Source organism: Lissotriton vulgaris, chromosome 3_1 (genome assembly GCF_964263255.1).
Source record: "Lissotriton vulgaris chromosome 3_1, aLisVul1.2, whole genome shotgun sequence".
Classification (NCBI taxonomy): domain Eukaryota; kingdom Metazoa; phylum Chordata; class Amphibia; order Caudata; family Salamandridae; genus Lissotriton; species Lissotriton vulgaris.
Genome location: NC_141689.1, coordinates 1,871,143,855 through 1,871,215,943, shown reverse-complemented (window position 1 = coordinate 1,871,215,943; position 72,089 = coordinate 1,871,143,855).

Below are 72,089 nucleotides of genomic sequence, written 5' to 3'. Positions count from 1 at the left end.
AATAGTATATGATCAGCTCAGCAGTGATAGGGCCCACATCAGGTCGGTGTCCGAGTGAGTGGCTGCTACGGAAATAACATTGTGAAACAGTATAAATAGGGGCTTGGTCAGACCGGCACCTCGAAAATGCACCATGGGATCAATCTGACACACAGAGCGTCCGTGCCCCTCACACCTGTGGCAACATGAGTATTATGTGTAGCTGTTAGCAGAGAAACACACAAGAGTTTTACCTCAGCTTATTATGCTTCTCCACTGCAGCCCTGCGGTTCAGTCATATAGACGCATTCCTGCGGTTTTGCAGAACACAAGCCAGGCAACAACCTTCCCATCCATCAGCTCATCGTCATTAGGAGCAACCGTAATTTCATTCTCTCTACCCTCTCCAGATGCAAAGCACATTTGCCTATTCTGATCCTGCTACGGGAGGCATGTTCTCCACCTCTTCAGCCCTAGCATCATCTGTCTCCTGTGTGGCAGCTTGTATAAGGTATGCCTGCAGTGGACCCCATATGTCAGCTGGTCTAGAAGCCACAGGTTGTAGTTCTGAGAATATCCCATATTGCTCCTGACAGTATATCATATCCTGTAACCATTCCTTGAATTTGGGGGCTCGACCTCTTCCCCATCTACAGGCCAATCGCCTCTTTGCTAATAATAGTGCTACATTTGTGTACTTCCGAACAGACCTCGCTATCTGTGCTGTGTATCCCAGCAGGAACAACAGCGGATCCAGTTCTAGTGTATTCTCTATCATAAGGGAGATGGCCTTGCAAACTAGCACCCAATATTCCTTCACTCCTGGGCAGTCCCATGCCAGATAGAGGAAGTCCACCCCTCCCTGACCACATCGCTCGCACCTATCCGATTCAGCCAGCTTGAACCTGACCTTCCTAACAGGTGTGTAGTATGACCTATGTAAGAACTTGTAATGTATAATTTTAAAGCGACAGCTAGATATCACTGTGCCCGATAGGTCACAACAATACTCCCACTGATCCTCTGTAATCTCTCTGCCGAGGTCCTGCGACCAATGTTCCTTGGCTGTTCCCACCACAACTGGCAGTTCCGTCCGGAGGCATTTATAGATGTTGGAGACTAGGTGTGCACCATCCGTGCTATTCATCACAACCGTGAGCGGGGCAACACTTGGGAGTTCCTGTGGGTAGTCAGGCAGCAAGGCCTTTAAGCCTTCTCTCAGCCGTATAAAATAGAACACCTCCAAGGGATTAGGCGTAAGCTCCCCAAAGAACAGTTCTCGAGTACGAAACATACCATCGTGGAATAGATCGCCCCACGTGTGGATATGTAACCGTCTACACATGTTACGGAAGCCCAACTCTTGGAATAGTCCCATTTGCGGGTGATACGACAGTGGCATTCGGGCCGTGTACAACAGCGAGACTTGCAACCGTCTCCCTATCCTTTGCCATGCATTCATGGTACATGTCACTGTATTAGCCTGAATGTCCAATACTGATATAGGGGCATGAACCACGCCATCTAGCGGCAGTGGGTGAGCAATCCAGTCTTCCGCCGCTATCTGTGGCATGAAAGCGACAGGTTTCATCCAGTAATACAGGTAGTGTGCTTGTGCGCTTAGATAATAAACCTCAAAATCGGGGATGTCAAAGCCCCCCACATTATAAGGTTGCGTCATAACCGCCCATCTAATGCGCGCCTGTCTGCCTCCCCACACCAGTCGTATAAGTTCAGACCGCAATGTTTTGAAAAAGAAAGCCCCTGGGTGATATGGGATGTTAAGAAATAAATACAGGAAACGAGGCAATACTACCATTTTTATAAGGGAAACTCTAGCCGCCATGGATAAAGGTAATTTAATCCATCGAGTCACCGAGTCGACCAGTTTAGTAATGGCTGTGCCATAGTTCAATCTCAATGTGGCTCCCCTATCTCTCGAGACTTGTATCCCGAGGTAGCGCAAATCCGAAGAACACCATTCTAAGGGATAGTCCAGAGGGAACTCTGAGACAGCAGACGTTAGTGGGAACAATTGAGACTTACCCCAGTTAATTGAAACTCCAGACAGGCCACCAAATAAGACAAACTCCCGCAGTAACGCGTTCAGAGTAGTCTGAGGCTCCTTGACATAGAGCGTGACATCGTCAGCGTACAGCGAGACAGAAAGTTGACGCTGATAGCAGTTAAAGGCGCTTTCTTTGTGCAACTGCCGAACGCGACAGGCCAACGGCTCTATCGTTATGGCGAAGAGCAAGTGGGAGAGTAGACACCCCTGGCGAGAACCCCTTGTTATTGCAAAGGGGTCTGTCATGTGCCCATTTGCTAGCACTCCCGCTTTCGGGGCCGTGTAAAGCAAGCGCACCAAGCTCACAAAGATTGGGGGGAAACCCATCTTCCGCAGTACTGTAAACAGATATCCCCACTCCACCGAGTCAAAAGCTTTTGACGCATCAAGGAATACGGCAGCGAGAGGTATATCAGGGCTAACAGTCTGGATTAAAGAGAATACTGTACGGAGGTTATGCGAGGTAGATCTTGTGGGAACAAACCCTGATTGGTCAGGCAATATGAGTGTGGTCATAAGCAATGAGAGCCGCGTGGCCAGAACCTTGGCAAGGATCTTGGCATCACAATTCAATAATGACAGAGGACGATATGAATCACACAGCGCGGCATCCTTACCCGGCTTAAGCAGAGACGTGATGACCACCTCCCTCATGGACCCCGGCAGCACACCCACCTCCAAGGCATCCTCAAACACCTCTTCCAGCACCGGTGCCATGATATCTATGTAACATTTATAAAATTCCGCGGGGAGCCCATCTAGACCAGGTGCTTTCCTGTTACTCAGGGACATTATGGCTTCGCGTATCTCATCCAACTCAAGCGGCGCCCCTAAAAACTGTCTGTCGCCATCGCTGAGCCAGCATAGTGCGAGATCCCCCAGAAAGCCTTCCAAGTCAGAGCCTCCAGTGGCCCGCGATGTATAGAGCTGCTCGTAATGTGTCCGGAGAGTGTTCAGTATGCTATCAGAGTCTTTGCACATCCCACCTTCAGCAGTGGTTAATTCCAAGATAGTATTGGTGCCACGCGCCACGCGGACTGTCATTGACAGTGCCCTACCCGGCCTCCCACCCTCATTGTATGCTCGAGCCCTCCAGTATTTACCTCTGAAGTGAACCTCTCTTTGCGCTTCTGCCTCGTATTCCGATAACTTAGACCTGAATTCCTGCTGTGCAGACCCTACGTTACCTTGTACCATGCTCCTTTCCAACACCCGTAATTCCTTTTCCAACCTGTTGAGAGTGCGTTGTATGTCCCTCAAAACTCCAGAGCTCTTAGCGATGCACCACCCCCTCACTGTAACCTTAAAGGCTTCCCAGACAGTTTCTACACTATGTACTGTATCTTTGTTGCGGGGAAAAAAATCCTCTATATCCTCCCTGAGTTCCTCCCGGAAAACCGCATCCACTAGTGTGTTAGGCTGTAGACGCCAGGGCAGACGTGGTGTACCATACCCAGGCATATCCATAGTTAGCAGTCAAGTCAAGTCAAAAAATTTGTATAGCGCACTACATACCCAGAGGGTTTCAAGGCGCTTAGGAAGGGGAGGAGGATTATTTGTCAAATATCCACGTTTTAAGCTGCTTTCTGAACGCTAGGTGGTTCTGGGTGAGGCGAAGGTAAGCGGGGAGTGAGTTCCATGTTTTAGCAGCCAGATATGAAAAGGATCTGCCTCCCATGGTGGTCTTGTTGATGCGAGGTACAGTGGCGAGGGCTTGGCTGGAAGAGCGTAGTTGGCGGGAGGGGGTGTAGAAGGACAGTCGAGAGTTGAGGCAATCTGGTCCGATGTCGTAGAGTGATTTGTGTGCGTGGGTAAGCAGTCGGAAAGTGATCCTCTTATTGACGGGTAGCCAGTGGAGGTCTTTAAGGTGACCAGAGATGTGTTCGTTGCGTGGGATGTCTAATATGAGCCTGGCTGAGGCGTTTTGGATTCGTTGGAGTTTCTTCTGGAGTTTTGCGGTAGTACCCGCGTAGAGGGTGTTTCCGTAGTCCAGTCGGCTCGTGACCAGAGCGTGGGTGACTGTTTTCCTTGTTTCGGAGGGGATCCAGCGAAATGTTTTTCTGAGCATGCGAAGAATGTTGAAGCAAGAAGAGGAAACGGCGCTGACTTGTCTGTTCATTGAGAGTGAAGAATCCAGGATGACGCCAAGGTTCTGTGCGTGGTCTGTCGGGATGGGTGCTTTTCCGAGGGCTCCCGGCCACCAGGAGTCGTCCCATGCAGAGGGGGATGTACCTAAGATGAGGACTTCTGTTTTGTCTGAGTTCAGTTTCAGACGGCTTTGTTTCATCCATTCGGCAACTTCTTTCATTCCTTCGTGTAGGTCAGTTTTGGCGGTGCTGGGGTCATTGGTGAGAGAAAGGATCAGTTGAGTGTCGTCCGCGTAAGAGATGATGTTGAGGTTGTGTTGGCGTGCGATGGCCGCGAGGGGGCTCATGTATACGTTGAAGAGGGTGGGACTGAGTGAGGATCCTTGAGGTACGCCGCAGATGACTTCAGAGGCCTCGGACTTGAATGGAGGAAGGCGGACTCTCTGGGTTCTTCCGGTGAGGAACGAGGTGATCCATTCAAGTGCTTTTCCTTGGATTCCGATGTTATTGAGGCGTTGTAGAAGGGTGCTGTGGCAGACTGTATCGAATGCTGCAGAGAGGTCGAGGAGGATGAGGGCGACTGTGTCTCCATTGTCCAGTAGAGTTCGAATGTCGTCTGTTGCTGCGATGAGGGCGGTCTCAGTGCTGTGTTTTGCTCGGAAGCCAGATTGTGAGGGGTCGAGGGATTTGTTGGCTTCGAGGAAGGCGGCGAGCTGGTTGTTGATGGCTTTCTCGATGACTTTGGCCGGGAATGGAAGAAGCGAGATGGGGCGGTAATTTTTGAGTTCGGTGGGGTCCGCTGTTGGTTTTTTCAGAAGGGCGGTGAGTTCAGCGTGTTTCCAGTCTTCTGGGAAGGTAGCGGAGTTGAAGGAGCAGTTGATGACGTCTCGGAGGTGCGGTGCTATGACGGAGTCTGCTTTGTTGAAGATGTGGTGAGGGCATGGGTCTGTGGGGGATCCTGAGTGGATGGAATTCATCATGCGGATGGTGTCCTCAGTGGAGATTGGGTTCCAGGCGTTAAGGGTGTTCACGGGGGGAAGATGGTCAGCAGATGGTAGGGTGGGTTGGTTTCCGGGTTGGTTGTCAAAGCTGTTGTGGATGTCTGCAATCTTGTTGTGGAAAAAAGAGGCTAGGGAGTCGCAGAGGGGATGAGAGGGGGTGATGTCGTTGGAGTTGGCCGAGGGATTGGAAAATTCCTTGACGATGTTGAAAAGTTCCTTGCTGTTGTGGGCGTTGTTGTCAAGTCGATCCTTGAATGCTGTTTTCTTGGCTTTTCGGATCAGTTGGTGGTGAGTGCGGGTGGCGCTTTTGAAGGCGTCCTTGGTGCTGGTGGTTGGGTCTTTTTTCCAGGCCTTTTCAAGGGAGCGGCAGAGTTTCTTGGACTTCTTGAGATCATCGTTGAACCATGAGGCTTTCTTGCTGCCAGGTTTGCTTTGACGTTTTTTCAGTGGAGCTAAGGTGTCGGCGGTGTTGGATAACCATAGGGTGAGGTTGGCGGCGGCTTCGTTGGCGTTAGAAGAGAGGGCTGGGGAGTTTCGAAGGAGCGATGCGGAGATTTGGTCCGTGGTGATTTTGTTCCAGTTTCTTTGCAGGGTAGGTTGGGAGTGGTTGATGGGTTTCGGCTTGTTGTAGGTGAAGTGAACGCAGCTGTGGTCGGTCCAGAGGAGATCCGTAGTGTGGCTGAAGGAGACATGATTGCTGGATGTGAAGATGGGGTCGAGTGTGTGACCTGCGATGTGGGTGGGGGAAGTGACTAGTTGTTTAAGTCCGAGGTTGGCGAGGTTGTCCACGAGGGTGGCGGTGTTGTGGTCGTTTATCTTTTCAAGGTGAAAGTTGAGGTCTCCCAGAAGAATATAGTCTTTGGAGGGGAGCGCGTGTGGAGAGATGAAGTCCGTGATGTCTTCACTGAATTTTGCGCGGGGTCCTGGTGGTCTGTAAAGGAGAGTGCCTCTGAGTGTTGTTTTGGGGTCGATGTGGATCTGGAAGTGAAGGTGTTCGGAGTTGGCGAGGTTGGCGTCAGAGCTGGTTGAGATGCGGATAGATTTCTTATGGACGATAGCGATTCCTCCTCCTGTGTGGCTGGTACGGTCTTTGCGGGTGATCTTATAGTCTTCAGGGATGGCAATGGTGATGTCTGGTGCGGAGGAAGCATTCATCCATGCTTCCGTAAGGAAGGCGATGTCCGGAGAAATGGTGTCTAGTAGATTCCATAGGTCAATGGCGTGCTTGTGGATCGAACGGGTGTTGAGAAGGATGCATTGTAGGTGGTTGGGGTCGTGAATCTGTGGTGTGGTCGTAGCGGAGATGTTGTCGGTGCCGCTGAATTTGCAGGAGTAGCAGGAGAAAGGTCCATGGGTGTGTCCAGGAGCGGCTTGGACGCAGTTGGGGGCGCGACCGGGGTCAAGGGCTAGGAGGGTGGCGGCCTCGTAGGTAATGCGGGAGGGCTGGGGAGCGTGAGGGGCAGGGTGTCTGGCGCTGGGCGCGGTCCAGGCGCGGACGGGCGTAGACGGGCTTACCTTTGGCGCACCTTCGGCGCGGATGGGGCGCGGTCGCTGCGCGTGAACTCTGCGCGTAAGGTCATTGGTCATAAATGGATGGTGGAGGGGGCGGAGCGTGGGAGGGGCAGCAGCTGGGAGGAGGCGGTGGCGGGAGGAGGGGCGGACCAGGGGAAAAACCTAAACACAAAATGGAGGGTCAAAGGCCAGGGGCAGCAAATGCACAGCGTGAAACGCACAAAACAGCAGAAAAGTCTGAGTTAAAGCCTCAGAGACGACGCGCTGCTAATTAAATAAATAGGGCGACAGTGCGGCACATATAAATAATTAAAGCGACAATGCAGCGCAATTCAGCGAGTACAGTTCAGCGCTATGGAGCGACAGTGCAGCGCTAGCGGTTAAATAAATAAAGGACAATGCAGCGTTAGGAGCTGAAATGCAGACGATACCAGCGTGTAGTTCAGCTGTGGCGTGGGGGAGCAACCGGACTGAATGAGGGTCCAGGCGGACAGTGATCAGAATGTGTCCTGGGAAGGTGTTGTGCATCCAGTATATGCGGAGCTAGACTTCGTGACACAAACAAATAATTAATTCTAGCCCATGTACCTGTGTATGAGGTGTAGTGTGTACCATCCCGTAGGTCAGGATGAACATGTCTCCACCCATCGACAAGCCCTTCCTCATCCACTATCCCTCTGATGACTTCTCGTGCTCTGGGATGGTATGTTGTGTAACCATCCGCTCTATCCATCCCTGGGACTAAGGCAACATTGAAATCCCCACCCCAGATTATATGACTCGACCCAACATCCGATTCAGAAAAGGGGGTGGTGATGAACAGAGCGTCTGAATTAAGCAGACCACTCTTACCCAGTCCAAAGATCAGGGCTTGCCCCATCACCGTTATTTATCTCACTGCACCATCCCAGCTCAGAACCTGGCTATATGCAAATCAGTCTGTCCCTGGCCCAGTGCATCATGGGAACAGGGCAGACTAAACTACCAAGCCAATTCTTCACCAGAAAGGAGACAAGCTACCGGGGACCGGTTTCTGGCATTTCAGCCGTCTTCGGCCCGGCTTGCTTGAATCCTGATGGTGCAGCGAGAAAGGGACTCATGTCTGAGTATACCCTGCCACACCTATAGTGGCCAAAAACGATTCAGAAAAGGGGGTGGTGATGAACAGAGCGTCTGAATTAAGCAGACCACTCTTCCCAGTCCAAAGATCAGGGCTTGCCCCATCACCGTTATTTATCTCACTGCACCATCCCAGCTCAGAACCTGGCTATATGCAAATCAGTCTGTCCCTGGCCCAGTGCATCATGGGAACAGGGCAGACTAAACTACCAAGCCAATTCTTCACCAGAAAGGAGACAAGCTACCGGGGACCGGTTTCTGGCATTTCAGCCGTCTTCGGCCCGGCTTGCTTGAATCCTGATGGTGCAGCGAGAAAGGGACTCATGTCTGAGTATACCCTGCCACACCTATAGTGGCCAAAAACGATTCAGAAAAGGGGGTGGTGATGAACAGAGCATCTGAATTAAGCAGACCACTCTTACCCAGTCCAAAGATCAGGGCTTGCCCCATCACCGTTATTTATCTCACTGCACCATCCCAGCTCAGAACCTGGCTATATGCAAATCAGTCTGTCCCTGGCCCAGTGCATCATGGGAACAGGGCAGACTAAACTACCAAGCCAATTCTTCACCAGAAAGGAGACAAGCTACCGGGGACCGGTTTCTGGCATTTCAGCCGTCTTCGGCCCGGCTTGCTTGAATCCTGATGGTGCAGCGAGAAAGGGACTCATGTCTGAGTATACCCTGCCACACCTATAGTGGCCAAAAACGATTCAGAAAAGGGGGTGGTGATGAACAGAGCGTCTGAATTAAGCAGGCCACTCTTACCCAGTCCAAAGATCAGGGCTTGCCCCATCACCGTTATTTATCTCACTGCACCATCCCAGCTCAGAACCTGGCTATATGCAAATCAGTCTGTCCCTGGCCCAGTGCATCATGGGAACATGGTAGACTAAACTACCAAGCCAATTCTTCACCAGAAAGGAGACAAGCTACCGGGGACCGGTTTCTGGCATTTCAGCCGTCTTCGGCCCGGCTTGCTTGAATCCTGATGGTGCAGCGAGAAAGGGACTCATGTCTGAGTATACCCTGCCACACCTATAGTGGCCAAAAACGATTCAGAAAAGGGGGTGGTGATGAACAGAGCGTCTGAATTAAGCAGACCACTCTTACCCAGTCCAAAGATCAGGGCTTGCCCCATCACCGTTATTTATCTCACTGCACCATCCCAGCTCAGAACCTGGCTATATGCAAATCAGTCTGTCCCTGGCCCAGTGCATCATGGGAACAGGGCAGACTAAACTACCAAGCCAATTCTTCACCAGAAAGGAGACAAGCTACCGGGGACCGGTTTCGGCATTTCAGCCGTCTTCGGCCCGGCTTGCTTGAATCCTGATGGTGCAGCGAGAAAGAGACTCATGTCTGAGTATACCCTGCCACACCTATAGTGGCCAAAAACGATTCAGAAAAGGGGGGGTGGTGATGTACACAGCGTCTGAATTAAGCAGACCACTCTTACCCAGTCCAAAGATCAGGGCTTGCCCCATCACCGTTATTTATCTCACTGCACCATCCCAGCTCAGAACCTGGCTATATGCAAATCAGTCTGTCCCTGGCCCAGTGCATCATGGGAACAGGGCAGACTAAACTACCAAGCCAATTCTTCACCAGAAAGGAGACAAGCTACCGGGGACCGGTTTCTGGCATTTCAGCCGTCTTCGGCCCAGCTTTCTTAAATCCTGATGGTGCAGCGAGAAAGGGACTCATGTCTGAGTATACCCTGCCACACCTATAGTGGCCAAAAACGATTCAGAAAAGGGGGTGGTGATGAACAGAGCGTCTGAATTAAGCAGACCACTCTTACCCAGTCCAAAGATCAGGGCTTGCCCCATCACCGTTATTTATCTCACTGCACCATCCCTGCTCAGAACCTGGCTATATGCAAATCAGTCTGTCCCTGGCCCAGTGCATCATGGGAACAGGGCAGACTAAACTACCAAGCCAATTCTTCACCAGAAAGGAGACAAGCTACCGGGGACCGGTTTCTGGCATTTCAGCCGTCTTCAGCCCGGCTTGCTTGAATCCTGATGGTGCAGCGAGAAAGGGACTCATGTCTGAGTATACCCTGCCACACCTATAGTGGCCAAAAACGATTCAGAAAAGGGGGTGGTGATGAACAGAGCGTCTGAATTAAGCAGACCACTCTTACCCAGTCCAAAGATCAGGGCTTGCCCCATCACCGTTATTTATCTCACTGCACCATCCCAGCTCAGAACCTGGCTATATGCAAATCAGTCTGTCCCTGGCCCAGTGCATCATGGGAACAGGGCAGACTAAACTACCAAGCCAATTCTTCACCAGAAAGGAGACAAGCTACCGGGGACCGGTTTCTGGCATTTCAGCCGTCTTCGGCCCGGCTTGCTTGAATCCTGATGGTGCAGTGAGAAAGGGACTCATGTCTGAGTATACCCTGCCACACCTATAGTGGCCAAAAACGATTCAGAAAAGGGGGTGGTGATGAACAGAGCGTCTGAATTAAGCAGACCACTCTTCCCAGTCCAAAGATCAGGGCTTGCCCCATCACCGTTATTTATCTCACTGCACCATCCCAGCTCAGAACCTAGCTATATGCAAATCAGTCTGTCCCTGGCCCAGTGCATCATGGGAACAGGGCAGACTAAACTACCAAGCCAATTCTTCACCAGAAAGGAGACAAGCTACCGGGGACCGGTTTCTGGCATTTCAGCCGTCTTCGGCCCGGCTTGCTTGAATCCTGATGGTGCAGCGAGAAAGGGACTCATGTCTGAGTATACCCTGCCACACCTATAGTGGCCAAAAACGATTCAGAAAAGGGGGTGGTGATGAACAGAGCGTCTGAATTAAGCAGACCACTCTTACCCAGTCCAAAGATCAGGGCTTGCCCCATCACCGTTATTTATCTCACTGCACCATCCCAGCTCAGAACCTGGCTATCTGCATATCAGTCTGTCCCTGGCCCAGTGCATCATGGGAACAGGGCAGACTAATCTACCAAGCCAATTCTTCACCAGAAAGGAGACAAGCTACCGGGGACCGGTTTCTGGCATTTCAGCCGTCTTCGGCCCGGCTTGCTTGAATCCTGATGGTGCAGCGAGAAAGGGACTCATGTCTGAGTATACCCTGCCACACCTATAGTGGCCAAAAACGATTCAGAAAAGGGGGTGGTGATGAACAGAGCGTCTGAATTAAGCAGACCACTCTTACCCAGTCCAAAGAACAGGGCTTGCCCCATCACCGTTATTTATCTCACTGCACCATCCTAGCTCAGAACCTGGCTATATGCAAATCAGTCTGTCCCTGGCCCAGTGCATCATGGGAACAGGGCAGACTAAACTACCAAGCCAATTCTTCACCAGAAAGGAGACAAGCTACCGGGGACCGGTTTCTGGCATTTCAGCCGTCTTCGGCCCGGCTTGCTTGAATCCTGATGGTGCAGCGAGAAAGGGACTCATGTCTGAGTATACCCTGCCACACCTATAGTGGCCAAAAACGATTCAGAAAAGGGGGTGGTGATGAACAGAGCGTCTGAATTAAGCAGACCACTCTTACCCAGACCAAAGATCAGGGCTTGCCCCATCACCGTTATTTATCTCACTGCACCATCCCAGCTCAGAACCTGGCTATATGCAAATCAGTCTGTCCCTGGCCCAGTGCATCATGGGAACAGGGCAGACTAAACTACCAAGCCAATTCTTCACCAGAAAGGAGACAAGCTACCGGGGACCGGTTTCTGGCATTTCAGCCGTCTTCGGCCCGGCTTGCTTGAATCCTGATGGTGCAGCGAGAAAGGGACTCATGTCTGAGTATACCCTGCCACACCTATAGTGGCCAAAAACGATTCAGAAAAGGGGGTGGTGATGAACAGAGCGTCTGAATTAAGCAGACCACTCTTACCCAGTCCAAAGATCAGGGCTTGCCCCATCACCGTTATTTATCTCACTGCACCATCCCAGCTCAGAACCTGGCTATATGCAAATCAGTCTGTCCCTGGCCCAGTGCATCATGGGAACAGGGCAGACTAAACTACCAAGCCAATTCTTCACCAGAAAGAAAAACGGTGTTGGATCTAGCCCTGATCTCTTGACTGGGTGAGAGCTTTCTGCTTAATTCAGAGACTCTGTCCTTCACCACCCCTTGTTGTAAATATTTTTGTCCACCCTAAGCGTGGAAGGGTATTCTCAGATGTGAGACCCTTGCTCATTGCACCATCAGGATTCAAGCAAACCGGGCCGAAGACGGCTGTAATGCCAGAAACCGGTCCCCGGGAGCTTGTTTCCTTCCCAGTGTAAGAATTGGCTTTTGTAGTTTGGTTTGCCCTGTTCCCATCATGCACTGGGACAGGAACGGACTAATTTGCATACAGCCAGGTTCTGAAACTGGGATGGTGCAGTGAGCTAAAAAACGGTGTTGGATCTAGCCCTGATCTCTTGACTGGGTGAGAGCTTTCTGCTTAATTCAGGGACTCTGTCCTTCACCACCCCTTGTTGTAAATATTTTTGTCCACCCTAAGCGTGGAAGGGTATTCTCAGATGTGAGACCCTTGCTCATTGCACCATCAGGATTCAAGCAAACCGGGCCGAAGACGTCTGTAATGCCAGAAACCGGTCCCCGGGAGCTTGTTTCCTTCCCAGTGTAAGAATTGGCTTTTGTAGTTTGGTTTGCCCTGTTCCCATCATGCACTGGGACAGGGACGGACTAATTTGCATACAGCCGGGATCTGAAACTGGGATGGTGCAGTGAGCTAAAAAACGGTGTTGGATCTAGCCCTGATCTCTTGACTGGGTGAGAGCTTTCTGCTTAATTCAGAGACTCTGTCCTTCACCACCCCTTGTTGTAAATATTTTTGTCCACCCTAAGCGTGGAAGGGTATTCTCAGATGTGAGACCCTTGCTCATTGCACCATCAGGATTCAAGCAAACCGGGCCGAAGACGGCTGTAATGCCAGAAATCGGTCCCCGGGAGCTTGTTTCCTTCCCAGTGTAAGAATTGGCTTTTGTAGTTTGTTTTGCCCTGTTCCCATCATGCACTGGGACAGGAACTGACTAATTTGCATACAGCCAGGTTCTGAAACTGGGATGGTGCAGTGAGCTAAAAAACGGTGTTGGATCTAGCCCTGATCTCTTGACTGGGTGAGAGCTTTCTGCTTAATTCAGAGACTCTGTCCTTCACCACCCCTTGTTGTAAATATTTTTGTCCACCCTAAGCGTGGAAGGGTATTCTCAGATGTGAAACCCTTGCTCATTGCACCATCAGGATTCAAGCAAACCGGGCCGAAGACGGCTGTAATGCCAGAAACCGGTCCCCGGGAGCTTGTTTCCTTCCCAGTGTAAGAATTGGCTTTTGTAGTTTGGTTTGCCCTGTTCCCATCATGCACTGGGACAGGAACGGACTAATTTGCATACAGCCGGGTTCTGAAACTGGGATGGTGCAGTGAGCTAAAAAACGGTGTTGGATCTAGCCCTGATCTCTTGACTGGGTGAGAGCTTTCTGCTTAATTCAGAGACTCTGTCCTTCACCACCCCTTGTTGTAAATATTTTTGTCCACCCTAAGCGTGGAAGGGTATTCTCAGATGTGAGACCCTTGCTCATTGCACCATCAGGATTCAAGCAAACCGGGCCGAAGACGGCTGTAATGCCAGAAACCGGTCCCCGGGAGCTTGTTTCCTTCCCAGTGTAAGAATTGGCTTTTGTAGTTTGGTTTGCCCTGTTCCCATCATGCACTGGGACAGGAACGGACTAATTTGCATACAGCCGGGTTCTGAAACTGGGATGGTGCAGTGAGCTAAAAAGCGGTGTTGGATCTAGCCCTGATCTCTTGACTGGGTGAGAGCTTTCTGCTTAATTCAGAGACTCTGTCCTTCACCACCCCTTGTTGTAAATATTTTTGTCCACCCTAAGCGTGGAAGGGTATTCTCAGATGTGAGACCCTTGCTCATTGCACCATCAGGATTCAAGCAAACCGGGCCGAAGACGGCTGTAATGCCAGAAACCGGTCCCCGGGAGCTTTTTTCCTTCCCAGTGTAAGAATTGGCTTTTGTAGTTTGTTTTGCCCTGTTCCCATCATGCACTGGGACAGGAACGGACTACTTTGCATACAGCCGGGTTCTGAAACTGGGATGGTGCAGTGAGCTAAAAAACGGTGTTGGATCTAGCCCTGATCTCTTGACTGGGTGAGAGCTTTCTGCTTAATTCAGAGACTCTGTCCTTCACCACCCCTTGTTGTAAATATTTTTGTCCACCCTAAGCGTGGAAGGGCATTCTCAGATGTGAGACCCTTGCTCATTGCACCATCAGGATTCAAGCAAACCGGGCCGAAGACGGCTGTAATGCCAGAAATCGGTCCCCGGGAGCTTGTTTCCTTCCCAGTGTAAGAATTGGCTTTTGTAGTTTGGTTTGCCCTGTTCCCATCATGCACTGGGACAGGAACGGACTAATTTGCATACAGCCGGGTTCTGAAACTGGGATGGTGCAGTGAGCTAAAAAACGGTGTTGGATCTAGCCCTGATCTCTTGACTGGGTGAGAGCTTTCTGCTTAATTCAGAGACTCTGTCCTTCACCACCCCTTGTTGTAAATATTTTTGTCCACCCTAAGCGTGGAAGGGTATTCTCAGATGTGAGACCCTTGCTCATTGCACCATCAGGATTCAAGCAAACCGGGCCGAAGACGGCTGTAATGCCAGAAACCGGTTCCCGGGAGCTTGTTTCCTTCCCAGTGTAAGAATTGGCTTTTGTAGTTTGGTTTGCCCTGTTCCCATCATGCACTGGGACAGGAACGGACTAATTTGCATACAGCCGGGTTCTGAAACTGGGATGGTGCAGTGAGCTAAAAAACGGTGTTGGATCTAGCCCTGATCTCTTGACTGGGTGAGAGCTTTCTGCTTAATTCAGAGACTCTGTCCTTCACCACCCCTTGTTGTAAATATTTTTGTCCACCCTAAGCGTGGAAGGGTATTCTCAGATGTGAGACCCTTGCTCATTGCACCATCAGGATTCAAGCAAACCGGGCCGAAGACGGCTGTAATGCCAGAAACCGGTCCCCGGGAGCTTGTTTCCTTCCCAGTGTAAGAATTGGCTTTTGTAGTTTGGTTTGCCCTGTTCCCATCATGCACTGGGACAGGAACGGACTAATTTGCATACAGCCGGGTTCTGAAACTGGGATGGTGCAGTGAGCTAAAAAACGGTGTTGGATCTAGCCCTGATCTCTTGACTGGGTGAGAGCGTTCTGCTTAATTCAGAGACTCTGTCCTTCACCACCCCTTGTTGTAAATATTTTTGTCCACCCTAAGCGTGGAAGGGTATTCTCAGATGTGAGACCCTTGCTCATTGCACCATCAGGATTCAAGCAAACCGGGCCGAAGACGGCTGTAATGCCAGAAACCGGTCCCCGGGAGCTTGTTTCCTTCCCAGTGTAAGAATTGGCTTTTGTAGTTTGGTTTGCCCTGTTCCCATCATGCACTGGGACAGGAACGGACTAATTTACATACAGCCTGGTTCTGAAACTGGGATGGTGCAGTGAGCTAAAAAGCGGTGTTGGATCTAGCCCTGATCTCTTGACTGGGTGAGAGCTTTCTGCTTAATTCAGAGACTCTGTCCTTCACCACCCCTTGTTGTAAATATTTTTGTCCACCCTAAGCGTGGAAGGGTATTCTCAGATGTGAGACCCTTGCTCATTGCACCATCAGGATTCAAGCAAACCGGGCCGAAGACGGCTGTAATGCCAGAAACCGGTCCCCGGGAGCTTTTTTCCTTCCCAGTGTAAGAATTGGCTTTTGTAGTTTGTTTTGCCCTGTTCCCATCATGCACTGGGACAGTAACGGAATAATTTGCATACAGCCGGGTTCTGAAACTGGGATGGTGCAGTGAGCTAAAAAACGGTGTTGGATCTAGCCCTGATCTCTTGACTGGGTGAGAGCTTTCTGCTTAATTCAGAGACTCTGTCCTTCACCACCCCTTGTTGTAAATATTTTTGTCCACCCTAAGCGTGGAAGGGTATTCTCAGATGTGAGACCCTTGCTCATTGCACCATCAGGATTCAAGCAAACCGGGCCGAAGACGGCTGTAATGCCAGAAATCGGTCCCCGGGAGCTTGTTTCCTTCCCAGTGTAAGAATTGGCTTTTGTAGTTTGGTTTGCCCTGTTCCCATCATGCACTGGGACAGGAACGGACTAATTTGCATACAGCCGGGTTCTGAAACTGGGATGGTGCAGTGAGCTAAAAAACGGTGTTGGATCTAGCCCTGATCTCTTGACTGGGTGAGAGCTTTCTGCTTAATTCAGAGACTCTGTCCTTCACCACCCCTTGTTGTAAATATTTTTGTCCACCCTAAGCGTGGAAGGGTATTCTCAGATGTGAGACCCTTGCTCATTGCACCATCAGGATTCAAGCAAACCGGGCCGAAGACGACTGTAATGCCAGAAACCGGTTCCCGGGAGCTTGTTTCCTTCCCAGTGTAAGAATTGGCTTTTGTAGTTTGGTTTGCCCTGTTCCCATCATGCACTGGGACAGGAACGGACTAATTTGCATACAGCCGGGTTCTGAAACTGGGATGGTGCAGTGAGCTAAAAAACGGTGTTGGATCTAGCCCTGATCTCTTGACTGGGTGAGAGCTTTCTGCTTAATTCAGAGACTCTGTCCTTCACCACCCCTTGTTGTAAATATTTTTGTCCACCCTAAGCGTGGAAGGGTATTCTCAGATGTGAGACCCTTGCTCATTGCACCATCAGGATTCAAGCAAACCGGGCCGAAGACGGCTGTAATGCCAGAAACCGGTCCCCGGGAGCTTGTTTCCTTCCCAGTGTAAGAATTGGCTTTTGTAGTTTGGTTTGCCCTGTTCCCATCATGCACTGGGACAGGAACGGACTAATTTGCATACAGCCGGGTTCTGAAACTGGGATGGTGCAGTGAGCTAAAAAACGGTGTTGGATCTAGCCCTGATCTCTTGACTGGGTGAGAGCGTTCTGCTTAATTCAGAGACTCTGTCCTTCACCACCCCTTGTTGTAAATATTTTTGTCCACCCTAAGCGTGGAAGGGTATTCTCAGATGTGAGACCCTTGCTCATTGCACCATCAGGATTCAAGCAAACCGGGCCGAAGACGGCTGTAATGCCAGAAACCGGTCCCCGGGAGCTTGTTTCCTTCCCAGTGTAAGAATTGGCTTTTGTAGTTTGGTTTGCCCTGTTCCCATCATGCACTGGGACAGGAACGGACTAATTTGCATACAGCCGGGTTCTGAAACTGGGATGGTGCAGTGAGCTAAAAAACGGTGTTGGATCTAGCCCTGATCTCTTGACTGGGTGAGAGCTTTCTGCTTAATTCAGAGACTCTGTCCTTCACCACCCCTTGTTGTAAATATTTTCGACCCAACATCCATCACAATTCCCCATAACATAGCAAAAAAATCCGGTGTATCCACATTTGGTGCATAACAATTTGAAATGGTAATTGTATCCCTACCCAACCTCCCCCACAGCACCACATATCTTCCCTCCTTATCAATTCGCTGACCTTGTAATGTCAACGGGATGGCACGATGTATAAGGATATCTGTGCCCCTGGCATATGATGAATAGTTTGAGAAAGCTCAAACACCCGCCCATCTACTACCGAAATTGGGTGTGGTGTGCGGGGGGATATGAGTTTCCTGTAGCATAACCACCTGTACTTTATGTCTATCCCAATATGCCATCAACTGCCTTCACTTACGGGCATCCTTTAGACCTCGCACATTCCACGACAGAAAGGTACATTTGTTAGTATCCCCTGCGCCCCTTGACAACATCCTTAACAGTCCGTAAGATCATCCTATGCCTTAGTAATGCCTGCATCACGTCTTACCCGTATAATCCTTGTCTGATAATCTAGTATGTCGCTTGTCCCGTATGTAGGCCTCCCCTAAAACGGCACTATGCATAGGTATCCAGCACAACGTCGTCCCACACAGCTCAAAGGAATCCACAACTTGCCTGTGTATATCGCACTCATCCAACTCATTCAACCCCCAGTCACTCTCCCACTCCCTCCCATCCTCCGACTGAAGCAACCCCAACCTGCCAGTTTCTCCACCCTCCCCATCCCGCGCTAATGCCCCCCCAAAAACTAGGGTGGAAACATACCCTATCCCATTGTAAACTGTGTGGGTAATTCCCGCTAGGTAGCATTCCAGGTGGCAACACAATAGCCCCTCCACTCCACCAGCGCCACTCAAGGGAGTATAACCGGCTAGTGGGAGAGAGGGGGGTACCCAGCGATCAGAATCTATATCGGACTCCCCAGAGCCAAATCTCATCCCATCTCAACATGAAAAGGAAGGGGGGAGATCACATATAACATCAGTTTCAGTCTTGGTCACGGGCCAGTACTCACATACAGGACTCAGCTCGGCAAGAAAGTCTCAATGTTCAATCAAGGACAAGATTAAATAAAGGAACATAGTGGCGTAATTTGAAAAAGAGAAAAGTAAAAAATATGAGTGCTTCAGGAAGTCGTTATTTAAACCGTAGTGGTTTAGCAATGCTCGTTGTTTAGCCTTCGTGGTTAGGCAGTTGTGGTTTAGGCAGTAGTTGTTTAGTCAGTAGTTGTTTAGTCATACAACCATCTTGACATTTTTGTTGTTGTTTGAAAACTGCTGGACACACAAGGGACTCTACAGCAGATGCTCTTCAACTCATAACCTATTTCTAAACACAGCTTGCCCCTTCAGCTCACCGCCAGATGTGGTGACACCGATCGCACCTCCCTAAAAGAGGGCCTATGTGTGCATACGTCATAATGCAAACCTTTCTTTGCAACCAACGAACAAGCCAGTGGCGTAGCTAGAGGGGGTTGGGGGGGGGGGCGGTCTGCCCCAGGTGGCACTGATTTGGGGGCGGCCAGTGTGCTGGAAGGATCGTGCTGCTGCCTGGCCGGAAGGATTCCGCTGCTTGGATCAACTATCAGCGAGCTGCCAAATCGCCAGACTGAAGGTGAGGAGAGCACAGCGATGGGCCCGGGACTGCCTGTATCCACGCTATGTGCCCCTCCTTGGCCCCTGTCATCCTGGTGCCTGTGTGAGCGGCAACACAGCATCGTGTTGGTTTCTTCGGCCCCTGCCTGCTGTAGTGCACCTGACTAGGATGTCTGAAGACAGTGCACGTGACCTGCTCACGGCCTGCCCTGCGGAAGCACACGCGTTCCTGATACTGAGAGGTGTTCGGGGTAAAGAATGGTGTTTGCCTACGCCTATGAGGTTCATTGGGTTGCAATTAAAAGAGAGCCTGTGGAAAAAAGATAGAGAGCACCAAAAAGGCAAAAACAGAAGTATATGAAAGCCGTGGCCGTGTGACACTGGTGGCCCTACTGTAGTGGTATTGGTTGACTATTGGATGGCGGCCGCAAGAGTAAAAGGAAGTGCGTCCTGGCGTTGCGCGCGAGAAGTGTGAGGCCGCAGCCTATCAACCTTAGTCACACTTCTTGCACGCAACGCCAGAATGCACTTCCTTTTACTCCCGCGGCCGCAATCCAATAGCCCTTAAAGGGTGATAGACCGCCGCCTCACACTCTACCAGGCCCGTAACCGGGGGCCTGTGCTTCACACAAAGAAAGCAAGTCTCCGGGGAGAGCCAGCGCCGCCACCTCCTTTCGTCTAAGTGGGGACGAGGTGCGCGCTGAGTCCCTACCTGTGTCCCTGCCTGGGGCCTCTTCAAGACTCTTTGCTTTCACTCTCCCAATTCCCGGCGCCCCTCTCACCATGGTGCAGAAGGAGAAGGTGCAGTCTGCAGGAGAGGAAGCAGAGCTACCACCCAGCCCGTGCACTGCTGTCCCGCCGGCCATGATTCATCCCCCAGAGACTGTCGGGGATGAGACAGAGACAGAGACTGCAAGCTCCCGCAAGTTCCTGTGTGGCGTAGTCGAAGGTGAGCCAATGGTGGGTTGGAGGGAAAGAGTAGACTATGATGTCCCTTGCTATCTCCTCTCTGCGCACGCAGCACACTCAGCTGGGCATTTTTTTTTACAAGTCCTTCCAGGTCCTAGGATGTCATTGCAGCATTCCTTTTAGGGAGGGCATAGGTAAAATAAACATTTTAAAGTTTTACTGCTGCTAGAAACTATGAAAATGTCACACATAAGCAATCTGAAACCTTGGCAGCTATGCACTGTGTCACTTTTCTCTTGAGTCTCAGACTGTCAGACCCGGCCTGGTGGTGCAGCCCTGTGCTGCTGTGGCCGTCGACTTGTGGGGCCTGGCCGCAGCATGTAGAAGTAAGCACAAATTGAAGTACGTTTATTTATAGTAAGAGTAGGAATGAGTGCTATATGATAAGTAAAGCACTCTTAATCAGATGTTCTGTATAGACTTGTTATCTTTCATGTGAACATTTGCTGTTGTAAAGTTTTCTAATAACTTTGGATCTAGCTATTGCTACATAATAATCTCAAATAGATAAATGAAGGTTGCTGTGCTACTGTCTGTGTGTCGGAAGTGCACACTGCTGCTGCCTCTAACACATGGCAGTGTTGATTGATGGCTCTCTGATGGAAGTCACATGCGTTTTTTCCGAGTCCCCAGATAGACTATGCAGTCTGTGTGTTCTCCTTTGTAATGCCGGTCACTGGTGTATTCAACTGTGTAGCCTTGGACCGTGTCATGTAGGTGCATGTAACTTGCAAGATTGAACGAGGTAACTATTAGTGGCGATACTACGTGTCTCTCTGACCTCTTTCAATTGCTTGTTGTACTTTTTGCCCAGCGCCCCTTCCCCCACCCCCCAGTGGCGGCAACCTGTGGGATAGCCCCGGGCGCCACAAGCTCTAGGTATGCCGTTGGAACAAGCATTATTGACCGATTGGATGGGCATACGGACATGGGTATCATAGTCTGACTACATGTCTGTCTTCTGAAAATGTGTTCCGAAGGCCTGACCACTATGTACAAAGAGGAGGCTCGTTAGTTTTCCTGCTTCTGAAGAAAATCCACAAAGCTAATTCACAAATCACTCAAGAATTAACAGACCCTCCCAGGGACAATTTAGTGTTGTCTTTTACTCAGTCTGTGCTCTTAATTAGAAGCTTAGTAGGACTCAATTTGTCTTCCCGTTCCTTCTGTTTTACATTATAAAACCTAAGGAAACGTTCATACAGAGAAACACTTTGCTTACAAATCGTGTGGTTGAGGAAAGCGTTTTTTTTCCTGTGAAAGAGTGGAACAGCGATTGATACAATGCCAGCTTCTTTAAAGACTTCTGTAATGGATTAGAGTGGGGCTCCCTGCTATATAGAAATATTAATATATGTTAATGTAGCAGCTGCATCTAGCTTGGGCACTATCTGTAAATGAATGCTCTAGTCACCCGTAATTGTTGGTTTGATACAAATGTCCTGCTTTTAGGTGTACAGCTGTGGGTGGATTCTGCGCTGCAGGCTTTGTTTAGCCCACGCAGTGCTTTCTCCTTGCCAGGGAAAGCATTAGCTGGCATCGCGGAATGTCGGAAGTAATGCTGTTTTAAGTATCACACTCTGGCCTTAATGGGTTTGGGCAGCTCTCCTGTTGAAGCAAAAATGAACCCGCCACATTATTTCATGAATTATATATTTATTTCTATATGTATAATTTATTTTATTCAGCCATACCAGAATGAATGCCCGCATTAGCAGATGGGCGCTGCGGTATGTTTGTTTCCATTCAGGTTGTGTTTCGGTTACAGAAGAATGGTCTCTGTTTAAAGATGATTTGTTACATTCTTGCCACTGTGACAGTAGGCAGGAATCACTGAGCGCCAGCAGAGCTTGTCTATTTATTACAGAACATTTTTCTCCTAGGCCACCCGTCACTTTTTCGTACTCTGCATTTTACGCCTTGGCCTTCGATAAGTCTTTAAATTTAATACAGCTAAACAACTAAATAGATAGAATGAATGAAACACGTCCACATTAAATACACATCTGCTTCCCATGAAATCGTTCACCGTGTTGCTTGGCAAGGGCACCCCTTTTACTAGCCTCAGCAGAGATGCAAATTAATGTATTGACATGAAAAATAAATGTATTCAAAGCTATCACAGGTGGGTCCTCTAAAGCAGTATCCTATAGGAATGTAGGAATATCTAAGCATCTGCTTCATCTACTGTACTGAAAAAACCTAAGTGGCATTTTATGAGAAAATATTGGAGCGTGGAGCTGCCGCTTTGCCAAATTTGACAGTGCAGTGCTACAACATTTTCAAAACGCAGGGATGTGCCGTATTACAAGAATACAGCTCATCCCTGTGCTTTCTGTAGCACTGGCGGTAAATTTAGCTGCCTAGTGGCAACAGTCACCCTTGCACCATAGTGCAAAGGTGCCTGCTTGCAGAGGAGGATTGTTTATCACATTAACAATCACTAATGGCGAGTTTTTACTTTCATGTGTGCTAAAGAATGACACAAAGAAGTAGCAAATCATAATTATTTAATGACTGTTTATGTGCAAGAAGGGGCACCTTCCTGCACATAAACAACCAATAAGGGCATTTTGCTTGTTGCAGGGATTCTGCACATACACAGAACTATGCGCAGGAAACCAGGACCTCGGTGTGTAATGGTGCACCAGAAAACCCACCTCGGGGCCCAGAACCCCAATCTGACTAGCTATAGTGTCTCATTCATACTCCGTACTACAGTGAAGCTACCAATGATTAGACATCCGAGAACATGTCACTCCGTCCCTCTCAGTAATCGCGGGAAGAAGAACACTCTTACGTTCAAACACTCATACATTTCCACAACATGAGTAAACAGTGACACATTATAGTTTAAAATGTTTATTTTAACTAATGTGCTCCATAATGAAGTACACAAGCACAATACTAGCAGCAAAATTCATAAGAACAATATAATCAGCATGGTTACAATTCCATAAAGAACAAAAGGGGACACTATATTATAATGACAGTGGAAACAGGGCTTCAGCGCCTTACCACCCTCGCCGTGCTCTAAGCTAGTTTATTATAATTATAGAAGACCTCTGAGATTTGTCAGGTGGACCCCATATCGCCAAGTCTAGATGCAAGGAATCACATCTCAGGACAAGCACAGCTCTTCTTCGTTGGAATGAACCTTGACAAGTGCCTTTGCATGCATGCAATTACATATTAAAATCACCCAACTTTCAGGAGTGCAGCTGTGTTCTATGTTGTGTCTAAGGGCGCAGGACTGACCAAAGGGAATCACCAGCATACATTGTTTTTCGACCGTGAACACGCTGTGCAGACGAGGAGCACACTGTACAGCTAATTGTGTGGAAGGCAGCAGTCTATGCATGAGAATAAAGCCATATAGTAACGTGTGTAAAAGCGGTAAAATGGCTGCCAAGCATATACTAACTAATGCTAACTTAGCAATGTCTGCAGTTAATCTCATGGCCTCAGTACACCCTCCCCTGGTCAGTTCATCGGGCAGAGCTTCATGGAGAACACAGAGTTCAAGAAGTCTGAGCAAGAAGTTAGAGCATCGATCATTAAGTGATTTGAGTATCCGGCAGAGAAAAATAATTTGAAATTCAGCATATCAATTTTGGGAAGGAAGAAACAAAAACGTTCATCTTTAAACAAGGTTGACATATACAAAATATCAGTGAAAGAGGAAAGAGAGAAAAAAAACAAAAAATCGATCGAAGTGTATGAGCAGTAAGTTGCAACCGCCTCCAAAGGAAGTCATTGTTATCATCAGAAAAAAGAGACGCCATCCACTCAAGCAAACTGAAAGAGCACACATGTTCTTCAATAAGTTGTGCCTCCAGCACCATCAGAGGACAACTTGCTTGATACTCGATGTAACTTTGTTGTAAGAAATCCTCTGCCGCTGCACGGATATCCCACTGTACCAAAACTCCAAGCACAGCTGCACAGGCCATATCCCAATTCTGGAACACTCTTGCTCATGGGACATTAAGGGACTCATCAGCAGATCAAAATCCGGGGCAGGAGACACCGTACTGGAGAGGCAAAGGTCCAATGCCCATTCAAATGAACATTTCAAGCAGGTGAAGACAGGTTGTACACAAGTAAAATATACAAAATGAAAGGACAATCCGTAAGCCACGCTGAGTGTGGCCAGGGGCAGAGTACCATAGCATTCAAGCATACGGCTACGAAGCATCTGCAGCCGATCTTGGCTGTGTAAAACTAATCCCTATTTCTTTACTCTTTTCTCTGTCCCGAGGTAAAGCACAGGATTGTACTCTCTATTTTCGAAGTGTTGCTCATGCACTAAGATTTTACAAATTCAACTATCATTATGAAAATAAACTCCTTGTCCGGCTGGACTTGGATAAATATATAGCAGCCTATCACGGCTTGTCTTGTTGTTATTATTGTATATCTTTGAAACTATTTTGGACCGCTGTCTTTTATAAATTGCCTAACAAAGAGACGACACAGGCGGCGAATACACCTGGGCAGTTCTTATAGCCCATGGCCAAAAGCCTGGATTGTTACTGTTTTCTGCCGGCGGTAAAAGCGGCCCATTGACTGCTTTCCGGTGACAGGTTGTGACTGAAAAAGCAGTTGGAAATATCAAGGGTAGATTTATATTTTTCATGTAACAATACTGTCCACTAGAGCAGAAATATGGGTATTCTGAACCGCACAGGTGGACAATGAGAATTCAAATGTCGGTAATCCAAAACTAAGCGGTACGACCCAGCAGGTTTGGTTAACGGAAACAGAGGGTTATTCATCGGTGACACACAAGTCTCAATAACTCCTTGATACTCTAATTGATCTAGAATCTAAGACATGGGAGCTTTTGCCTCCCGCCGGATGGGATACTGGGGTTGTGGCTGTGGCATAGACCGTAATTGTATCTCCTGTGGGGGAGAATCTTTATCCCAGCCCATCTGAGTCTGGTACAGTGTAGGTGCAAACACCAAAGCCCACTCTTCTGCAAAAGCCTTTGCATGCTCCTTGGAGACGTTATAAGAAAAACTCGGGAGTATTACCCTCCTCTCCCCTCAGAGAAGCAAGACCAAAAGGCGGGAGACAATCTGCCTCTGCAAACAAAATTTCATAGGAAGTCAGATTTCCCCCAAAAAACCCTTTAATTACTGTATGTCACCTTCAATAATACAGACTATGTCATATAATCTGTCAGGGGGAGCCCCTCGGGTGTCAGCCGTTTCAACTGTGATGAACGTTTCAGTTGCTGTCGCCTCCAAAAATGGAAGCAGTGCTTGCTGCACTATGGTAACCTCTGCTATCAGCTTTACTGCCCATGTTAGGTTCAGGAGCCGTGTCCTCACCATCTGTGGCACATCTCACTGTTAAAGCAGCAACTTTCTTTTTCTAAAACTGTGGGCGCTGATCAGGAAAATTGCCCTGTTTCCCTTTTCCGTCAGTCTGACAAGGTTGCTCACGTCCTTGCGGGGCACCTCGACCTCCTTCGCGCTCCTGACAGTCCCTGCCACCAGCCTGTGAGCCTGCAATGTCCTGTAAAGAACAAGGAGAACTCTGTCCAGGAACCTGAAACCTGTCAGGAGACCTTATTCTCGCGCGGGAGCACAAATCATAGGTGCGCTCTGAAGACTCGGGTACCAGTGATGCTGCACGCGACCCTTGTTTCTGTTGTTGCTTCCCTTGCTTTTTATTTTTCCAATTTTTCTTAGGAAATGTTGGATGGTCGTCTTTTGCAGACTGCGCCGTCTGTGTTTGCTGTTGTGCTGGTATTCTAGCAAAGGTTTAACTCCCAAACGATTGCGGCCAATTGTCTTACAGGCATCTGCAATGATTTTTGGTAATTTGCAGGGTTTCTTTTCTTCTGGGACAAGGTGCAGGGCATTAGACACTTGAAAGTTAATCGCAGCTCCCTTGACATTAGCAAGGATCAGATTAGCAACTAGGTCGAACACTCCAACCATCCTCATCCCCAACTCCACAGTCGCCTGGGGTCCGTGCTCATCTTGAACACGTTTGATCACGGAGGGGAGCACTGTTATCGAAGTTGTGGCAAAACATTTCGCTTACACTGCCACAAACACTTTACCCCAATTTTCACAATCGGTTACTTCGGGTATTAAGTCTTCTGCAAACTAATAGTTAAAATCCTGTGTTTTTCCACAGGGGTGGTATTCAGAAGTACCGCTTCCAGCTTGTCAAATTTCTCTGCAAGCCAGTAAGGTAAATCATCCTTATTCTGTGGAAGCTTGCCCATAACCGAATTAACCATGACCGGACTAATAGTCAGTCCGTATGGCCCAGCTGTTGGCGCAGCAACCCCAGGTGCTTCCAACTGGAGATTGCGTGAGACATATTGTACTAGAGCCCTGTGCACCTCAAATAAGGAGGCATGCAAGACACACAGTTCTGCTACTGTTACTGCCAAATAATGTGGATGTAGTGTGCACCCAGCCAAAACTGGCAAAGTGGCCCCTGGAATCGATAAAGGGCCTAAATGGACCTGAGTCACTGTGTGTGGCAGGGCACCATTAAACCAAATAGGGTATTGCCATGCCGACATTGGAACTTCAAGAGTTCTACAAGGTCTATATACATGAGGTGTCGCATTGTGAGTGTATGCATGGATCAAGTTATCATATCCATTCACTGCTTGAAAGGTAACTCAAGAAAAACACCTCAAAGTGGTAAACTGGAACATCTCTAACTACAAAACTAAGTTCGATACCCGCGTCCGGCACTGCAAATTACACGGAGCGGTGCGCGGCTATGTGCCGCAATATTGACATCATCCATAAGGACTAAGAAAGAAGAACAACTTAATGCTTGGCTGCACAATATAGGATAGTAATTCAAAAGAAAACCGTTTAAATTTATCAAGCTTGAAAAAAACCTATAAAAACATCAATATAGGTAGGTTATGCCGTCACACCTGTTTACCGGAAATCAGAAGCAAGGGTATTGTGAACACGCATTAGTACTACTCGAGTACCTCGTAAATAAGAATCAGACCAAACATTAGGTGCTCCATGTTGCAGGGATTCTTCACATACACATAACTATGCGCAGGAAACCAGGACCTCGGTGTGTAGTGGTGTACCAGAAAACCCTCTGCCGTGCCCAGAGCCCCAATCCAACTAGCTATAGTGTCTCATTCATTCTCCGTACTACAGCAAAGCTACCAATGATAAGACATCCTAGAACTTGTCACTCCATCCCTCTCAGGAATCGCGGGAAGAATAACACTCTTCGGTTCAAACACTCATACTTGTCCACAACGTGAGTAAACAGAGACAAGGTATAGTCTAAAATGTTTAGTTAAACTAACATGCTCTATAATGCAGTGCACACGCCAATACTAGCAGCAAAATGCATAGGAACAATATAATCAGCATGGTTACAATTCCATAAAGCACAAAAGGGGAAAACATATTATAATGACAATGGAAACAGGGCTATTGCACCTTACCACCCTCCCCATGCTCTAAGCTAGTTTATTATAAATATAGAAAACCTCTGGGCTTTGTCAGGGGGACCCCATGCCTCCAAGTCTAGATGCAAGGAATCTCATCTCAGGACAAGCACAGCTCTTCTTCGTTGGAATGAATCTCTCCAAGTGCCTTTGCATGCATGCAATGCCATATTAAAATCATCAGACTTTCAGGAGTGCAGCTGTGTTCTATGTTGTGTCTATAGGCGCGGGACTGACCAAAGTGAATCAACAGAATACATTGTTTTCGTCCTTGAACATGCTGTGCAGATGAGGAGCACAGCGTACAGCTAAATGTGTAAAAGACAGAAAGTTCTCATGCGAAAATGCACCAGCAGTCTATCCACGAGAATAAACCCATATAGTAATGCATGTAAAAGCGGCAAAATGGCTGCCAAGCATATACTAACTAATGCTACCAAAGCAATCTCTGCAGTTAATCCCATGGCCTCACTACATGCTCTTTCTATGTGAACTGCAGAATGCAGCACACATAGAAAAAACTAAAATGAGGAGAAATAAAAGTATTTCTCCTCGTTTCACCATTCTAACACCTCTTCTTGCATGGTGTTTTTGGCGCTGCCTCAGATTTACACCTCCTTGAAAATCTGGGGCAGCGTCAAAGCCAATAGGTGTTGCGGTAGAACACCCACAGCAACACCCATTGCATGCCTCTTTCATGCTAAGTGATGCGTCTAAAGGGGCCCTATTTACAAGGAGGTGTTAAGCCACGAAAAGTAGCTTAATGCCACTTTGTAAAAATGGAGAAGGGCATATTGACACAAGAACATTGCTAAAAGTGATGTTCTGATGGTGATTCCCCTTGTAAATAGGCCCCTAAGTGTGGTCTGGAACTGGCACTAAGCCTGGGTGGAGTTTGTGGAATTCCGCTACACGGAACTCCGCAAAGTGACCAAAAAACTCCATCAAGCTACGCAGAGTTCTGCAAGCGTTATAGTAAGTTACCTCACACCGTTCATGCTGACTTTAACTGGTGAGCTTCTTTCTGCCACTCGAGTAATAGTTCTTCTTCAGCTGCAGCTTCCTCAACGCGAACAGAAGGATTCTCAGTGCAAGCAGTAGCGATCATCCATGACCTCCTGCAGCCTCCAGTGGTGAGAAATCTCGCAGGAAGTGGTCTAGCTTTGGATTTTCCTTGCTCGCTCTCACCAATTTACCGTTGGCGACCACGAGCTAGGAAAAAAGTCCAATCCACATAACTAGGTGAGCTCCGCGGAGTGCGAAAAACTCACACATACCAAGCAAACAGAAAGGAGTTCACTGCCCAGGCTTAACTGGCACCATTCATGGTATCGGTGTGTGGTATCGCCTGCCATCATTCTGCAAAGCAGAGCCTGCAAATGGCCTGGCATTGAACTCCCTTCTGTAAGATTTATGCTTGATAATTTCTTGCCATGCTGAGTTTTGAGGTCCTTCTACGGTGTGCATGGAAAGCCTACAGCACCACTTAACTCTGCCTCATATAGGATGCTCCACAACACCCTGCTTCTCAAAGAAAGGAAGGCCTTACTGTTTTTTTGCCACAGCGATTGGCTGCTCTGTGACCAACATCATTTTCTTTAATGCAAGGACACACAATATTTCTGGATCACAAAGCTTGTCCAAGGCAGGCTGTACAGCTAACCTGCCATCTTAATAACTATCGAAAAGTATCATCAATGTTGGAAAGTAGGGGGATCCCACCGGAACCTGGTTTTGGCACCTATTTCTGGGCTGGATCTGGGATCCAGCCGAACCAGGGAAACACACTGAATTAATCCTGGTGTCATTTTCAAAGACCTTAACAAATTTCAGCAGCACCAATGATGCTGTTCAGAGCAGCAACCTGCAACCAGGGATGGGGCTTTTTTATTTTCACTCCCAGCTGGGCTCAAAGCAAAGGCATTATTTAACCTCTTTGCCGCTGCATGAATTTCGCTGTGGCGCGGAGGGCGTGGGGGGGTGAGCGCAGCACTTCCGTGCTCGTGACGGAACCACGCCATCATGAGTCACAGGCGGCGTGTGCTCATGATGGCGTGGTTCAGGCACGACCGCACCCGCTCAGTAATTCACCCGCACAGGCGGGGAATTAATGTGATTGGGCGGAGGGGCAGCCGCATGATGGAACCACGCCGTCATGAGCACACGCTGCCTGTGGCTCATGACGGCGTGGTTCCGTCACGAGCACGGAAGAGGTTAAAGAGCCATCAGCTCTTTCTTGGAACAAGAATTTTTCAATAGGAGCTATTCGGAGCCTATTACCTTGATGCCAATGCAGTAGAAGGACACAAAGTCAGGCAGAGTATCATTTCGCTAGTATTTTGGAGAAAAAATGACTTGGAAGCAGGTTTTTGACTTTTTTCAACACCTTATGTAAGAGAAGTGCATGCAATGTAAGATTGTGCATGCTTGGTGTGGCTTCCCCTGTCATTTTGCCTCTACCTCCTGTATTTTTGACTGTGTGCTGAACTTCGGTTTTGCTGGATTATATACTCTGGGCTTTTTACCACTGCTGTTCAGTGCTAAAGTGCTAGTGCCTCTTGTGTAAATTGTAATTCTGATTAGTTATCCATGATTGGTATAGTTGATTTACTGGTAAGTCCCTCGTAAAGTGCACTATAGGTGCTAAGGACCTGTAAATCAAATGCTACTAGTGGGCTGGCAGCACTGGCTGTGCCACCCACATGAGTAGCCCTGAAAACTTGTCTCAGACCTGCCATTACAATGTCGTGAGTGCTGTTTGAAACTGCCATGTTGACTTGTCAAGTGCAGTCATTTGCAATGCCTTAACCTTCCTTTTACTACATGTAAGGCATCCCTAAGGTAAGCCCAAGGTACCCCCATGGGCAGGGTGCATTGTATGTAAAAGGTAGGGCATGTACTGGTGTGATTTAAAAGTCCTCATAGAGAAATACTGCTAATTTCGTTTTTCACCTTTGCAAGGACTAGGTCGCCAATAGATTATCATTGGAGCTGCCATATAACATTTTAAAAGTGTAACTTGCAATTGGGAACATCTAGAGATTTTGAGTTTGAGCTTGCTGAGCTCAGAATTTAAAACCACACCATTTCGGAAAGATACTTTTTAAATTGTGTGTTTGAAAATTCCACTTTAAGAAAGTGGGCATTTTCTTGTTTAACCCTCCTTTGCTTCTGCCTCCCTGTGCAATTAATGTCTGGTTTAGACTGACAGGGGCCTGTTTGTTGATTCACACTAGACAGTCCGAGTTTTGTGACACAGCACCAACGTGCAGAAGAAATTTCCACACACTGCCGCTTTGCCATAAAGAAATCGATGCAACGCATGCGGCTGAAGAAAGCCCCAGCCCGAGTTCAGCACACTGTGCATCCAAAGTCCAAAAAATCTGCACTGACTCAGCTGAATTGATGCATTGTGTGACTGCTGCTGAAGAAATCAATGCAGTGTCGGTTTGCCACTGCCGTATCGACCACCAGCACATCTTGATTTCCAAACATTGCACCTGTGCGCAAAAATTTTCCAACACATCACCTGCAGACCAGAACCATCTTGGATTTCGATACATCGCTTCCCCTACAGTCCAAGTTGGATGCAACACTTCTCCTGTGTGCAGCAGAACTGACACATCCCCTCTCCATGGACCCAGGAACTGACACCTCCTCTGCGGCTGTTTTGCCTTATGGATTTTGACACATCTGGGAACATTGGTGTAAAATCACTGCATCCATAGAGTTCTAATGAACAGAACTGCTTGAAATCTTTTAAAAGTCAAATGTTGGTCTTATTTGGTTTAGATAAAGATATTTTATTTTCCTTAACTGGTGTGTGTCCATTTGTAGTATTTTCATTGCGTTATTTTGTGTGTTATATCCAAATACTTTAAACATTGCCTCTGAGATAGGCCTGACTGCTTGTGCCAAGCTACCAAGGGGTGAGAAGGGGTTATCTTGGGTGCGTATTCCCCTTATTCTGACTAGAAGGAAGGGACCCGGTTCATGCCAGTGCCAACTAGAGACCCATATTTCTAACAATGCATATGAGTAATAACTCAAATAATAATTTAAGTTTCACCTCCCCATTTTTTATTTAATTTTTTGACAGCGCTCACCATCTTATTGTAGTGTCAGAGCATTTTACATCGACCATACTTATAGACACTATATGTTTAGAGTGAATGGTTGGGAGAAGCACAAAATGTGGATATAAGATGAAATTCAATGATTGCTGTTGTCTTTACTAACAAGACTTTATTACTTTCCAAGGGAATCCTTCTTTGTAAGAATAATAATACATTGAGGAAAAATTAACAAAAAGGATCTTAACTCTTGTTACAGTTCGCATGCAGCTCCTTTATGGCAGTAAATAGCTCATGGTGATATTGTAAAACGATTTTCACTTATGAACAGGAAGAAAGAGAAGAAACAAAATGATCTTATTGTAAAAGGCAGTAACCCACTTACCTATCTACATGAAATAAATAAAAATCTGTGATTTGCATGTTAGATGATGAGGTTTGCAGCAGGCACACTAACCCTATATTATACTTTATGAATCAAACCTGTAACTGTACAAAACATAGAGTGGCATATTTACAAGCCCCGATCGCCACCACAGTGTCACTTAAGGTGACATAGTGATGGCGATAGGAGCTTTCCCTTATTTACAAGGCAGCATTAAGCTACTTAACGTGGCTGAACGCTGCCTTGAAAATAATGCCACCTTTCACGCTACAATTAGCGTGAAAGGGACGGGCTATGGGTGATGTGGTGGGCGTTCCACCGCAACACCCATTGATTTTGATGCTGCCCCGAATTTACAAGAGCAGCGTAAATAGGAGGCAGCGCCAACATTTAGACCAGGGAAAACCTGGTCTTAAACAGGCGAAACGGGGAGAAATTATTTATTTCTCCTCGTCTTTGCTGTTTCCATGCTTGAAAGGAGAAAAACGCCAATGATTGTTTATGTGCAGGAAGGTCCCCCTTCCTGCACATAAACAATACATCTTTTTTAAAAATGCTGTTTTGCAACTTCTATGTGTGCTGCATTAAGCAGCACACATGGAAGTTACAAAACTGCATTTAAAGATTATATATGTGCAGGACGGAGATCTTCCTGCACATAAACAATCTTCCCCTCAATACAGGCACTGTTGCACTATGGTGCAAAGTTGCCTGCGATGGAGCTAGGCATTTTTAACTTGTGGCGCATGGGAAAATGCAGGGCTGCACCATATTGTACTAAACATAGTGCAGCCCTGAATTTCTAAAGTGGCAAAGCACTTTGTTAGCCTTCTTGGCTTAACGACATGCTTCACCACTTTATTGTAAGTATGCCTCAGAGCTCTCTCATAACTGCGTTAACCATTAGAATTATCTTACCCCTATTGTATTCCCCTCAAAACTGTTAGGCCCACAAAGATCTCTGAAACAGGTATCTTAACCCTTTAAGATGTTTATGGCCAACACAGTGAGCTAGAACAATGTTACTGTCACCTATGACTTATCACCAATTTCTTTGCAGCAGATTTCTTTTAAATTAAATTCATATGTTGACTGTCAGACTCAGATTTTCAAACTCCACCCCTTGTGACTCCACCCCCTTTCTTTTGACACACCTATACCCACCACCCCTCCTCAGTTTATGGATTCCTGGAGTAAATTTTTTCCAATGACAACATGGATTATCACTATCAGAAAATTAGATTTTGTTGGCATTATCATCCATACAATATTAGGGAGACAGATTTGGGAAACCTCTCTGTCTACATTTAGCTAGACTATGATAATCCGAAGGAGGATAAAGTGCTCACGAAGAAGTCGAAACTGAGTATCTGGTAGAAGCCGTACTGCACTTTTGATTTCCTATTTTAAGACTGGAGAGCTGTCAGAAAATGGTACAAGGTGCTTCTAGCAACTTAACAAACATAACCTGATTATGGTACAACAGAGGTAATTTAGGAATTCTTCTAAACAGAATGTAACTGTGACATAAGCTGCCGGTAATTCTTCAGAGAAACACCGGTAGTTCTTCAGGGAAATAAGTGACATTCAAGCTGTGCCAAAGGCATGAGTATTAAGAACACAATAACATAAAAGTCCTAGTTTCCATGTCTCTCTCTAGCCTGGCTTCCCACAGGGTTCAGTGCAGTTACCTCCTGACTGGTCAACAGGTCCAACCACACACAATGGAGCTCTTAGCCTTTTATGTCTTTCAGACAGTAAACAAGAGACACACCTGCTGACCCTTAGCAGCTTCAGTGCTTAAGTGCAAGTGTGTTGAAGGAGTCCTTCAGGCTATTCTACCCAGCAGGTCAGTCAGAAATATTCTTCCTTTGTGTATTTTCTCCCAGGTCCTTGAATGTTCTGTGGTTTTAGTGGATAGGTGCTATTTTAACTTGCGCACTAGGAGATTTCCCTAGGCCCAATCCTGGCAGAATTTTTAACAAAATGCAACCCCCTTTATCCGCACATCTCAAGCCTCTCAGAGGATTTATTCTGACTGGCTGAAGGGTCCCCTTTCAGAAGCTCTGTGTCTTCTCAAAGATCCACCCGGATGAAACTGAGGACCAAGCCCCTATTCCTGATCTGGGAACTTATTCCTCTTCCGCTCTGGGCATAGGCAAATGTCGGAAGAGCCTGCCAGGGAGAAAATTATTTTGTGACCTGAGCCTATTATTGGGAACTTCATGTGAAAAAGAAGACTGCAGCTATATTCCTTGGTGACTACATCTGCCCCTGTACCCCATATGGTTCAACATAGTAAAGTGGTCAGTGTTTCACCTAAAATACATTTCCTGGCTTAAGAAATATTTTTCTATTTCCCCCTTGCAGCCAAACACTTCACAACTAATTGAAAGGTTGACTGAGGGAAATGCGGCCCATTTAGGGCCTCATTTAAGAGTTTTTGCCATAGGACAACACCACAGGTCTTCCTGCTGCAATGTCCTACGGCAAAAGATAAGGGCAGGAATGCACTGTATCTATCAGATACAGCGCATTCCTGTCCTTTTCCCCTGCACTGGCACACAATGAGCACCCATGCGCCAACACAGGCACCTTTGCACCATTGTGCAAGGGTGGCTGTGTTGCGGGGATGAATATTTTTTGTGCGGGAAAGGAAACCTTCCTGCAGCACACATAGAAAAATGAAAAACGAGGAGAAATAAAGATATTTCTCTTGGTTGTGCCTCACTTAAGCCTCTCCTGGGGAGACATACGTTTTTGGCACTGCATCATTGTTACGTTGTCTTTTAAATATGGGGCAGTGTCAAAAGCCATGGATGTTGCTGGGATAGTCCCCAGCAACACCCACTGCACGCCCCTTTAACAATGAAAACTATGTTAAAGGAAACAATACCTACAAGGTAGCATTAAGACAAAAAAAGTGGCTTAGTGCTGCCTGGTAAATATGGAGCAGGCTCCTGTTCTACTGGAGCATCACAAAGAGTGATGCTCCGGTGGCGCAAGGGGCTTATAAATAAGTCCCTTAATATCTACTTTAATCATTGAGCTAGATTTGTGAAACAGTATGGAATAGAGTTTTCATATGTTTTTTTTTTACCATTCTCCTATCAAAGAATAAAAACAGACTTTCACAATTATGCATTTTCAGGGGTAAAATAATTTTACCTACACAGTGACAAACGACTTTTGGAAAATTTACACCATAGGTAAATACTTACCTTTACTATTTAGTATTTCCCATATTTGTACATCAAGCACAAAACCATTCAGGCTTATTGGCACAGTTAGTGACTCAGCTAATGTATCAAATTAGTTTTTTAAATGACAAAACACTTCTCTCTGTCATTTGCTACTTTAACGGGTTTAATGCTGCAGCCTGGCAGCACACAATGATGCTCTTTAGAGCTATATATTTTATTCATGTATGTGGGTGGTTTAAACACACACTTCAGGCCATATCTTACATTTCAGTTCCACACCACTAGTGCATTTTTTCTGCCATCCTACTATAGAAAGTTAAATACGTCCATTGGTTATATTCAATTGCCCAAATGTAGGCACCGAACACTTACAGTGTTGCACCGAGGGTCAGTGCCCCGGTGAGCAGAGTGATAATATCATCAAAAAATCAGTCCGTAAGAACGAAATATGTTGACATACCCGAAAGAAAATTAAAATTGCTGCAAATTTTTTCGTTCGGTAAATCTTTATCTGAACACTGATATGACTTAGAATAAACACATGTTCAATCACCTAAAGGTTATTTGAAAAGAAATACCCTTAACCCCGTTTTCTAATGCTCAATTAAATAATGTTCCTAATATAGCAAGGCAGAGAATCTCATTAACAGAATGGGCACGTGTAATGTATTTGTTTGAAAAGTCCTGGAAATCTATCCACCCAGATCTGTATGAAATGATGAAGCAAGGACAACTGACTGTATTGCTGCAAGTGCAGGATATCGTGCTTTAAATAAAGATCTTAATTCTGTAGGAAGTCAGCAGAATGAATGTCAAATCTCAAAATGCAGGCGAAGAAATGTGTTTGCAAATTATGAGTCTTCAAAACAGCTGGGCAACAAATTAATGAAGGAGGACATGCAATTCATAACTTTAGGATCCAAAAGGATCTTTTACCAAAAACATCAACCACCAGAAGTAGTCAAAAGGTAGAAGAAAAACATGCATAACTCTGCATGTTCAATCTGGAATGAATGTGTTCATAAGTGAATCAATGCGTTTGAGTGAGTGAGTGCATTTATATATCACCTACCACCCTAAATGTATCTCTTGGGACTGTCCTACACACTTCCTAACAAAACAGATGATCCTGCTTCTTCTTCCTAAAGCTCATCACATTGGTTGTGAGTCTGACAAAAAAAAACGAGCATTCCACGGCAGTGGAGTCTATATAGAGAAGGGACTGCTTATCATTCTGGCCAAATTGTATTCATGAGTGAAGAATCTGATATGACCTTTAATACACAACTCTCAGATGGAGGGGTTCAAAGTGTTCCAATCTGTGGGCTAATTAGGGGCCAGATGATGAAGGCACATAAACACCAAAAATAAGATTTTGACAATGATTCTTTCCTTTACTGGGAGGCAATGAAGTGTGTGATGAGCCTCTATGATATGATCATTTTTTCAAGCCAAAATTGTCACATGCAGCTGTATTCCGACCCCTCTAAATTTTGTCTAATAGCTGTCTATATAAGGCTGAATATAATGCATTGCAAGATTCTAGTTGTGAATCAACAGCAGATCCAACACCTAGGGCCTGGTTCTTCCAAGAGAGTCACGCAGAATTGGTTTGAGCATTAAAAAACGATGGACACTTCTGATTACTTACATAAAATAGCCAAAAGTAAAACCCAGATTTTGCCAAAACAAATAAGAAATCGTCATTGGCTGGAGGGGTGATTGCTCGTAGTTACAAATATAATAATCTATGTTTTAGATTGATTTAATTAGAGTCCATCTAGTCTTAGATGTCATTTAGGTGGAGGGTCTGATTAATACATAGGGGTAGATTTACAAGAAACGGATGCATCTGTAGAGATGCGTCAGTTTCCCTGCACCAGCCTGCGATACCCTTGCACAACCATGATGATTCGTATTTACAATATGGCGCACCACAGCGCAAGGATTGACAGATCAATCAGAAATTCGGACGCATCTATTGGCCCAAAGATAACACATTCCTAGCGTTGCGTCGCAAGCACAACGCAACTCCAACAATGTATGTTGAGACCTATACTTATTGTACAGCCTCACTCCTTTCGCTAAGGTTTTGAGGCAGTGGCCTCCTGGAAGTGGCACAGTGAAATCTTGTAGATTTCTTTGCGTCACTTTTACTAGGCTTTCTGGCGTGGGAACACCCACCCTGCATATATTATACCTAACGCAGATATACCTGATGCAGGTGACGCAGGGCTTTACAACAGGATACAAACCCTAGATGCGTCACGTTTTAAATTTGCTGCATTGTTTACGCTGCTGGGGTGCAAAAGTGTTGCAAAGGGACTGTAAATCTGCCCCTTAATATTTAGGAGAAAATCTCACATATCTTTGACTGCAGATGGATATTGCTGTCAATGCCTACCTTGAACAATAGACCTACACTGGTGCTGAATAAAGCAGGGAAGGAGATGTCCCCTGCAGCACTTCATTCTTAAGAGTTGGTGGAATAGAGATGACTGTTCCCAACTTCAAATGTTGTGTATGATTACTCAATAAGTGTTAAACTATTTGATGTTGTTGTATTCTGCCCTTAGTGTTGCGTAGAGATGCTCAAAAGGAACATCATAGTCTGCCTAATTAAAGTCTGACACAAGGTCCAACATAACCAGCAAAGAAACACCCCTCGATCTATAATTCCAAAATTGTCAGCCTTATTGATGTGGACTCTGTCCCATGCAGTTAACGTAAGCCAGATTGTATGTGCAAGAGGATTTTATTGTTGTCTAACAATTGTTGTTCGAAACCTTTGCCTTGACTTGCCTTAATATAGAGAATGTGTTCTAATCTGCAAGCTGCAACCGAAAGCTGTTAGCCAAGAAAAGAAAAATCATATTTATTCCTTATAAGAGGTGACAGCTCTGGTTGTTTATCATTCACAATCAGGGATTGCCTTATTTGTCTTTTTTTAATGTTTATCTAAATTGTGACTAAGGTTGCCATAAAATTCTTAAGAAGTAGTAATGATAGGATTGCCTGAATTATGCAAAGCATTATTTAGTAACCTAACTATTGATGGTGAATATATAGCTACCTTCTCTATGACTTGATTCAAAATGCTTTTTTCTTATGCAGACAGCCAACTTGTAACTTTTTAGGCAGGCTTCTTTAAAGATAGAATAGCAAAGCGTGTTATTTTTGAACTTGGATTCTACTTTATGAACTTTTTTTTTCTTCTGGATTTAGCTTTAAGTATTGGATTGACAACCAAACCCTGGAGGCTTGTAAGTAATTTCCCATGCTTTAATTTAGAAAATGGTACTTGATGGAGTCTTACAGCTTTTTCCTCTGCTTCAGCAATTTTCCATTGATCAAATGCGTTGCAAATGAATCTATTTAAAATGTAAGCCAAAGACAAAAGAAGCTCCATTAACTGGACTGAGTACAGCCCTGTCATGAATGGTCATGAACACCACTCATCTGCAAAGTGATTAGGGTGGGAAAAGTAATTATTATTCATGATTAAAAATAGTTTGTTCTGTAATCAGAACATACTAACCAATTAGCCAGTCGACGTGTTATGGCTGTTACCATTGTTTCAATGTGTATATAATTAGGGCCCCTTATACTTAATTGCAGTTAGTACTGGAGCCCAAGGTAATTATTTAGTTAAATGATGCACCTTGGCAGTCTTTAAATAGGTCTTGATAGTCTAATAATCCCAAGACCAGCTACCATGGAAAATGTAATGAATATATCATCAGAAAATGGATGTTAACAGTGTAATCAGCAGCATATGTAGAGCAATGCCTTGGCAAATATAGACACCTCGAGGCTATGGACTTCTCCTGGAGAGACAGTTTGATACCATTAGGTCATGTGATATGGAGTCCATTCATTGTATGGCGCTGTGTCTGCTACCTGCCACAGCAGATGTGTATGTGTTTGTCAAACCCCAGATTAGGGTAACTCTGAAATGGAGACTAGAGGGCCCCAGTTTCCCTAGAGTGAAAAATAGTTCCCACAGAGCTTTGCAGTGTATCCTGCTTGGGGTTGAGAGAGCGCAATTTGAATAAAATGCTCTACGCTTCCGAGCTGAGTGGTCGCTCCCCTGCTGATAAGGTACCGTCTGTGCAGCGCTTTTGATCTATTCCAGACTGCAAAGAATCGCGTTTTGCTCCTGCCGCTCTGCCCATTCTGTTCGCTGCTTTGCCCATTTTAGTTGCTGAAATTGACGATCTGCCCTTTCGCAGTGTGATTCTGCCAGCGTGACTCTGCAGTTTTATTTATTTGCTTGTCGCCGCTTTTGCTAATTTGCATTCTGTTTGCCAGCGCGACCCTGTTTCAGTCCTTGCGTTTCCCCCCCAAGCTCTCCTGCCGCCCTGACCCCTCCACCTCCATTTTGTTGTTGTTTTCGTCCTCCTTAGCCCGCCCCGCCTCCCAGCTGAAGCGCCCTCCCACAGACAACAAACAGCGCTCACACACCTCGAAGCGCCGTGACTCGCTCTACGCTTCCGAGCTGAGTGGTCGCTCCCCTGCTGATAAGGTACCGTCTGTGCAGCGCTTTTGATCTATTCCAGACTGCAAAGAATCGCGCTTTGCTCCTGCCGCTCTGCCCATTCTGTTCGCTGCTTTGCCCATTTTAGTTGCTGAAATTGACGATCTGCCCTTTCGCAGTGTGATTCTGCCAGCGTGACTCTGCAGTTTTATTTATTTGCTTGTCGCCGCTTTTGCTAATTTGCATTCTGTTTGCCAGCGCGACCCTGTTTCAGTCTGTTTCAGTCCTTGCGTTTCCCCCCCAAGCTCTCCTGCCGCCCTGACCCCTCCACCTCCATTTTGTTGTTGTTTTCGTCCTCCTTAGCCCGCCCCGCCTCCCAGCTGAAGCGCCCTCCCACAGACAACAAACAGCGCTCACACACCTCGAAGCGCCGTGACTCGCTCTACGCTTCCGAGCTGAGTGGTCGCTCCCCTGCTGATAAGGTACCGTCTGTGCAGCGCTTTTGATCTATTCCAGACTGCAAAGAATCGCGTTTTGCTCCTGCCGCTCTGCCCATTCTGTTCGCTGCTTTGCCCATTTTAGTTGCTGAAATTGACGATCTGCCCTTTCGCAGTGTGATTCTGCCAGCGTGACTCTGCAGTTTTATTTATTTGCTTGTCGCCGCTTTTGCTAATTTGCATTCTGTTTGCCAGCGCGACCCTGTTTCAGTCCTTGCGTTTCCCCCCAAGCTCTCCTGCCGCCCTGACCCCTCCACCTCCATTTTGTTGTTGTTTTCGTCCTCCTTAGCCCGCCCCGCCTCCCAGCTGAAGCGCCCTCCCACAGACAACAAACAGCGCTCACACACCTCGAAGCGCCGTGACTCGCTCTACGCTTCCGAGCTGAGTGGTCGCTCCCCTGCTGATAAGGTACCGTCTGTGCAGCGCTTTTGATCTATTCCAGACTGCAAAGAATCGCGTTTTGCTCCTGCCGCTCTGCCCATTCTGTTCGCTGCTTTGCCCATTTTAGTTGCTGAAATTGACGATCTGCCCTTTCGCAGTGTGATTCTGCCAGCGTGACTCTGCAGTTTTATTTATTTGCTTGTCGCCGCTTTTGCTAATTTGCATTCTGTTTGCCAGCGCGACCCTGTTTCAGTCCTTGCGTTTCCCCCCCAAGCTCTCCTGCCGCCCTGACCCCTCCACCTCCATTTTGTTGTTGTTTTCGTCCTCCTTAGCCCGCCCCGCCTCCCAGCTGAAGCGCCCTCGCCCCTCCCCCCCACTATCCATATATGACAGGAGTTCCCGCGCGCAGCGTTCACGCGCAGCGACCGCGCCCAATCCGCGCCGAAGGTGCGCCAAAGGTAAGCCCGTCTACGCCCGTCCGCGCCTGGACCGCGCCCAGCGCCAGACCCCCTGCCCCTCGCGCTGCCCAACCCCCCCGCATTTCCTACAATGCCGCCGCCCTCCTAGCCCTTAACCCCGGTCGCACCCCCAACTGCGTCCAAGCCGCTCCTGGACGCACCCATGGTCCGTTCTCCTGCTTCTCCTGCAAATTTAGCGGCACCGACAACGTCTCCGCTCCGACCACACCACAGATTCCCGACCCCAACCGCCTAGAATGCATCCTTCTCAACACCCGCTCGGTCCACAGACACGCCATTGACCTTTGGAACCTACTAGACACCATCTCTCCAGACGTCGCCTTCCTAACGGAAACATGGATGAACGCCTCCTCCGCCCCTGACATCGCCATCGCTATCCCTGATGACTATAAGATCACGCGCAAGGACCGCATCAACCATACAGGAGGAGGAATCGCTATCGTCCACAAGAAATCCATCCGCATCTCAACCAGCTCTGACGCCAACCTCACCAACTCCGAACACCTTCACTTCCAGATCCACATCGACCCCAAGACCACACTCAGAGGCACCCTCCTCTACAGACCACCAGGACCCCACGCTAAATTCAGTGAAGACATCACGGACTTCATCACCCCACACGCGCTCCCCTCCAAAGACTACATCCTTCTGGGAGACCTCAACTTCCACCTTGAGAAGATCAACGACCGCAACACCGCCACCCTCCTGGACAACCTCGCCAACCTCGGACTTCAACAACTAGTCACTTCCCCCACCCACATCGCAGGTCACACACTCGACCCCATCTTCACCTCCAGCAACCATGTCTCTTTCAGCCACACTACGGATCTCCTCTGGACTGACCACAGCTGCGTTCACTTCACCTACAACAAGCCGAAACCAATCATCCACCTCCAACCAACTCTACAAAGAAACTGGAACAAAATCACCACGGAGCAGATCTCCACATCGCTCCTTCAAACCACCCCAGCCCTCTCTTCTAACGCCAACGAAGCCGCCTCCAACCTCACCCTTTGGTTATCCAACACCGCCGACACCTTAGCACCACTGAAAAAACGCCAACACAAACTTGGCATCAAGAAGGCCTCATGGTTCAACAAGGACCTCAAGAAATCCAAGAAACTATGCCGCTCCCTTGAAAAGGCCTGGAAAAAAGACCCATCCACCAGCAACAAGGACGCCTTCAAAAGCGCCATCCGTACTCACCACCAACTGATCCGAAAAGCCAAGAAAGCAACATTTAAGGATCGACTCGACAACAACGCCCACAACAGCAAGGAACTTTTCAACATCGTCAAGGAATTTTCCAACCCCTCGGCCAACTCCAACGACATCACCCCCTCTCAAACCCTCTGCGACTCCCTAGCCTCTTTTTTCCACAACAAGATTGCTGACATCCACAACAGCTTTGACAACCAACCCGGAAGCCAATCCACCCTTCCATCAGCTGACTATCCTCCCCCCGTTAACACCCTTAACGCCTGGAACCCAATCTCCACTGAGGACACCATCCGCCTGATGAATTCCATCCACTCTGGATCCCCCACAGACCCTTGTCCTCATCACATCTTCAACAAAGCAGACTCCGTCATAGCTCCGCACCTCCGAGACGTCATCAACTGCTCCTTCAACTCCGCCACCTTCCCAGAAGACTGGAAACACGCTGAACTCACCGCCCTTCTGAAAAAACCAACAGCAGACCCCACCGAACTCAAAAACTACCGCCCCATCTCGCTTCTTCCATTCCCGGCCAAAGTCATCGAGAAAGCTGTCAACAACCAGCTCGCCGCCTTCCTCGAAGCCAACAAATCACTCGACCCCTCACAATCTGGCTTCCGAGCCAAACACAGCACTGAGACCGCCCTCATCGCAGCAACAGACGACATTCGAACTCTACTAGACAATGGAGACACAGTCGCCCTCATCCTCCTCGACCTCTCTGCAGCCTTCGACACAGTATGCCACAGCACCCTTTTACAACGCCTCAGAAACATCGGAATCCAAGGAAAGGCACTGGAATGGATCACCTCGTTCCTCACCGGAAGAACCCAGAGAGTCCGCCTCCCACCATTCAAGTCCGAGGCCTCTGAAATCATCTGCGGCGTACCACAAGGATCCTCACTCAGCCCCACCCTCTTCAACGTATACATGAGCCCCCTCGCGGCTATCGCCCGCCAACACAACCTCAGCATCATCTCTTACGCGGATGACACCCAACTGATCCTATCTCTCACCAAGGACCCCAGCACCGCCAAAACTAACCTACACGAAGGAATGAAAGAAGTCGCCGAATGGATGAAACAAAGCCGTTTGAAACTGAACTCAGACAAAACAGAAGTCCTCATCTTAGGTAAATCCCCCTCTGCATGGGACGACTCCTGGTGGCCGGATGCCCTCGGAAATGCACCCATACCGACAGACCACGCACGGAACCTTGGCGTCATCCTGGATTCTTCACTCTCAATGAACAGACAAGTCAGCGCCGTATCCTCTTCCTGCTTTAACATCCTTCGCATGCTCAGAAAAACATTTTGCTGGATCCCCTCCGAAACAAGGAAAACAGTCACCCACGCTCTAGTCACGAGCCGACTGGACCAGAGCCGGTCCTAGGCCTTCTGAGGCCTTCTGAGGCCCCGGGCGAAAGGGAAGATGTGAGGCCCCTCTAAGTGCCTTACTGCCTGCGCGAGTGCGCTTTTCCCTACTCTGCGGGGCCGGCAGGGGGCCCCCTGAGCGCGAGGCCCTGGGCAGCTGCCCATACCGCCCATGCCTAGGACCGGCCCTGGACTGGACTACGGAAACACCCTCTACGCAGGTACCACCGCTAAACTCCAGAAGAAACTACAACGAATCCAAAACGCCTCAGCCAGGCTCATATTAGACATCCCACGCAACGAACACATCTCTGGTCACCTTAAAGACCTCCACTGGCTACCCGTCAATAAGAGGATTACTTTCCGACTGCTTACCCACGCACACAAATCACTCTACGACATCAGACCAGATTGCCTCAACTCTCGATTGTCCTTCTACACCCCCTCCCGCCATCTTCGCTCCTCCAGCCAAGCCCTCGCCACTGTCCCTCGCATCAACAAAACCTCCATGGGAGGCAGATCCTTCTCATACCTGGCTGCCAAAACATGGAACTCACTTCCCGCTTACCTTCGCCTCACCCAGAATCACCTAGCGTTCAGAAAGCAACTTAAAACGTGGATATTTGACAAATAATCCTCCTCCCCTCCCTAAGCGCCTTGAAACCCTCTGGGTATGTAGTGCGCTATATAAATTTTATGACTTGACTTGACTTGACTATATCTGAGTCATATTTAGAGGTATATCGTATAAACGTAGGAATGGAATGTATATCGAACAAGAAGTTGACGCTTATAAGTATAAAAGTTAACAGATGTGACCAAAGTAATATAGGGAACATAACTGTATTCACTTTAGAATGTATTGGATTTAGAAGGCCCGTATACGTAGTGGGCTAATGTGTAGAAATGCTCACGAACAGAAGAACGTGCAAAGTAGAATTCATGTACGTGTGTAACTTTAAATGCAGAAGCGGCGAGAAATGTAACATGGAGAAATGTGCAGAGAGCATACACATAACGATGTAACAAATAAGAATATAAAAATATATTCTACGAAATTATATTCTATGTAAATGTATTCACATATAAGCAAAGGGATTTGCTAAATGCGATCATATATAAATGTATGTTAAAGGTTATACTGTGTAGAAGAAGTTTGTAGGAATGTTAGAAGAGAGTTAGGTCATTTGTGATTATAACCTGACTGACCAAGGGTTCGCAGGAGTGTAGTCCGCTGTTGGTAATTTAGTGGGCTCACAGGAGTCGTGAATAGCCTTCACTTGAATGTGCCAGCCGAAGAGTCTAGTTCTTGTTAGATTTAAGGTGACAAATGTCGGACGAGGTTTATTGCCTAAACATGAGAGGAGACGATTGGAATTTGCGTCTTGTTTTGAAATGACCATTCACAGGACCAAATGAGGTTAAAAGTACAACCGTAAAGAATAAAAGTTCTGATAAAGTGATAGATTATACTCCGAAAGTGTCAAAGGTAAAGTTGAATGAAGTCACCAGCAAGAAGACGAAGATGGCGTCTAATGAGAAAGGTCAACTTAACGGACGACGCGAAGAGACGAAGCAATGGAAAAAGCTAGAAGATGACCTCACGGGGAAAGTCCGTGGTGGGCGTCGAAGGGGCGTTCCACCCACACTGTGATTGTGTATTTTAGGGACAGCACCCCGGGGAGAAGATAGCGATTAGCGGGAACAGCGAAGAGCTCAGGGGCAAGCAAGAGAGCAGATGACTTGAGCAGATGCGCTGAGAGAGATCAGAGCGCAAGGGAGCAGTAGGCCGAGGACCCTTAGAAGAGCGGATGGGTAGGCAGAGAGGGTACTGCTTCTTAAACTTAAGTTACCTTTAGAGGCTAAGAGAGTTTGAACTTCTTAGGGAGTCAAACTGCTGACACCTTTTTTAGGGTTCTAGAAACTTGCGAAGTAGGGATGTCACCTAGTATAGAGTAGGGAGAGATTTAACGTGATTATTTTTCTCTTTCTATAGATGACGCAGAAGAACCACTTCATATCGATGCTTTTTAATTTGCTGATTTTGGAACTGACTTTAATTGTATTCGTTTGTAGACTGAGGTTCTTTAGGGAATATATGTTCCTATTAGTTCCTGTATATTTGTTGAATTTGATCCTGAGAGGATTGTATATGCAACTTTTCTTAATTTTATATTAAACCTTTTAAACTTTATCAGTTGTAAGTGGTTCTTCAGAGTGGCGTCAGTTAATGGGTGTTATCTAACCTATGCAGGGGCTGTCTTTTACTCAATGACAGATAAAGATCGATCCAAAATTGTCGAATGAGATAAGTTATCAAATTGAGCATAAAAGATATTAAAATCTCATTCCCCGCAGTTGGTAGCAGAGGATGGTTTTCTTCTTGAGGAAGACAACCTAGGTCAGGTTTAGTTTACCCCAAGGTCCCTAGTCATCGACGACCAGAAGAAGAATCCCTGCCGAAGAAGGTGCTGACGGTGCGTTGAGAGAAAAGCAGCAGAGTCGGTCGAGAGTGAGTATAAGGGTCATGCGTTGTAAGATTGCGGTGTTTTATGTTGTTCCTGTGTTGTAATGTCAAGCGGAGTTGAATGCCTGTAGTGTGATTGAGGGAAGGTTGTGAGCGCGCGCAACCGGATAAAATCTTATGTCCAGAGAGGGCTTAAGTGGTTCGGGGGTATCGAACACCCAGAGTAATTTGTCTACCATAAAGGGGGTCATGAGGTACCATTGATCGCCCGCAGACCGATGATAGGGGGAGCGTTTGAGTGAGTGTATGAGTAAACGCATGCTGGTCGTACGTTTACTGTGTGTAAGTAACCTATCAGTTAAGGTGAGCGTCTGACCATGAGAGGAAGACGTTTCGCCAGTTGAGGTGACAATTACAGTTAGACTGTGGCCGTACAGTCAGAGAAAAGTGATCGCTTGGACGGAAGTAGTCATTTTTCGGTGTATGAATGAAACGCATGTAAGACCGCGAGACGAGTTGAGAAACGAAGGAAACTGCTGCAGAGGGAACAAGTGACGTCAGCGTAGAGTCGCGCTGAGATTGGTCGGTTAGCGTAGAACCGCATTGGGATAGGCTGATTAGCGAGAGTCGCACAGGGATTGGTGGTTGTCATCAGGACGTAAATAAGGAAGAGAATTAATAAGAGAAAATCGTAGATTATAAAAATGAAGTGCTTTAAGGGTTTAAGAAAAATCTTTAGGAGGAATAGAAGAAACTTATATGCTGGAGAAGAAGCTCCACCAGAAGGCACACCAGCTTATCATATGGCAGTAAATGTAGGCTTACACTCGATAATGTGGATCTCCGAGTGGAATAGGCTAACAGAAGGGGAAAAGGAACTGACATTTCCGAGATTCGGAACGTTTAAGCTAGACGTGTTGAACCAACTGAAAGCGGTAATGCTTGCAACGAGACCTCTACCGAGGCCAACACAATTCGAAGCTCTTAGTGCATGGTTTAGAGCGGCACACAAAAAGAGCGTAAAGAGGCGCCAAGAAAGAGTGAGACGATCAGTAAAGGCAGTACAGGATGCCAAATGGGATGAGGAAGCTAAGAAGTGGAGAGTGCAAAAGATAGAAGCGGACAAACTGTTCACCATGATAGAAGCCACGGGAGAAAAGAAACCTCTAGAGGAGGAAGATGAGGAAAGCGAGACGGAGGAGGATCTGATAGAGAGGCTATTGACAGATAGACCACCTCCGTATAACAGCGAAACCGCAAGTCCCATACTACAACAAGGGGACGGAGCTAGGTGGGGAGAATATAAATCGATCCCAGTAACAGAGTGGGACTCCAACAAGAGTGAGGAAGTACCCCAAGCTAGTTCTGAACAGAGAGTAGTGGGAAGATTCGTGGTCCAGAAGGTGCCAGAGACGCAATGTGCAAGGTCGTACCAAATGCCAGACGCTTTACAAGTACCTGTCACCATAGGCCCTATAGTGTCAATCTACAACCCAGAGGGGGTCCAGCAGGAGGAACAGGCAAGATGGGACAGGGAAAGGGCAGAGATGGAGAATAGGAATAACGCGATGAATCCTCAAAGGCAGATATTAGCACCAGTGAGTCGGAGTACCCCATTAGATTCCGCAACGGGTCCCTGGATAGAACAAGGGGGTCAAAGAGGATCAATGGATTTGAGGGGACCAAAACCAAAATCCTATAAGGAATTAAGGGAATACCTGAAAGAATGAGATACTGCCGAAGAGGCTCGGAATAAAAGTTTAGAAACAGGAGCAGAGTGGAGAGACCAGGATAACAAGATCCTCTCTCATTGTGGAGCTGGCGAAAGCAGCCCGGAGTGGGAGAGAGGGAGTCAAGGAAGCAGAGGAGATACTTGCCCTACTACTAGTGGCAATCGGCAAATGTGTAACGACAGGAGTGCAGGGTGTGGGGAAGTGCCTCGCGTCACCTTTAGTGAGGGAGAACGAAGGACGCAGGAGTACCGAAACACTTTCAGATGCACACACCATACTCCGGATGAAAATGTGCAACATTGGAATCACGGGAACATGGAGAGCCGTGAAGGGTCTCGCCATGCGTCGGGTGATCAAGAACGAAGTCATGAGAACATAGGGAGTCGCGAAACGTCTCGCCATACATCCGGTGATCACGAGCGAGATCGCGGAAGCATGGAGAGCCAGGAAGGTCCTTATCGTTTGTTGAGTGACACCAGACAGCAAGCGAGTTATAGTGGTTTAGAACAGCATGGAGGATCCTATCTCGTATCTGGAGAAACCGAATCGAAAAGACGGAATGTAGGGTTGAAGGATGGAGCATTGTTCCACCACACCCCAAGGGAAGATGGAAAAGCTTGGGATCTAGAGAGGTGGGAACAAAGAGATGGAAGGAAAATTCCTCATAACTCACCTGTGCTTAGGCGTAGGGCGCATAGTGGAGGTGAGAGGGATGTAAGAGAACAACCTAGGACTGACGTACTGAGAGCTGAAATAAAAGCAAGACGCATAGATGTAATGAGTTTAAAATCAGACTTAGATGAAATAATTGACGGCACAGTGGCAATCGAGAGGTTAGAGCTGTACGCACCAGATGAGATTCTGTTTTTGTCTAAAGACGTTACTCGGAAAGCGAGAGCAGCTCATGAAAAGTTATCTGAATTGGCAGAAAAGTACATGATAGACATATCACGAACTAAGGCTTTACAGGCCAACCATAGGCTGAATTGCACGGATCAAGATCTAGATGAGCGCAGAACGATTGGACTAAGAGTACACATAAGGGAATTGGTCATGTGTATTAGGATATGGAGAGATCTGGATAGATGGGAGGAAAGATGGTCCAAGAAGGGATCTGTCAGATGGAGTACACTTATAAAGTCTCAGGATACAGACTTAATGCGAATGGAAGCTTTCCCTTTGCGAGAAATCACGAACGGAAACTACGTGCATGTACCATGGAGTAGGGGGGATTTAGCGGCATTCACTAATTCCTTCCCGAAGCTTAGAGAAAATCCCGTGGAGTGGTACAAGCAGGTAGAGAGATTCGTGAAGATCTCTAAGGTACTGTGGATCGACTTGAACACCTTGTTCGATATCGTAGTACCCGGAGATTTGTGGACGGCATGCAAACTTAGTATTGAATGGCCCGCTTGTGAGCCTCCGAGGAATGCACAGACAGGCGGTCCATCAGACAGAGTCATGGAAAAATACGAGAGGGTAATAACATGGCTAAAAGAGAAAGTGCCGGTGCAGGATATAGACTGGGTTAAGATAGATCGAACAACTCAGGAGCCTAAAGAGACAGTTCACGAGTTTTATGAGAGGTTATTGAAAGCATTTAAGCAGTACAGTGGGTTAGACGTAATGGATCCTAAAGACATAGGACAGTTTGTGTCAAAGTTTGTTCTTGGACTGAGACCAGACATAAGCCTGATGATTCAACAGCATTTGATCTGTTGGCAGAACAAACCTTTAGATGAGATTCTGAGGTATGCAAGGTACTGTAGCGATGAGATAGATTCGAAGGCAAAGAAGCTCAAGGAAAAGCTGATGTTAGTACAGATGCAATCCGCTGGAAAGGGTGGACAGCGGCAGCAGGGAACAGGAGCGCAAGCAAAGAAACAGAATAATCAGAGCAGAGATGAGGAAGAAAGACCGAGACCGCGAATGGATATCGCAACACTGAAAAGGACAACCAGGTGTCATCAGTGTAACGAGGTGGGACATTGGAGACGCGAGTGTCCTTATAATATTGAGACAGGGGAATTAGAACAGGAGGAGGAAGAGGTACAGAATAACGTGGTTAAAGGAGCGACAGTCCCGAAGGGAAAGTTTATCAAAGGGGGGACTCAGACTCCTCGAGCCCCGTTTCCTCAACCGCCTCGCATTGCAAATGGAGGGAAAACCTATAGACAAATGTCATTGTTCGTAGGAGGAGAAGAATGCTACTACGTTGATCCTCTTACAGGGCAACGAGTGAATAGGGACGAAGACTGTACTTTAGGAGCAGCCCTAGAAGTAGATCAGAGAGGACCATACGTAGAAGCTGAAGTAGCTGGATGTCCTACGACCTTTTTGGTGGATACGGGAGCCACTAGATCCACGTTGAGATCAGCGGTAGTCCCAGGTCTGCCGATATCAGGAGAGATGATTCAGGTGGTAGGAGTCGCAAACAAGAGGATGACGAATCCTCTGACGGAACCAGTGTCAGTAAAGATAGGGAATTACAGTGACGAACATCAGTTTGTGATCTGTGATTCTAGCCCGGTGTGTTTGCTAGGAAGAGATCTGTTGTGTAAACTGAACTGCACAATACATTGCACACCTGAAGGAGTAGAAGTGCAGACCAATGATGAAGATGCCGATTTCAAGGTTGTAAATTCGCAGGAATGCGTGGAACTATATCCTACCTTAACAGTGGAGGAGCTTCCACAGGATTTGAGGGAGAAAGTGTCAGCTGAGGTGTGGGATTTTACTGGAGAAGAAATAGGATTGATCAAAGGGGTAGAACCAGTAAAGATCATGGTAAGACCCAATGCCGAGTACCCAAGGACACCACAGTATAAGTTGACACCGGAGACGATTGCAGGAATAAAGCCTGTGATCGAGTCCATGATTAAACAGGGAATACTGAAGGAGATCGTGGGTAGTCCATGTAACTCCCCGATTATGGGTTTGCAGAAGCCTAGTGGAAAATACAGAATAGTGCAGGATCTTCGAAAGATTAATAATATTGTTGTCTCATGTTGTCCAGTGGTACCGAATCCATCAGTGATATTGTTTCAGATACCGTTCCTAGCTGAATGGTTCACCGTGATAGATTTGTGCCAGGCTTTCTTTTCGATTCCTTTAGATGAAGAGAGCCAGTATCTTTTCGCTTTTAAGCTGGAAGATCGCGTTTTAACATGGTGTTGTATCCCTCAGGGGTATACAGAAAGCCCATCGATTTTTAACCAGCTATTAAAGAGAAATCTTGAGAGTCTAGTACTGCCCAAGAACTCAGTTCTAGTCCAGTACATAGACGACCTCCTAGTTGCGTCAGAAACTGAGGAAGCTTGCTGAGTAGACACCATCACCTTACTAAATCATTTGGCCGAGAACGGGCATAAGGTGTCTCCAAGTAAATTGCAATATTGTCTTACTGAAGTGCAATACTTGGGCCACAGGATTGAAAAGGGAAAACGGAAGGTGTCTCCAGACAGAATAGAGGCGATTATGAAAATGAACGCGCCTACAACACAAAGAGAGGTCAGGATGTTTCTAGGCATGGTTGGTTATTGTCGGCAGTGGATAGCTAACTTTTCACTGAAGGCAAAACCTTTATTACAACTGACGCACAAAGGAGTGAGTGATCCGGTACCATGGGACAAAGATTGTTTGATGGCGTTTTTGCAGCTGAGGGAGGACTTATGTCGCGCCCCGGCTTTGGGAATGCCTGATTACACAAAACCATTTTTGCTTTACTGCTGCGAAAGAGAGGGATGCGCTTTAGCAGTTTTGGCCCAGATTCATGGAGATGCGCGTAGGCCAGTTGCGTATTTTTCGGCTACATTAGATCCAGTAGCCGCAGCGTTGCCCGGATGTCTCAAATCCGTTGCTGCAACGGGTGTCAGCATTGAAAGATCTGAAGGTGTGGTAATGGGACATCAGTTAGTGGTGTACGTACCGCATTCTGTGGAATTGTTAATGACCAGGACTAAGACTCAGCATCTGACGAATAGCAGGCTCACACGCTATGAGCAAGTCATATTGGCTGCCGAGAATGTGACCCTAAAAAGATGCTCCGTCTTGAATCCTGCAACTTTGATGCCACTTCCAAATGATGTGGATGATGAAATTTGTACAGATCATGATTGCCTTGATGTGACTGAACTATGCACCAAACCGAGACCAGATATCGTAGATGAGCCATTAACTGACCCCGATGAAATTTTCTTTGTTGATGGTTCATGCGTAAGAGACGATATTGGTCAGCTGAGAGCAGCTTATGCAGTTTGTACAATTACCAGAGTTGTAGAAGCCGCTTGCCTGGAAGGAGTACACTCCGCTCAGGTAGCTGAAATTGTTGCTTTGACGCGTGCCTGTTTAGCAGGTAACAAAATTCGAGTCACCATATACACCGATAGCCAGTATGGTTTCGGGGTAGTTCACGATTACGGGCAGTTATGGTCTCAAAGAGGTTACATGACCTCCTCGGGTTCTCCTATTAGGAATGGAGAATTTGTGAGATTATTGTTAGAGGCATTGCAAGGCCCGACAGCTATTGCAGTAGTCAAATGTGCTGCGCATACAAAAGGTATAGATTTTGTGTCACAAGGTAACCGCTATGCGGATGAAGTAGCGCGTTACTGCGCAGAGCAAGGATATTCTCACACTGATGTGAAAGTGGGGGGAATTCAAGAAAGAACTGAATTGACAATGTTGTTAGACACTGTAGACACGTGGGATGAGCTAAGGAGTGTTCAGGAGAATGCACCAGATGATGAGAAAAAGGGCTGGGAAACAGCTGGGTGTATAAAAAGCGAGATGAATTTCTGGATTTCTGCCGACGGGAGAGCAGTTTTACCAAATGAACTTGTTAGTCCAATGGCAAGGAAATTGCATGGATCAGCACACATAGGTAGAGATGCCATGGTGAGAGTATTCAGACAAACGTGGTTTAATCCTAAATTTAGAGTAGCGGCAGAAGCAGTATGTCAGCGATGTGCGATCTGTCAGCAACTAAACGTAGGAAAGAGAACACCAGTCACATTGGGAGGTCTGGGGGGCCTTTCAATAGGATGCAGCTTGATTTTATAGAAATGCCTAAATACAACAAACTTAGATATGTTTTGGTGATTGTCTGTATATTTTCTAGATGGGTTGAAGCTTACCCTACACGTAGATGCGATACACTTACAGTAGCAAAACTGTTACTTAGAGAGTTAATACCAAGGTTTGGGGTGCCATCCTCTTTGGAATCGGACAGAGGAACTCATTTCAACAGCGAAATAGTGAAGATGTTGTGCTCAGCTTTGAGTATCGATCAGAAGCTCCATTGCAGTTATCGACCAGAAGCTTCAGGGATTGTAGAGCAAATCAATAGCACAATTAAGTCCAGACTTGCCAAAGTTTGTTCATCAACATCCCTGAGTTGGCCAGACGCACTTCCAGTGGTTCTTATGAGCATACGTAGTACACCAGATAGAAAAACAGGTCTCTCTCCACATGAAGTGCTAATGGGGAGAGCTATGAGATTGCCATCGGTTCCGACTGCAGCATTGTTGAACATCACAGACGACTTGATCTTGGACTACTGCAAGGGACTATCTGATGCCATTAATTCTGTGTCCCTCCAGGTCCAGGCTGCAGAGGTTCCATCAGCACAAGACTTGTGCCATGACCTGAGTCCGGGGGACTGGGTTTTGGTGAAAAAGCATGTCAGGAAGAACTGCTTAGACGTGCGTTGGCGAGGACCATTTCAAGTCATACTTGTCACGAACACTGCAGTGAAGTGTGGAGGCCTGCCAAATTGGATACACGCTTCACACACTCGAAGAGTGCCAACACCTCTAGAAGAAACAGCTCCTCTCTCGGATGAGAATCCAGCGGAAAGCGGAGAAGCTATAGAGGGGGAAAGTCAAGCTGTAGAGGTGATCGAAGAGGCTGAGACTGTGACGGAACAGCTCGACGAAGGTCAGGATACCAGTGAGACCGAAGTCGCCTCAGGAGAAGAAAGTAATTGGGAGATCGAATCGGATACTGAACAAGCTGAGAGTGACCAAGAGATGGGTCCAAGAACAAGGAGCAGGAGGACAAGGAGTGACGACGCAAGTTGGCCAGAGAGAAGAAGGAGGCCAAGCTTAAAGGCACAGCAGGAGAAAACTCTTGTCCCAATCTCTGAAGAATCAGACCAAGAAGAAGAAACTACAGACTCAGGAACTGAGAGTCCAAGAAGATCGAGAAGGGTACGTGTGCCCTGCCGAAGGTACGCCACCCCAGAGTGGACTTATCTAGCAGATGTCTTGGGGACAGAAATCTGGGAGAGTGAAGAACGTGAAAGTAATCGATCTCGATCCATTTGTGGCAGTGGAGATATGGATGTTGACTCCTGGACTCGAGACTGAGGGATTACTGACTTTCACACTTCCCATACCCCCATATTTGAGTCGGATCAAAGATTTAGTGCTAAACAGATTACAATTTCCAACATTTGGTCATCAAATTCCGGAAGAAGAAGAAAGAGTCATTCGTTTTGAATTATTGGAACTTGTTGCAAGAGCTGCAGGTACAAGAATAATTGTTGATGTATAAAGACTTTTGTATATAAGCTATAAAGAAGAAGATAACCTAGCGCCGAGTGGAAAGAAGAGTAAAATTAGGGATTACCTTTAGAGGACGGAGAAGGGTTAGGGTTGTCTGTTGTTAAAAATAAAGAGACATTGTTGCGAAAAAGAGACTTTTTGTTGATAAAGAGCACTTTACAAACTGAGAAGAAAATAAAGCAAGCAAAGACTGAAAAGAGAACTTTTTCGCAAAAGAAGGAGTTACGCTGTTTTGACAACATGGAGAACGGCAACCCAAACCGAAAAGCCAAATGCATAATAGGTACACTTATAGCAGTAGTAATTTTTCTCATAATTACAGTAGTGACGATATCATACATAGTAGGACATGAAACTGATAAAGAAATAGCCGATGTAAAGCCTGTAACGACTTTGAAACCTGCTCTTGAGGGGAAGAAAGAGGAGAGCAATGTTATTCGTGAAAAAGCGTTACTGGCAGATGAAGCTCGTAGATTACACGTAGACGAGTCGCAGGGAAACTTTAGGTCAAACGCATATGCTAAACTATTGTACGAATATATCGATGCCATGGAGGCCAAGGATTGCTATGTATGTATGCAATTGCGGGCTTCTGTAGATGAGGGCATTAGATATCATCATCTCTCACTGACTTATGGGATAACATGTAGTTTACTGCTTAGTATATTTTATGGTAGAGAAGGATTTGAGTACTACTTTTCAAATTATGATTCGGTACTGCCTGAAGTTCCGAATTATAAACAAATGAATAAGTGGGACTATTAAAAAAAGGAGGATAGACTAGCCAAATTCTTTCTTCCTTGGGATACATTAGATACATCATACGCACGCAGAAATAATCTGACTTGCAAAGTGTCAGAGATTGAGAAAAAGTTTATAGGACAAGTAGATGACCGATACAGAAGGCAGAAGATTCTAAAAATGTCAGGACAGTGGAAAACTGATTGGACCGAAGAAGAGAAGGCACATAAAAAGAAAGGGAGCAATGGTCCAATAGCATTGGATAGAACGCAGAAAGGAAAGTTATGTTTAACTCGAAGCAAGACATATTATGAGAGTGTATTTGTAGGTGAAGTTAATTGCGAACATGCTTTTCGATTAGAGTACTACACGAAAGATTTCATGAAGGAGATGCAAGTGATTCCTAATGTATATTTTGTATGCGGAAGAAATGCCTATGTAAAACTGCCTGACAATTGGTATGGTTCGTGTTACTTGGCAATTGTCTTCCCCAAAATATATCATGCAAAGGATTTAGAGATCATAGAAGGAAAGGCTTCGACAAGAACGAAAAGAGAAGTAGGAGATGCAGAAGTAGTAGGAGACGTATTTGGAGCGATGTTTCCTATGTTAGGTTTAATACTTAACGATGTTAAGATCAGGAGACTAGCTACAGTCGTAGATAGATTGTCCGCAAGTACTGCAAGGTCATTAATGCTAATAGAAGGTGAGATGCAATCGATTAGAGCAATGGTTCTTCAGAACAGACTTGCTCTTGATGTGCTATTAGCAAAAGAAGGCGGAGTTTGCAAGGCTTTGAAGGTCCAGGAATGTTGTACTTATATTCCTGATAATTCAAAACCACTTGAGAAGGTCATAAGAAACATTACACAGATTCATCAAGAAATCGAAGATTTAACAAAATTAAATGTTTGGGAAAAAGTAGGTCATGGAGTAGGAAAGGTTGGAAGTTGGTTTGCCAACCTTGGTAAAAGAATTTTATGGTATATATTAAAATCTGTATTAATAGTATTAATTTGTATAATCACATTGTTAGGATTTGTGAAACTATATAAATGGTATAGGACGAACCGGTTACAACGATCTATGAGAGAACAAGAAAGGAGATCAGCTGCTTTACAAGATCAACAGTATAAAAGTTTGAGAGCACTTGAAATGATGAAAAGAGGAAATGATGTAACTAGTTCTGTTTAAAGGTGCTATTCAAATTGCATTTAGTGATGACTCCTAAAAGTCATCAAAGGGGGGAACTGAGAGAGCGCAATTTGAATAAAATGTATATCTGAGTCATATTTAGAGGTATATCGTATAAACGTAGGAATGGAATGTATATCGAACAAGAAGTTGACGCTTATAAGTATAAAAGTTAACAGATGTGACCAAAGTAATATAGGGAACATAACTGTATTCACTTTAGAATGTATTAGATTTAGAAGGCCCGTATACGTAGTGGGCTAATGTGTAGAAATGCTCACGAACAGAAGAACGTGCAAAGTAGAATTCATGTACGTGTGTAACTTTAAATGCAGAAGCGGCGAGAAATGTAACATGGAGAAATGTGCAGAGAGCATACACATAACGATGTAACAAATAAGAATATAAAATGATATTCTACGAAATTATATTCTATGTAAATGTATTCACATATAAGCAAAGGGATTTGCTAAATGCGATCATATATAAATGTATGTTAAAGGTTATACTGTGTAGAAGAAGTTTGTAGGAATGTTAGAAGAGAGTTAGGTCATTTGTGATTATAACCTGACTGACCAAGGGTTCGCAGGAGTGTAGTCCGCTGTTGGTAATTTAGTGGGCTCACAGGAGTCGTGAATAGCCTTCACTTGAATGTGCGAGCCGAAGAGTCTAGTTCTTGTTAGATTTAAGGTGACAAATGTCGGACGAGGTTTATTGCCTACACATGAGAGGAGACGATTGGAATTTGAGTCTTGTTTTGAAATGACCATTCACAGGACCAAATGAGGTTAAAAGTACAACCGTAAAGAATAAAAGTTCTGATAAAGTGATAGATTTTACTCCGAAAGTGTCAAAGGTAAAGTTGAATGAAGTCACCAGCAAGAAGACGAAGATGGCGTCTAATGAGAAAGGTCAACTTAACGGACGACGCGAAGAGACGAAGCAATGGAAAAAGCTAAAAGATGACCTCACGGGGAAAGTCCGTGGTGGGCGTCGAAGGGGCGTTCCACCCACACTGTGATTGTGTATTTTAGGGACAGCACCCCGGGGAGAAGATAGCGATTAGCGGGAACAGCGAAGAGCTCAGGGGCAAGCAAGAGAGCAGATGACTTGAGCAGATGCGCTGAGAGAGATCAGAGCGCAAGGGAGCAGTAGGCCGAGGACCCTTAGAAGAGCGGATGGGTAGGCAGAGAGGGTACTGCTTCTTAAACTTAAGTTACCTTTAGAGGCTAAGAGAGTTTGAACTTCTTAAGGAGTCAAACTGCTGACACCTTTTTTAGGGTTCTAGAAACTTGCGAAGTAGGGATGTCACCTAGTATAGAGTAGGGACAGATTTAACGTGATTATTTTTCTCTTTCTATAGATGACGCAGAAGAACCACTTCATATCGATGCTTTTTAATTTGCTGATTTTGGAACTGACTTTAATTGTATTCGTTTGTAGACTGAGGTTCTTTAGGGAATATATGTTCCTATTAGTTCCTGTATATTTGTTGAATTTGATCCTGAGAGGATTGTATATGCAACTTTTCTTAATTTTATATTAAACCTTTTAAACTTTATCAGTTGTAAGTGGTTCTTCAGAGTGGCGTCAGTTAATGGGGGTTATCTAACCTATGCAGGGGCTGTCTTTTACTCAATGACAGATAAAGATCGATCCAAAATTGTCGAATGAGATAAGTTATCAAATTGAGCATAAAAGATATTAAAATCTCATTCCCCGCAGTGTTCTAGAGTTGATTAGGATTGTGCCTTCCTAACTATATGCAGCAGCCAGACAAATCCCCTTGTTGATGGCCTGTGCCTGCCTTTGCCCTTCTGATCACCCTAGAACCAACAAGTGGGTAGAGTAGACCAGGTAACTGCCTCTTAGACATACCCCCGGCATGGCTGAGGGGCACCTGGCCCCATTTCGTCTTTTCAAGCCAAGTCCATTGGCCAGGGCTGGGTCATTAGTCAACTCCAGCTATGCAGACGACTATTTAGCCTTCCTCAAAATTGAAGAACCACACTGGAGGAGGACCTGAGTCTTCATCAACTGCATCACTCATGGTATTAAAATTGCCTTTAAACAACCTACAATTCATGGATGTGCTTTGATCATGATGCTAATGCATTTAATATTGAGATCCCTTGGGTACAATGTTTGTACTGTACTTTTGGTCTTATAATCTACTTTCTCATAAATAAAAGAGCATAGCTTCACTAAAATGATCTAATTTTGCATAGTTTAAGTTACGTCTGTACCTTTATAGTGTTCTTTATAATGTGAAAACACCTGCATATTAATAGATACTGTAAACATGCTTGGGCATTCACTTTCTATTATTACTTTCTCATTTCTGAGAAGTTGTCTTCTCTGTTTTTAATCACATAAAGGCACTGTCAGGAAACAACATGTCCTAATAAAACTGCAAAACCTTATTGGCAGAATCATATGAAATACCTTTGCCATATTGTCTCAGGCGATCACACTTCATTAAAGCCTTTCAGTTCTGTGAAATACAAGATTGTATTTTGTAGCTTGTATGTCTAGGCTCTGCATTAATTAAGTATCACTTTTTTATTTTAAAGGACATGAAACAAACAGAAATTTTGCAATAGCGAGTAGAGGTACGAACAGTGGAGGTTCCTTTGCTAAGGCAGTGGAGCGTCGCCCCACTGATTTTTAGCAGTGCAAAATAGGAAAAACAAAATGATAACACAATGTTATTAATGCGATAATAAATTGATGCTACTGATGTACAAAATGTATATGAATTAGTCGTAGCTCGAGAAAAACTTTGGTCATTGTTGACAAGAACGCACAGGCATAGATACAGGCAATATATCAAGGTGCGCGATGTTAAATGGTTAGCTGTCTGCAGTTCTTCTTAAGTGTACTTTAAAGAATGTATTCAAACAACATTGGAGTCAATACTCCAAGTCGGCCTGTCAAAAAAAACAGTCATGCAACGTCGCCCCCTTCCGTTGAGATACCTCCCATTTAAACAAATAATATGGAAAAGTGATTTTTTGCATTTTAAGGAGCCTATTTGTAAGGTCCTTGTCTTAACCACATATTTGAATATAGGGACTATTTTAAACAATTACCTACATGTCCTGAAGATGGTCTGACGGACGATTTTGCCACAACAAACCAAAATGTCGACTGTTACATCTATTTCCCCGTCATTAATTGTCCTTGAGGAATTTGTATCTATTCTTTTAGATTCATTTTCCCTTGATTGAATTATTTGGAATAGATGTATACACTCATGATTTGTAGGTTCTTTTATATTTCCTCTATCATGGTGTTTTATTGTTTTTGAATGTACCCTATTGACTTATGATTACATTAAGGGGTTGATTCTGATTCAGGAAAAACCGCTCAGAATAGCCGTTTGGAGCGTTTTTCCCGTACGAATCGTAGACTACAATGTCCCCCGTACGCACAATGAAGTACGATTCGTACCAGGAGCAGGACTCCGCACGAATCGTACAAAGACCGTACGACTCAAATCTCCACACAAATCTCCCTCGGAACCCGCTGTACGCGACATCTGTTAGGTTTGTGGCTGCTTTTCCGACCCGGCAAGTACGATTCATGTTGGCTACGCACTGTACGACCCTATTTCTATGGGAGCTGCAAACAGCCATAAAAGCAGAGTTCGCCCCGTAACAGGTACGGAACGCCCCCCCCCTAGTGCGGTGTGTACCCCCCGCGATCTTGGGGTGTACTCACTGTACCCCATGTTCGCTAGGTGTACGGTGCATACACCCTGCGATTGCGGGGTACGGTGCGTACACCCCAAGATCACAGGGGTATGCAGCGTACCCCTGCGATCATGGGGTGTATGCACCGTACGTTGTGTAAGTGATTGTGTGCTTTTTCATATGAATCGCCCTTACCTGACGTGGACCGTACGAATCGCATCCTCATACCCCGGTCCGGATCGTAGTCGTCGGGTCGCACGGCATGTGTACGAGTCGTACGGTTCACTGTTTCAGCCTTGCAATACGTACGGATTGCGACGATTCGGATGGATTGACGGAATATGGATCGTACTACGTGACTCGGACGGACGGGTACGAATCGTACGGCGATGGCTCCGGATGAAAATCGTACAGACGTTTTTTTCCAGGATCTGAATCGGCCCCCTGATGTGTACTTGTTTTGAAAAAAGATATACCCATGTTCTTAAAAGCTTTTAGCTGAATATTTGAATAACTTTATTGTTAATTTAATTTTTTAAAAACATTTTTAATTTATTTTATTAGCAATACATGAGTAATCAAAGAACATAAAACAGAGAAAGAATATGGCAGATGCGGCAGGAAAAAAAATCTTTTGATGAGCAGAAAATCCTGTTACAAATAACCTAACACAATACAAGTGATATAGTAAAATTAATTATGGACAGGGGATGTTAAAGAGGAAGCACCGAGATGTCGCCTAAGGCAAGTCCGTCTGGGCCCGTCCGGGCCCAGCCGGCCCCAGGCCCAGTTACTATGCCCATTTCTCCTGCCTGCCGACTTACCTACCCCAGAGACAGGCTCCTTGCACTTAACCCCTCGAAAAACTCTAAGTGTAACTACACCTATTCAGGAGAAAAACCCCTTATTAACTGTGACCTCTGCAATCCGGCGCCTACCGTTGCAGAATATCACGGCCTACAGCTCTGCCTTCTTAACTGCAGGTCCCTTCCTAAACACTCCCACGAAATTAACCTTCTGGTACACGACTATGCCATCGACATTCTGTTCCTCACGGAAACGTGGCTCACCCCCTGCTCTGATTCTGACATTGTCAACGCTCTACCACCTGGATACTAAATACACTCTCAGAATAGACCCCTTGGCAGAGGAGGTGGCCTGGCAATAATCTACAGAGAGCGATTCTCATGCAGAACCGATGACGGTAATAAAGAGGACTGCGAAAGTTGCCACTTTGCCCTACAGATATCCCCTGCAACCTCCCTTTCTGGTCTACTGATATACCGCCCGCCGGGAGCCCCAGCCAATTTCCCTAGCGCTCTTGCTGACACAGTAATCCAGATGGCAACCACTACTTCCAACTTTCTAATCCTGGGGGACTTGAACCTCCACCTACTAGACCCCAAGGACATAACTGCTTCGGAACTTATCCTTGACCTCATGTCCTATGGCATCCGACTAGTGAACTCAGAGCCCACCCATGACAAAGGACACCTCCTGGACCCCATTTTCACCAACATCCCTGACCTCAAAACCCACACTCCTCTTCCCCTACCCTGGACAGACCATTTCCTTATACCCATTCACTGGCATCTCTTTGTCCCACCTACCCTTCCGTCTAAAACCCGGGTCACTGATCGTCGTTGGCACAAACTTTCGCCAGAAGAATGGGCCGCTACACTCAGGGCTACTCCTCCCCATCCGGCCTCCGACCCAGTCACTGCGGACAGTCAGTTCAACACCTGACTCACCCACTCACTGGACGATCTCCTCCCTAAAACCACCAGTTTAAAATGAGTCAAAAGAGTGAACCCGGCTCCCTGGTACACTCCTGATCTTAACCTCTTACGTAAGGAGTGCAAAAGAACAGAGCACTCATGGAGAAAGGACAAATCCATAGGTAAAAAAGCTGCGTTTCGCACCTCCTTAAAAAACTACAAACTCGCCCTTCGCAATACCAAAAGCACATTCTTTGATGAAAGGATAAAAAACTCCTCCTGCTCCGCCAGGGAAACCTTTATCATTTTAAAAGAATTACTCAAAGTCCCAGAGCCGCATCCAGAGAAACTTCCAGACGCCAACACCTCTGAAGAGAAATGCCTCAATTTGGCCAAATTCTTTGATGAGAAAATTCAGAAAATTCTCGCCTCCCTACCTCCTGTGGACCTCAGTCTCATCGATGAGGGCTGCACTAATTCGGACCCAGCCACTACCCACCTAAACTCTCTCGGCCCGGTAACTATTGAAGAGGTTCTAACGACGCTAGCTACAATCAAAAGCGGCTCCCCTAGCGACCCGGTGCCCTTACGCATTCTAAAAAAAGTGGCCCCTACGATCGCCCCTTCTCTAACGGACCTCATTAATTCATCACTGCTCCAGGGAATAGTCCCCCAGCTGGAAAGCGGCCGTTGTAAAGGCGCTCCTTAAAAAACCTTCACTTGACCCCCTGGACATAGCCAACTATAGGCCAATCTCCCTCCTCCCTGGAATCAGTAAAATCACTGAAAAGCGAGTTAACAAAAAGCTTTTGCAGTTTCTAGAGTCCAACAACTTGCTCTGAAACTCACAAACCGGATTCCGCCCAGGTCAGGGCACGGACATCGCCCTGCTTGCGGCAGTGGAGGCGGCCAGAGTCATTTTGGATGCAGGAGGATCAGTGGCAGTGATCCTCCTGGACCTCAGTGCGGCCTTCGACACTGTTAACCACCAGGTCTTAATCCAGCGACTCAAAAACATCGGTGTGGATGGCACTGCCCTGGCCTGGTTCGCATCATTCCTAGACCATTGCTCTTTCCAGGTCTGGGAGAACGACTCCCGCTCCCCCGCAACCCCCCTCCAGTGTGGAGTGCCCCAGGGCTTGTCATTAAGCCCGACATTATTTAATGTCTACATGTCCCCACTGGAGGAGGTGGTCATCCCGTTCGGAATAAAAATCATCAGCTACGCGGATGACACGCAATTAGTGGTGTCTCTATCACATCCCAACCAGGAACCATCTAACCTCATAGCTGCCTATCAGAAATTCAGGGATGGATGAACTGCTCGTCGTTGAAACTCAACGGATCAAAAACAGATATCCTACTCCTTGGCCAAAAGGGGCTCTCCCTTCCCCCTAACATCTGGCCTCCCTGTTTGGGTGAACCTCCAGTCCCCAAAACCGAGATCAAGAGCCTGGGAATCTGGATAGAAAAATATCTGTCCTTCAAGACCCAAGCCAAAAAAATCGCCGGGACTTGCTCCTTAAATCTATCAGGAAAATTCTGCCCCTGCTCCCTCCTGTCTCCCAGAAATTGCTCATCCAAGGCCTCATCCTTTCTAGGCTGGACTATAGCAATGCCATCTATCTGGGTGCCCCCGAAGCAACCCTCAACAAACTGCAAAGGATCCAGAACGCCGCAGCCCAGATTCTTACCAACACTCCGGCCAGATCATCGACCAAGCCAGCTCTGAAGCATCTTCACTGGCTCCCAGTGAGAGAGCGAGTCAAATTTAAGGCTCTCTGCCTGTCCCACAAACTCTTGCAGGATAAAGGCCCCCCCATCCTCAAGAAATTCATCAGGCCCTACAAAGCCACAAGATCCCTTCGCTCTGACCACAAACACCTTATCACCACTTTCAGAGTGAAGAGGGCACGCACTGGCGGAAGGCATTTTTCTGTGAACGCAGCCCGTCTGTGGAATGCCCTCCCCCGTAATCTCAGGATGGAACCAGACTATCTCTGGTTCAGAAAACTTCTGAAAACTCACCTGTTCCCCTAATCTCCTCCCTTACGTCATCCTTTTGACTGTCCTGATCTTAGTGCTGGGATGCTTACGGGTTACTACGCGCTTTACAAAACCCTAAATAAATAAATAAATAAATAAATGTCACAGAAAAAAAGTAGGAGACAAAACCACAAGGAAGCTTTTTATATTTCTATATCGAGATATGACAGACCTGGCCCCCAGATTTGCAAACCCAATTAGTAGGAGACGCTCTGAGGCAAGATGGCCGCTGAAGCGCTGTGGGAGTAAGTCGCACTCGGACCCCTCTCCTGCCGATGAATAAACTCAGGCGCTAATGGAGATATGCGAGCAGTATGCAACCCGCATCTTTGATTCAGCACGGAGGAATTACTAGCCTTACACGCATTCTCGGGAAGGCGAAATTGTGGTACATCAAGCTCCTCAAAGTATTTATGGCAGACATGGGCTCTCGCGGCAAAGAGAAAGTGCAGCAACAACTATCCATACCCGGCGGTACAAACAAAGAGGCATTACAGAAGGAAGCGGGAAGAACGGGCACTATCCCGAAAACAAAAGTGCCACCTACTAGCAAAAAGACAACCCCCACAGTCTCCACCTTAACGAAAACACAACTGCGCAAATTGGAGAGAGCCGGTGAGAAGGAGAAGGGGCTCAGCCAAAACAAAGACACGCGAGGCGCCAATATTACACCAGCGGCGCGGGACGCAGTGGAAAAGAAGAGAAACGATACCGTATATCGGCAATCCTCAGTATCAGAGGTCTTCAGCGCCAAAACTCATGCGGAGGCATCAGGAACATCAGGAACAGCAGGGGCTTCCACGGCAACCCTGCTAAACACGGCAATCATGCCGCCCGTAGGAGCTGGTCAGAGCGTCCTCGAGGACGCAAGCGGAGGCGTTGCTAAGCAACCTGGGATCACGGAGCTCACGGTTCAGGCAGACGGCACTGAACAGGAACAAGAGCAGGCACAGGGGATGCAAGACGAAGATCGGGACTTTGCAAAAGAGGTGAGAGAGGCTGCTGGTGGGGCTGGGATGTCAAATACAGGGCAAATGCTAGAGGCCCTTATTGAGGTGGAGGCCGAAATACGAGAGGAGCAGGCACAAGCTAAAAATAAAGATAGCGCTGTGCTGGGGGCAGACAATGCGTGTTATAGACTACATAACAATCTGGCAGAGGTGGACTGTACGGAAGGGGCTGACGGGGATAGGTTCTTTTCTGTCCCTGAAGAATCGGAATCGTCACTGGCAAGTAGCGATGAAGAGAGAGACTTTTCAGACTCACCCTCTAGTTCTGAAGCTAGTGATAGCTCTAGGGGGAGAGGCACGCAAAAAAGGCGTAAAACAACATCCAGAAGGGCAGGCTCCCCCCCGTGCACACACAAGGGAACATATAAGAAGCTAGTATGGGACTATTCCGCTACCTCCAATATCTATAAAGAAGATGAGAAAGAGACACAAAATGATGGAGGGAAATTGGACTTAATGTTTGCCACACTAAAACAGATACAAATGGAGGCGAGGGCTGAAAGTCGGAGGGCCAGGCATGATACGAAAAAAATCCAAGCCTCAATCAGGAAAATAAATAAAAAAGTTTGAAGAAGTGGAGGAAAGAGTCATCGGAGTTGAAGAAAGAACTGGTAGATTAGAGGACGAGGTAACTGATTGGCAATCATCTAGAGTGGAACAGACTAAGATCGTGGAGGACTTACAGTGGAAGGTGGAGGTCTTCGAGAATCGCCAGAGGCGTAATAATGCCAGGCTCCTTGGAATAGAGGAAGGGATCGAGGGGCAAGATCCCAGAGGCTTCGTCGTCAAGCTACTAAAGGGAGCCTTCCCAGAGGTGCCATGGAACTGGGAACAAGAAGTGCAGAGAGCCCATAGATATCCACTTTTTGTAAGGAAAACTCACAAAGAAGGCTCAGGAGCTCTACCCAGGGCTATGTTAGTATTTTTTGGCAACTTCCTGGCAAGGCAAGAACTAATGGAGAAAGCTAGGCCGGATGCCAAAAAAACGGTGGAAGGAATAACTTTTTTTGCTAGACCTGACTTCTGTCACATAACAGTGGAGAGACGTTGGAGGCTCAGACGGCTGATCAATGCATTTCAGTCCCAAGGAGCAGAGGCCTATCTAATGTTTCCAGCAAAGCTGAAGGTTATCTCAGCGGGCCGCACTAGAATGTTTTTTTCTGAGATTAAAGCGGGGGAATTTCTGACAGAGCTAAAAGAGCAAGGGGGTGCCAGAAGGAAATAGCCAGGGAAGGGAGCAGAAGAAGCTCAAAATCAAGTAGATACAAATGTTGGATAACTTACTAAGCCTGACAATTAGAAGTAGTATTAGATAAGAGGGGAGGAGAGGGGGAGCGACTCTACAATGCTAAGCGGACACACATAGGTCAGGGATGACCTATTTGCCTGTCACAGGGGGGGAGGGGCAGCAGTTGGGGTGGGGGGGCTTAAAGGGGGGGGGAGAAGGGAGGGAAGAAGTCACTGGTGGAAGGTGGAGGTGTAAAATGATACAGATTTGTAAAGTTTGCAATGAAGCAGAAAAGAAATGCACAGAAAAAGATAAAAAAGTAGTTGAGGTGCTGGCAAAAGCAAAACTAAAATTATGGCAGTCAGGATAATGACGATTAATATCTGTGGCCTAAATAATAAGGAGAAAAGACAGAAGCTCTCTGCACTATTGCGATTCTGGAGAATTGATATAACTTGCATACAGGAAACACACGTAGCAGCTGAAGATAAATTCTTGCTTGATCAGATGGGCCTTGAGGTTCTTGCTAGCACAGGACAAGAGGGGAGAAACAAGGGGGTGGCAGTTCTGGCTAGAAAAGGGGCTGTTAAAATTAAAAAGAAAAAAGAGGATCCTGAAGGGAGATGGGTGATGTTAGACATAGAAACAGCCGCAGGAAGATGTACATTGTCCTCACTGTATGGTCCAAATGAAGATGAACCTGAACTATTGGATTTTATTGACAGTGAGTTAGCTTTGTGGCCCGAGCCTGTGATCTGCTGCGGGGGATTTTAATATTAACGGATTGAATGGAGTAATAGGCGCGAGTGGAGGCGGGTATCAAGGAAGGAAAAAAAAGGTGCATAAAGCAGTACAAAATCTTGCTCGACATAATGCGCTGGTGGATATATGGCTGGAATTTAACCCTCTAGGTGTAGGCAGCACTTTCTACTCAGCACCACACCAAACAGTAGCCCGACTGGACTATTTCTTTATCTCTAGTTCATTAGTTAGCAGGGCTAAAATAGAATGTCTCTCCAGAATAATGTCTGATCATAATCCGCTGGTTTTAAGCTTAGCAGCATCACAAAAAGTAGAAAGAATAAACTCGACATGGACGTTTGAGAGAGGATTACTGAAGGAGGAGGAGTACATTATAAGGATGCAAGAATGGATAGCCCAGTTTTGGGATATAAATAGGTATTCAGCCTCAGCAGACATGGTGTGGGACAGTTTTAAAGCAGGAGTAAGGGGGGAGACACTAAGCTACACTCTGGTAAGAAGTAAAAAGGAAAAGGAGAAGGTGGAAGAGGAGATCAGAACTCTGATGGGTTTGGAAAAAATGCTGGTAGATGCAATAGAAAGGCAAGACCCTATTGAACAGATCTTAATGGCTATAGAGGTGCAGAAGTCAGAAACGGGGATCACTTTGGCACAGAAAACAGCAAGGAAATACCTAGCAAATAAAGAGAAATGCTATGAATGTAATGAGAGGGTGGGACATTTGCTCGCAGTTAGAACTAGGCAAACGCTGGCAGCAGGCGAGATTAAAGAAATTAAGGACTGTACTGGGGTAATTGTCAATAAAGTGGAGGAGGTGCAGGAGGTTTTCAGAAGATTTTATGAGAGGCTATATGAGCAAGATAAAAACAACGAAGAGATAGAGGCAAAAAGCTTGGAATACTTAAGGCAAGGACTACAGGAGGGGTTGAGTATTGAAGAAAGGGATAAACTAGACATGCAGATAACGGTCCAGGAGATAAGAGATGCGACATTTAGTTTACCATCTGGTAAAGCAACTGGACAAGACCAGATCCCGGTAGAATTCTACAAAACGTTTTGGGATGTGCTAGCTAAAGATATTTGGATAATTTGTTGTTTGGCACAGGGGGGCAGAATAGTTCCTCAATCTTGGTCGGGCGCAGATATAATAGTGATCCTGAAAAAAGATAAACCCCCCACCGAACCTGGCTCCTATAGACCGATTACACTCCTTAATGCCGATGCAAAGATATTCTCCAAAGCACTGGCCAACAGACTGAGTAAGGTGATAGAAAGGGTGGTCTCCCCTACACAACACGGATTCATACCTGGCAAAGGAACTACTGAACACACTAGACAGCTGATCACCATTCTGGATGCTGCAGCGGCCTCAGGTGATCCTGTCGCGGCTATCTTTTTGGATGCCGAGAAGGCTTTTGACAGGGTCTCTTGGGTGTACTTATGGAAGGCTATGGAGTGGGCTGATATAGGCCGAGGATATATAACCGCAATCCAGGCACTTTACAAATACCCTAGTGCTAGGATACGTATTAATAGATCCTATTCCAATGCAGTACAGACCAGACGGGGGACCAGGCAGGGATGCCCTGCTTCACCTTTACTATTTGCGATATATTTAGATCCCTACTTGAGAAGGCTTACACAAAATAGGGGGATTACTCCAGTTATACTACACGAGAAAGAGTATAAATTATTTGCCTATGCAGATGATGTGGCTGTTATAACGCCGACACCAGAGGAGTCATTGATCGAAATAGAACAGGAGGCAAGGAAATTCGGGGAGGTGTCCGGATATTTAATAAACAGGGGAAAAACACAAGTAGTTCAGAACAGACACACTATATTTGCAGATGCAAGAGTTGTCTCAGACACAAAGTATTTGGGGGTTAGGGTGACTGCAGATTTAGAAAAATTAGTAGAGATAAATCTGGAACCATTGCTAGGTAAGGTCAAAAGTAACCTGGAGAGGGTTAACAACTTACACCTGACTCTTATGGGCAGAATTAACTTTATTAAAATGGTTACTTTCCCGAAATTTCTATACTTGTTTAGGGCAATCCCACTCTTTATTGAAGGTATATGGTTTAACAAAATAGAATCAATAGTAAATAAATTAATTTGGGCACAGGGGAAGACACGTAGAGCGTATCGGTTTTTGACATTATCACGAGAGAGGGGAGGTTGGGGAGCGCCTGATTTTAGATTTTACTATTGGGCAACAGCGCTACAATACTCCAAAGGATTATTAGGTGGAAGTGCTCAGCAGGAAGAGAGAAAAAGTCCGGCGAATGTATATGAAGCACTTTTAGGAAAGGCGGCAGAAAACGCCTTAGTAACAACTGTGGACTATGCATACTTTAAACATACAAGATTTAAGACTCTGAGTGCGATATATAAAGTCTGGGGAGCAATAAAGAAAAAACTGGGACTGGGAAGGTATAACAGATATCTAAGACTCTATATGAACAATGATCTTCCTATGGAAATTTTTAGGGACACAGTTATGAAAGAATGGGACGAAAAAGGGATCAAGAAACTGGGGGACTTAATGGACGCAGGAGGAGTATTCTTAACGTTTCAAAACATACAGCACAGGTACAAAATAGCTGGGAATAGTTTTTTTAAATATCTACAAGTGAGGAGCTACTTCCATACAAAAGTGGGGGGAGCAGGAGGGATGACAAGCTGTAGGATAATGGACTACCTGGGAAGCAGCCTTTTATGTTCAATAAGACAGTTGTATGCAGAGCTACAGGTCTATAAAACAGATGACAGAGAGAAATATAGTAATAAATGGAGAGAACAAGTAAGAGCACGACCGGAAGACCTACAAAATTCCCTAGACTTTGGTCGAACTATTTTGTGCTCAGCCACACTTCAAACCCAACATTACAAAACAGTTTATTCACTATACCACACACCTGCTAGAATTGCCCAATGGGGGGGCTCCACTGGAATAATCTGCCCACGATGCAATTCAACACATGCTAATATCACACATATGTTCGCACAATGTCCACAACTATACACCTTAAAATTGGCAATAGAGGAGTTTCTGGAAAAATCGTTGGGAATAAAAACTAAACTAACTGAGGAATTGATAATTCTGGGTGTAAGTTTAGAAGAAAATACAACTTATCCAGAATTCCTATTTATGGTTACAGCAGTATACAGGATAGTTGTTGCAAAAGTGTGGAAGGAGAAATCAGCACCGTCGTTTCAGATCTGGATAGCAAGATTACTATCTACATATAATTTAGAGAAGGCCATATATGACAGAAAAGGAAGAAAGGCAAACGCTCTGGGGGGCAAGATATGGTTTCCCATTGATCAATGGAAAAGTAGGAAAAGCTAAAAATTTGCTTTCTTCACTACTTCTGGTATCAGTTGTGAAATTTGCATATATTAGATATGACGTATGATGTACCATATTCATGTTTAGTGCGAGAATCTGCATATAATTGTTTAAAAACACAAATCTGTATTTGGTTTAAAAGACTATGTAACGATAAAAATATACTGGTTGTAACAGAAAAAAGGGGGGGGGGGGGAATTTGAATAAAGATATTTTTTAAAAAAAAGAAAAAAAGTAGGAGACAAAACCACAAGGAAGCTTTTTATATTTCTATATCGAGATATGACAGACCTGGCCCCCAGATTTGCAAACCCAATTTCCGTTTACAGCTGCCTTTGAGAGCCTATTGACTGTATTCAATATTAAACTTAGCCAGAAACCTAGCCCTCCAAGCATCGAAAGATGGGGCTTCCTTTTGTAGCCAACAGGAACCTATACACAGCCGCAGAACCGCTGAAGGTACAAAGATTAAATAAACAGCATTCTGCGGTACGGAGTCTGCATTTATACCCATCTCTACACCCAACAAGATCTGCATTGGTGATACATGTATAGGGGATCCCAGAATCGCAGTTAGAAATGTATCTACATGCTCCAGTAGCTTATCTAATTGTGCCAGCAGTTATTTTGTAAAGGCTGTATATGCATGCTGAACAATAAGTCGTTAATGTAGGAAAAATGCTGTAATTGTCTTTTTTTTGGTTTCAGAAAATCCGAGCAGTTTATGACTCCAATCCTACACAGTTTAAGACCTTGCAGCTGATTTTAGAAGGAGAGAAAGAACTATATGGGGCCCAGTGGCCTAAGGCAGGCGCTACCCTAGCTCTGATGTGGTTAAAAAGGTGAGTTTTATCATTTTGAGACTGTGTAAATAGGAGACTTTTTATTTTGTTGTTTGTTTTGGGTTTTAAAACAGGTACAGCAGTCTGTTTCCTAGCGAAGTCTGCAGCGAGTTAATACCCCATACATGCATGGCCTCCAGTTCTCGAGGAATCACCTTATAGAACAGGTGGCATTCGGTCAGGTCAGCTTTTCCACTGGAGGACACAGGTGGCTCAAATGTCCAAGGAGTCTTTTAAGGCTCTCGTCCTGATTTGTTTGCCCTGTTTTATGGTATAATTTTAAAATAATGTAACGATTTTGCATTCATAATTACACACCTAGTCCCTTGGCCTGTTAAAATACAAATGTTTTCCCTGCCCCGGAATTATTCTTACCAGGGGACCAAATACTTGGATAGGAGGGGGAGAGGGGGGTAGAAGTGGAGATTACGTTTTGGGGGAGAATGACATTCAAGAATCTGTGTTTCTTTGGCCATTCATGCATGTTTTCTCCAATCTCCGTGTGAAAGAAACCACATTTATACCTTGGATGGGCCCCTTAACTGTTACAAGGCCAATTGATTTGAACGTGCCACTCATTTTGAAGGTCATAGTATTTAGATACCACTTGGGAAGTGTGCAAATCAACTATAAAAAAATGTTTGCCTTTGAAAGCTCAATATCCTTAATGGAGTTGAGGACTGTGTTCCTCCGAGCTTGATTGATTAGTAGACTCTCCTACACTAACAGGTGTGAGAGAGATTCTCCCAGGTTTTATTTGTGCAAGTGATTGGTGGTATAAGACATGAAGTAAACCAATCGATATGAATAGCCATAACTTTGCGCCCTGTATGATTTTATTTTCCCTCTCCAGATTACTGCTTTCGTGATGCTCCAATTGCATCCAGGCCATGTGCAGATTTACCTTTTTATGTTTGAAAGATGGTCCTTCTTGAAGCTCATTGTGATAGTGATTTTTCCACTCTAGCCCTCTTTTATGACTTCATCTAAGTTGGGTTGAAGGAAGTTTATTGAAGCTCATCTTCTACTTACCTCAACCAGACATCACAATACCTGACAGAACAGTCAACATATTAAATGAGCTTCAGTAAAGCATACCATCGGGAGGAGAGAGAATCTAGGAAATGGGTAAATAATGGGTTAGGAAACAGATGATATTACTCCCCATTTCCTTCCTATAAACAGAATTAAAGCATCACCTTAATTTGACTTATGCAATTAGGAGATGCTGTGAGAATTATATATCGTTACATATTATAAACCACAGACTATTACAGTAAAATAACATTTACACTTAATTACATAGACATTAAAATGTGAGAATTCCCTAGATAAAAAGAGATACTTATTACTTTTTTTTTAAAACAGTTTTTATTTGCAATTGATCAAGCAGTGAGAACAAATCAAACAAATACAGGTGTCTCCTGTTCCAGCAATCAAGGCTAATCGACTTCATATCCATGTCAGTATGTGATCTTAGGACATTATTACTACAGTATAGACCCCTCAGACCCTTCCGTCCCGCATAC